At 38.1% G+C, this 71,670-nt stretch overlaps 3 protein-coding genes, 1 long non-coding RNA gene and 1 pseudogene across 32 annotated transcripts in view; 2 read left to right on the top strand and 3 right to left on the bottom strand.

Moving 5' to 3' along the window:
• The window catches only part of LOC103941925 (disease resistance protein RUN1), a 14,146-nt gene extending 8,940 nt beyond the window's left edge, over nt 1-5,206 (bottom strand). For 23 of the 25 annotated variants that reach the window (XM_048565649.1, XM_048565639.1, XM_048565636.1 and 20 more), the window contains exons 1-4: nt 4,217-5,200; nt 2,986-4,090; nt 2,349-2,639; nt 1-2,027 (exon numbers count right to left, since the gene is read on the bottom strand). The exon at nt 1-2,027 is cut by the window's left edge and continues 702 nt beyond it. In XM_048565649.1, coding sequence (XP_048421606.1) covers nt 555-2,027; nt 2,349-2,639; nt 2,986-4,090; nt 4,217-4,806 — 3,459 coding nt within the window. In that variant the 5' untranslated portion in view covers nt 4,807-5,200 and the 3' untranslated portion in view covers nt 1-554. Of the gene's footprint in view, nt 2,028-2,348; nt 2,640-2,985; nt 4,091-4,216 lie in introns of all 25 variants that reach the window. The other 2 variants (XM_048565575.1, XM_048565653.1) reach the window with 2 other exon arrangements.
• A 9,765-nt stretch (nt 5,207-14,971) lies between these two features.
• LOC103941161 lies at nt 14,972-44,102 on the top strand. 5 transcript variants are annotated; one of them, XM_048565675.1, is made up of 9 exons: nt 14,972-15,399; nt 16,099-16,170; nt 16,258-16,356; nt 16,738-16,809; nt 16,888-17,002; nt 17,417-17,481; nt 17,746-18,023; nt 18,111-18,240; nt 19,090-19,587. In XM_048565675.1, the coding sequence occupies exons 4-9, from the start codon at nt 16,747-16,749 to the stop codon at nt 19,285-19,287; spliced, it is 849 nt and encodes a 282-aa protein (XP_048421632.1). In that variant the 5' UTR covers nt 14,972-15,399; nt 16,099-16,170; nt 16,258-16,356; nt 16,738-16,746; the 3' UTR covers nt 19,288-19,587. The 5 variants fall into 5 exon arrangements, 2 of the variants coding, with proteins under 2 accessions (XP_048421632.1, XP_048421630.1); XM_048565673.1 differs by lacking the exons at nt 18,111-18,240; nt 19,090-19,587 and adding exons at nt 42,451-42,580; nt 42,910-44,102 and having other exon boundaries at nt 15,032-15,399; XR_001952687.2 differs by lacking the exons at nt 14,972-15,399; nt 16,099-16,170; nt 16,258-16,356; ... (4 more) ...; nt 18,111-18,240; nt 19,090-19,587 and adding exons at nt 38,577-39,241; nt 40,065-40,740; nt 41,131-41,800; ... (1 more) ...; nt 42,451-42,580; nt 42,910-42,922.
• Nucleotides 43,778-50,753, top strand: LOC103941157 (annotated as a pseudogene).
• A 224-nt stretch (nt 50,754-50,977) lies between these two features.
• LOC103941158 (disease resistance protein RPV1) lies at nt 50,978-58,296 on the bottom strand. Its single transcript, XM_018645968.2, has 4 exons — nt 57,645-58,296; nt 56,393-57,497; nt 52,449-52,736; nt 50,978-52,359 (listed from the first exon to the last, which is right to left on the bottom strand). Exons 1-4 carry the CDS (start codon nt 58,256-58,258, stop codon nt 51,085-51,087), a joined length of 3,282 nt encoding a protein of 1,093 aa, XP_018501484.2. The 5' UTR covers nt 58,259-58,296; the 3' UTR covers nt 50,978-51,084.
• Nucleotides 58,297-60,743: 2,447 nt separating this feature from the next.
• On the bottom strand, nt 60,744-62,697 carry LOC125480776. Its single transcript, XR_007261036.1, has 2 exons — nt 61,463-62,697; nt 60,744-61,271 (listed from the first exon to the last, which is right to left on the bottom strand). It is a non-coding gene; the product is annotated as an uncharacterized LOC125480776 (long non-coding RNA).
• Nucleotides 62,698-71,670: the final 8,973 nt, after the last annotated feature.

Below are 71,670 nucleotides of genomic sequence, written 5' to 3' on the forward strand. Positions count from 1 at the left end.
TAAGAAGCAGAAGTAGGTCATCCTTTAGAAACCACATGGCAGAAGTCAATAGAGGCCTCTTTGGCAAGTTTGTAAACATCAGGGGAGCAGTTTTTTACTACATCTTCACTTCTAAAGGCCTCATTCCACCCATGCATGTGATGTTCGTGGCCTATGCTTTAAAGATTTGAGAAGTGAACAATTCATGGCTTTCACCCGTGAATTTTTCAATGAAATTAGCTCTTACCCTTAAGTCACATTGCGGCTTTGAAACCCTAGACACAACAGTTGAGCGTGCAAAACCCAATAAACTTGTTTGAAACCAATCTGGACGAAGCTTGATGTTTAATGAAGATCCCTCACTTTGATAGCTGAACCAATTTGGAATTTCTTTTCCCGGACATCCAACATTAATCTGAGGCCAAAGTAGGTACTCAGTAGTTACCACTTGCATAATAGTTACCACTCGCATAATTCTAATCTATGCTTCATCCATTATGTTGCTGCTTGCAGTATTATCCAATTTTGGGCAATTAGTAGAAAATTTGCAAAAAATGACCATGTTAAACCCAACCTTATGTGAGTGCTGTCCTTGAATTTGACACCGTCTTCAGCGACTTGCAGCCTTGAGCTTCAACATTACATAGCACTGGGAGCTCCGGTAAAGATTGAAGCCGCTTGCAGCAGACAATGTTGAGTTTGGACAACCGAGAAGCTAGTTTGATGCTTGCAGGTATGCTCGTAATCTTGGTTCCAGACAGAGATAAAGATCGCAATGAGGTTGAGCAAACGAGACTACCAGGGATTTCCAATATACCGCTGTACTTGAGATCTAGTACTTCTAAAGAGAGAAAACCGACAGAGCTGGAAGGCAATTTTTCAAGTTGCCGACAGTTAGAAAAGTAGAGAGATTTAAGATTGGTTAAATTGTAGATACTTGTTGGGACATCCTTAAGGTTCCTGCAGTCGCTAAGGTCTAAAGTTTGAAGCTTAATTAGATTTTCAATAGACGAAGGAAGCATTTCGACACCTGTCCCTTGCAAAATAAGAGACACCAAATGTTCCAATTCCTCAGAGATCTCTGGGAAGTCTTCAAGTTTAAAGCAGCAAGAGAGATCAAGTTTCTTGAGATATTTCAACTTACAAATGCTATTTGAGATACTTGAAAGCCTTCTGCAAACTTGTAGTTGAATTATTTGGAGATGAGGGAGAAACTCGATTGATAAGTGTAGCTCTTCAACTGCTGTTCCACTTAAATTTAAGGACTTCAAATGTTCCATTGGCTCCAAGATCTCTGGGAAGTTTTCAAGTTCAGTGCACCCAGAGAGATCAAGTTTATTGAGATATTTCAACCTACAAATGCTATTTGAGATACTTGAAAGCCTTCTGCAGGCTTGTAGTTGAATTATTTGGAGATGAGGGAGAAACTTGATTGATGAGTGTAGCTCTTCAACTGCTGTTCCACTTAAATTTAAGGACTTCAAATGTTCCATTGGCTCCAAGATCTTTGGGAAGTTTTTAAGTTTAGTGCACCCAGAGAGATCAAGTTCATTGAGATATTTCAACTTCCAAATGTTGGCTGGTAGACTCACAAGTCTCTTGAAACAAACCAATGATAATTTACTTATATTCTTGGGAAGCTCAGAAAACTCACCAAGAGATGTGCAGCCCTCAATATGAAAACCATCAGAGACTTTCAGCTTACACCTGTTGCTTGGAAGTTTCTCAAGGTCTTTGCAACGACTTATATTCAAGTAAGAAATATTTTCGTTAGACCAAATTGATTCAGGCAACTCTTTTATACCACTGCCTTCTAAATTTAAGTATTTAATATTTGCTGGCATTTCTGCAAGATACTTGAGTTTGTTGCAGTATGTAAGATCAAGATGAGTAAGCTTGTCAAGATGTTGAAAATACCAAGGAATTTCAACCAAACGTTTACAGCCACCAAGATTTATGTGCACAATTTTTAGACTCCCAGATAGATTTGGAACTTCAGTTAGATACTCAGAGTAATGCAGATCGATAACTTCTAAGTTCACAAGTATCTGCAACAAATTAAATAGAAATATCAAGAATTAATATACTTTCTACGCTTGTTTTTATACAAGAATAAAAGGCATATAATTAGGTCTGACAATTTTTTAAGTGACATGTTCACCTAACATGAAACAACACAAAATTAAAAGGTTTGGGGTCGACACGTTAACAAATCAGGTTATTATTGAGTAACCCGATAAGCACCTGTTAAGATAACTCGTTACACAATATAAAAAATATTAATTTAATAAGTTTAAATAGCTAAAAAAACGTATGATAAAATATATTTAAGCGGCAATGTGGTGTGTGCAAACTCTATTATATAATACCTGGTCTTCTTTCCAAAGCTTCTTAACTTTGCTATTGGGCATATGAAGCTCAACTAGATTTTGAAGAGAAAAGTTTGACGGCAAAAAATCTAGTGGATATTTCCACCAATAAAGATAACGAAGAGAATTGGGAAGATCTAGAGAAGGGGTGAATCCGCGGTAGATGCCAAATATTTGAGACTTGACAATTAGCAATCTTAGGTTAGACATCACCTTGAAGCAGTCACGTTTCAATGGTCGCTTTTCAATCTTAAACCAATCAACGGATATGGCTTGAACAATTGGAGTTTCCTGACAATATGGACAAAGTTTAAATGTGAATATATATTTATAGATATTTTCAACCCGTTAAAATGTAATGCACATTTTGAAAAAAGAATTCTACGAAGTTATAGGATAATCTAAGAGTATTTGCGAAGGTAATGATGTACAAGTGTCTAGTGAAATATCTAAGATAATTATATCCTCCTCTACTTGTCTAAAAAAACAAATATGTGTTCATATTCCAATGACTTCCTAACACAGTAAAATTCATTTTTAAGAATCTGGTATTACTTTGTTGTGTTATCATCTAAAACTCGCTATTTATTTTTCCTTAAAAGAAAAATAATAATTTGAATGTATTTGGCACACTTACTGTGTTACTCTTCAGTACATGATATACATCCTCATCCGCGAACAACCTATTCCGTTTCCCAGGATCTTCAATGCATTGTTCTTGAATAATTGTCCTTCCCATTTCTTGTAGCAAATCATGCATCTGTATGGTTTTCCGTCTAAATATATCATGATGAATAGATATGAGGGACATGTCAACAAGAACTCTAATTCCAGCCGCTGCAAAGCGTCCATGGATAGCTAACAATTTTATTACCTCATTCACATCCTCCCCATTATGAAAACATGCTACATCCAAAAATATCTCCTTCTCATATCTTCCCAGTCCATCATAACTTAGTCTTAACACACTCTGGATATTTTCATTGGGAAATTCTTTCAATTTGTCCAATTCATCTTCCCAGTCTTCTTTGCTCTTGCAATTTAGGAATGAGGACCCCAAAAGTATAAGAGCTAAAGGAACACCTCCAGCATAAGACACCGCCTTTTTTGCCAACTCCCTATAATCTGTTCTAGGAGTACTGTTGTTCTTGAAAGCATGCGAACAAAAGAGCTGAAAAGCGTTATCCCATTGTAATCCCCCAACCTTGTAGATCTTACACTCTTCAACAGTTTGCCTAAGTATTCTTTTATCTCTACTTGTGATAATGATTCTACTTCCAGTGCCATAGTGTAGATGCTTGGCCGCTAGACGTTCCATTTGCATTGAATTACTCACATCATCAAGAACAATGATGACCTTTGTATGGCTGAGCCTTTTTCGAACATTAGTTGATCCTATGGATAGACCTTTTTCCTTCAATATCTGACTGAGAAGTTCATTTTGCAAGTGTTCTAGCCCTTCTTTTTGTTCTCTCTCCCTAACATTTCTAAGAAAACAAGAAGCTTCAAATTTAGAAGAGAGTTTGTAAAACAGAGTTTCAGCAAGGGTGGTCTTGCCAATACCACCCATGCCCCAAATACCAACAGTGATGCAAGCGTCCGGTGAATGAATGCCTAATAGAGATTCAATTTGCTCGATCCGGCTTTCAATTCCAACAAAGCCCTTTAAATCGCAGGATGATTCGAGACACAATTTGGTCCAAATATGATCAACAACTTTTTGAATTAGATCTGCCTCCGTCCTACCATATAGATATATATGATTAGATAGTAAAGCAATAGTTAAGTCATAAATACGCTTTACCAAATCTTGTCACAAGTTTAAAGAAAATTTATAATTTATACAAGTTAAAGAATGAGATAGTTACCCGGAGTTGTTTGAATAATCAAACCCAGATAGCTTGGCTGCAGTCGTCAAAGCATCCCTCCACTTGTGCACTTTATCGATATTGTCCTTAAAACGTTTTTCAAGTTGAGCAAATGCATCCGCGTAAGTTCCGTGTTGATTTCGTACATCAGATGGGTTGATGTTGTAGAATACGGGTATAACCATCTGGCCATATCTTTCCTTGCACTCGAGTATATGCACAATTTCATCCAAACACCATGTGGAAGAAGAATAGTTTTGTGAGAAAATGATAACCGAAATCGTGGATTTCTCGATTGCCTCTAGAAGGGCAGGTCCTATTTCTTCTCCTCTCTGAAGTCTGTAATCTATGTAGGTTTCAATTTTCTTCTGAAGTAAGGCAGCATGAAGATGGCTTGTAATACCAAGGCGAGTGTCCTCACCTCTGAAACTGATAAACACATCATACTTTTCCCGACGAGGGGGAATATTAGCTTCAATACCACCATCATCATCATCATCATCACCCGCAGCAGCAGCTGCTGCTGATGATGGAGAAGAAAATGTTAACGATCTGCAGCACATATGCAAGATAGTCATGATACACTCCATCTGTTTCCTGTGTTTCACTCAAGGAACTAACAATGGACTTGTAGGAATAAAAAATTAAAAAAAAAGAGAAAGAAGTGAGTGCTTGATAATATGTCGAAGAAAGAGAATGGGATATTGGAGATGAAGGAAATTTTATTAATTTGCAATTGGGAGAGGATCCAATCAAGCAAATTAAGACAGTGAGAGGTAGAAATTGGGATTCCAGCAAGAGAGGAGAGAGGAGTTGCCCGCAGAGACTTGGATCAGATTTTAGTTCAGCAATTGTACTTGTTGACTTGATTCGACAACACGCACAAAGTTAATGAAAATTTTATGGTACTCTCTCCAAGAAGATATCCAAAGGGATAATGAAAAAAAGTGCAAATGGAGAAGAAAGACAAATTAAGGGCACATCATCATCGGTCCATAATTTTTTTTAAAGTTGACAAATGACTAGTGGAGTGCATGGTAGTGGCAAACACACAGTAGCCAATAGGCCCCCTCTTCCCGGTCTTACGCGCATTATGTACTAATAGAAAAGAACTATAATAAAGAGTATTCCTCAATCCAATTTATTTAGAATTTACACAATTAAACATGTGTTCTTTTTGTATCATATTTCATAACTATCAAGCATTTGTCAATTTTATACTTTTAAGACTTAAAAGAATAGTTCACAACTTTGCTAAGGTGGCCCTGCTGATAATGTTTTGTATGGCCAGATGAGACTCGATCCAAACGTAGGTTTGATGAAACAAGGCTCAGTTATAAGGAAATGTTTTGCCGTGTTTTGTTCATGGGCCCTCATTTTGTACAAAATTTTCGAAGGCAATACTCAATATTTTGGTTCCTCGGCAACTCAGACAAAATAAAGGCATATCCTTCAGTAATCTTCCTCGATCAGGGACTTGAGAGACTCCCAATAAATGCTACTACACTTTGGTACTCAAAAGTTTTGTGATTACTAAATAATTTGGATTTTTCAAGTCCTCGACCGAAAAACTTTCCTCACTTGGGAAATTGAGGGAGCACGGTTTGTACTATACTTCACCAACCTCGAAACTATCGAGCATCTGTCAACTTTATACCTTTGAAGATTTAATGAATGGTTCATGTTGAGGCAACCCTGCCAAAGTACGTGAGTTCTCTCCAATCAATAGACAAATCACGACATGACAAGTGTTCACACCAGAATAAAGTTCCTAGAATCCCACGTCGACCGCAGACGAGAACATGAGACTCTCCTCAACTAAAAAAGGAAATCATTATCTCACAATTAAGAGCTAATTAAATTATTCTGCTTAATCCCTTATTAGAACTCATTAATGATGATTATATTTAAACATTTGCATCATGTAAACTCTACATTATTAATGAGGACTCCTCTACCCTCGTGGACGTAACCCAACTTAGGGTGAACCACATATATCTTGTGCTGGTTCCTTATGTCTCATCTCTTTTCATATTGAGCCTAGCTAGGTGACCCAAGCAACCTTGCGAAGGTCACAACCTCGACACCTTATGTTGTTCCAAAGGCAACCCAATTTTGTGCATCAACACAACGTAACAAAAAATTCCGAAAATGAATGTGAGAGCCTTCTTCGAGAATATTAAATGGGGCTTTCGATGAAAGCATCAATTTGTGCTAGCAAAAATCCGCCGTCTTCAATCCTGAAGAATTTGTACCTACAAAACAAATAAAAAACTTTTGGTCAAGCCCAAAGTCTATGCGCCCAAGAGGTGTGAGGGGCGGGGGTGGTTTGGCCAAGGGATCTCTGATGCCTAAGTTAGTTTTTCTCTGAAAAGTTAGTTTTTCTCTGAATAGAGAGAGCTTAGGGCTTAAGTGCATAACAAAATCTTACTAGAAATTGGTGGAGATGAAATATTTATAAGGAGGTGGATGACCATAGCATTAGGTTTTTTTCCTACACATGGCAGCTTCCCATTGGCCAAAATATGTCATCCGTAGGATGAATGAGATAATATCCTTGAATAATGATGGAAGTATTTTTATTGATTGTGATGAGAATTCCTTATTTGTTTGAGTTGATCTTCAATTAGTATATTAAAGATAAGATTTTAGTAATTAATCATATTTTAAATACCATTGTCGTAGTCTGCTACTCAAACCTACAGGGATTGAACTGCGCGTGAAAATAGTTGTGGGCCTTACATATTTAATGAGGGCATTCTTGTCTTCTTCGATACAAAGTTCACGGTGTCTTCTTCTAAAATTTTGATATTACTTTTGGCTCCACAATCATCGTTATCACCACCAATAGCAGCTATAGCAGATGACAGAGCAAAAAATGTTAGCGATCTGCAGCACGTGCAAGATAGTCATGATACACTCTATCTGTTTCTGTGTTCTTTGAAGGCAAGAACAATGGACTTGTACATCAAAAAGAAAGAGAAAGAAGCAAATGCCTTAAAATATATCAAAGAAAGAGCACAGGATATTTCTAGGAACTCACACGAGAACTTCCTAGTGGGTTTACTTTGGAGTTCCCAATTAATTAATCTCGTTTATCTTGTACTCTAAATTTCATGAACTTGTTTTGACCCTCAAATTCTTGAGTGCTCTTTTAACCTTCTCGACATGGTTTATCACTCGATTAGTGAGGAATTCATGATAGATCGACTTGGCGGGTGCTTGCGCCACTTTCATATCAATGCTAGCAGGAACCATTGAAATATAATCTTATTGTGAGTTTACCAAACTTACCAAAAAGGAATTCTAAAGTCGTATAGACTACTTTAAGTGGTTCTAACTTGTGTGCAGGTATACTTATTGAGCTATTGGCTAGCATGGTGATGAGCTATTAGCTAGCATGTTGATGAGCTATTGAATAGCATGTTGATGAGCTATTGGCTAGCATGTTATTGAGTTATTGACTAGCATGTTGATGAGCTATTGACTAGCATGTTGATGAACAATTGGCTAGCATGTTGATGAGCTATTGGCTAGCATGTTGATGAGCTATTGATTCAGCCGTACAGGTCACGTAAGGTGACTCTGGCTAGCATGTTATTGAGCTATTGGCTAGCATGTTGATGAGCTATTGATTCAGTCGTACAAGTCACGTGAGGTGACTCCGGCTAGCATGTTGATAAGCTATTAGTTCAGCCGTACAGGCCACAATAGGTGGATCCGGTTGACATACCATTTCATATTGATTTATTTCACTTAGATTACTTATTCTTGTTGAGATATTTGACACAGCATAGCTGTGAGATTGTTATTTTGGTTATGGTTTTGAGTTATATTCACACCTGTTATTTTCTGGGAAATTATATAGGTGTTACGGCGAGGGGTTACTACCTTTGGTAATTGAAATTGATTTGCAAAGTTTTGTTTCGCTCACTCACATATTCTATTTGCACCCCTTCAGGTTCTAGTAGCAGAGTTCCGTATCGACGAGGATTCGTGGCACTTTTTAGTACAGATGTCTTCTTATGATGTTATAATCATTATCTTACATTACTGTACTATACCTATGCTCTGTATCACGTGCGAAATAGGTCCAGACCCGCTCATCGCCCACTCGTGTACTTAAGCACTTTTAGGTTTTAATGTATTTACATTTTATATATTATCACACTTTATGGCTTCGTCACATTCTAGGTGTCGGCCAGCACAACTCGATTCGAGGTCCTAGTGGACATTCCGAGTCGGCGTGTCTCAGTTTGGTATCAAAGCAAATTATGTATTCTATCGGTAAGAACTCTGAGACGTGATTTGATAATTGGTCACAGGCTACGATAACTCATGATGTCTCGATATTCGTGCGAGGGAGTTGTAGTGCGAACCTAAGGTGAGTAGGTCTTTTCCCTTCTATTGTGTGTGTGTGTGTGTGTGTGTGTAAAATTGACATCTCCACAAACGTTTTTAAATTGAATATTTCATATAATTTATGTGAATGCTTTAAAGGACTAGTGCGAACTACGAATTGCTTGATCCCTGTTTAGGGTACGTAGGCAGTCTAACGAGACGTTAGATGCAGCCATACAATAGACGAGGCCTTTTGGGGACTCATTGGCTTCGGGTTCCATAGGAACTCCGAAGTTAAGCGAGTAGCGCACAAGAGCAATCCCATGATGGGTGATTCATTGGGAAGTTCTCGTGTGAGTTCCCAGAAACAAAACCGTTAGGGCGTGGTCGGGGCCCAAAGCGAACAATATCGTGCTACGGTGGAGTCGAGTTCGGAATGTGGTGGGGGCCGAAGCCGGGATGTGACAACTATCATAAGTCAATTACACACTATTAATTATCTTATAAAACCTCATGGTAATTATGTCATAGACTTATGCATGACTAACAGCTTCATAAGCCATTGACTATAATTAAAACCCATTTTTTTTCTTTTCTTTTTCTTTTTTCTAAAAAATAAAGGTTTAGATTTTGGAGAGTTCTTTTCGGTTAAAAGTGGGAGGTGAGATCTTAACTTAGATTTTCACCAAATACGAATTAGAACCACATTATTAGTAGCGTATTGTGAGACTTAGCACACACCCCCTCATCTTAAATAGGTAATCTCATTTGTTAACAACAAAAAGTGGGAGATGGTGGGGTGGGGTTTATTGAATGTGGGAAGGTGTTAAAGACGACATATGTTTTTTGAGACGATGTTATCCTGACAAAACAATTGTGTCAGAAAATCTTTTTAGAACAAAATAATCTATATTTGTTAGAGTGCACAATTGCCGCAATTACAATATTCGATCCTAAAATACTACTATAATCTGTCGCAAATATTATTTTCTATACAATAGGGTTATCGTTAGAACACCTCATAAAAAAAAATTAAATAAAAGACATTTTCGATGGGAATTGAGAGGTAAGAAATATGTGCTTCCTAGTAAAAATTCCACTGTTCAAATAATATTTTGTATTATCATTAATACAACTCAACATTAGTCCCTCGAACTCTGAAAATGCAAACTCAAATGGTTTCGAAGATGTGCAGATAAAAGCATGTTAAAAAGCCTGAAAACCAGCGAAGAGAAGCAGATCATCCCACGTGAAGCAGCATCATCCCTTGTGCCCCATGTGCAAGATAATGTTTACGTACTGTTAAATGTTTTTCTATTGTCCCTTAACTCTGTACGAGCACCATTCCACGTTGGGCACCAGGAAAAAGAAAAGTCAGCAAACGCTACCCCAAACGCATTTCTTTATTATCTCATACCGCTTCCATCACGCTTTCACCGCGCTCCAAGCCTCCCACGATGAATCAAACCACTTACTTGGGACCATTTTTAAAAACTTTTTGTTTTCTCATCTTTTCTTTAATCTCAACAAAATATAAGTATATAAAAAAATAACAACCCTCCTTTTTCAGTATATACTATATTATTACATGTTAGTTTATTTGATATTGTTTTCAATTTTTTCAGTATATACTATATTAGCAGATTGTTGGATTAAAAGTCCGAATTATCTTTAATGGACTTCCACTAGCTTCATACTCTAGCGTCTAGACGGGCCTAAGCATCCGCTTAGACAGACTAGATAATTTTAAATAAACTTTTTATATATGTTTATTATATAAATAAATTAGACTAAAAAAGAATAAAAAAACATTACCCAAAAAAACTTGAAAATATTATTTGTTAAATTAATCTCTGGCTAATCACTAAAAAAAATAAAAATAAAAATTCCCTAATGTAAAGAATGTAAACTGACAGAAGGGCATTATATGGATTGTCAAATTGGTCATGGTTTTACCATTATTAAAAATATAAATTGTCCAGTTAGCCTTGATTTTATCTATCTTTTTAGTATTTTATTCAATTTTCTGTTTTTTCTCCGTGCCCTAGTGTAGTTTTATCACACTTCTATATTTTATTATGTTTTTCTCTTTCTCTGTTCCACTCTTCCATTTGAACTCGCACCTTTCCCTGTCACTCACTCTCTTTACCGTTTCAATTTCTTTCTCAGAAAACCAAATCGTGGTCTTCCTATTCCACACGATCCGAATCATAGGGAGCTAAGAATATAATCATTCACTACTAGATTACATAAGATTTGGAATCTATCTTTCCAATGTTATCAAGAAATTAAGCGTAGAACTTAGCTTGAAAGTATGCTAGAAAAATAAATGGTAGACTGCCCTTATAGTTAGTGCATTTCTATTCAACTCAATATATTTTGAGTTAACACTTCCATTTTTCTTTAGTATAAATTAGTGTAGAATATCGCTTGTAACCAAAAAAAAAAAAAAAATCATTCTCATTCAATTGACGTGTTTACTTGTTTGACATTTAAATTTTGAACTTTCTCAATTATTGACCAATTTCTTTTAAGAAATTTCCAAGCACTTTCGATTGAGTACATTTTTATAATTTCCTAAAAAAAAAAAAAAAAAAAAAAAAAAAAAGAGGTGAATTTCACACTATAAAATCATGGAGGGTTAGGATTATTGGAGATTGCCTAATGATCTGGAATTGTCTTTTTGGGTAACCATTAAGAGTCTAAAACCTATTTATTTTGATTTCATCATAATAAGATATACACAATCATCACTACTACCACTCTCATCAACATATTATGGTGAAATCAAACATTATATTTAGTGAAATCAAACTATATGGATCTTAATGGTATGTGTTATAGAATATATTAAGCCGTTCATGTAGTTCTAATACACATAAAAAAAATATTATTTTCTATGTCTCAATGTTCAGTACTTCACTCTTCTTTCTTCTTTGCAGCAAAAAAGATGATTTTCTTATACCATGCACAAAATTTTTAGAAATGAATCAAAACTTTCTTGCTGGACTCACTTTTAGGGCGAGTCCGGCTAGCATTCTCGTTTCAAAATGGTCTTCCCAACAAGGCCATCATCGGATCTAATCATCAAGCTTCATTTTTGGTTGAGGTCAATATCCATCATTGAGCGCTACTTGGTAATACTTAATGGGCTGGGCTCCTTAGAGTCAGTGCCAGTTTTGAAACATCACAACAATACAATGGACGTGTCTAAGGTGCGGACAACAATCTGATGGCTGAGATTTGGCGAGCTCCCTGTAGAACCGGATTCAATCTGCTACATCATCTGCTCAAACGGGTTTGGTTCCTCAAATAGAACGTCTGCAGCTTTAACCACTCTCTCTTCGCTCGTTCGCCCGCCAAGATCGAGTACTACCGTACCAGCACCTCTCTCGGCTCTTCGGTGTCGATGCTTTCCTCTTCTCCCTCGAAATTTCCCCATCCTCTCTCACTTCTCCCTCGTGTTCCTTGCTTGCTTCTCACTCTTTTGTCTTTCTCTCTCAACCCTCTACTCTACATCACATCCTCTCAACGGGAAACCTCTGTCGAATTCGCACCGTTGCTGGTCTACATCGCGCCCTCAAGTAGTCCTCTATCTTGAAGTTCAAGTCATGTGCTGTCGTTCTCTTCATTGTCTTTGGGCTGCTGAACTCGCTGTTCGAGGGGAAGGCAGTGGGTAAATTACCTTTCAAGCCTGTTAGAGCGGAAAATTTTAGGTACTCCAATTTTCCACCAACAAGTAATCTTGAACACATTGAGAAGCCTTGAACACCATCTTTGCTCGCTATCAATGAGGGAGGAGGAGACCTGAAAAAATACTTCCACCGCTCAAGTCAATAATTATTCACAATGCTTATAAAATATAGAACAATCTGACACCTCTCTCCTCTTCCTTTTTTCCATGTTGATGGGATTATTGCCTTTTTATAGGCATTCAAGCCTTGGGCTCCAAGTTCCACTCTCCTTCTATTACTCAATGTTCCATGAAGTGGGTATTATGTTGCTTGATTGTAGCTCCACTCCTCATGTTTGGTGTGCTAGTGGCTTGTTTAGTGGAGGAATCATTTTTGGCTCCCACATTGCCCCCTTTTTTCTCTACAAACACATATCATTTAGGGTTTGTAGAGGAAAAATATTTTTTTGCGAAAATTCATTCAACTTGAGATGTCATCATGAGTTTTGCCTTCAGCTATAATCATATGGTTTTCAACCATAAATTTGGCTTACGGCCACGGTCATATTGGTCTTTGACCTTTAGTCTATAGCCTTCAGCTCTTATCAGTCTAGGTATTCTACCCACGGTCTCATGATCTTCGATCACCGATTTATGTGGTAAGGGTATGCCCCTAGAGTAATTGAAATTTGAACAACATTAATATTACTAATGAGCATGTGTAAAATAGAAATTCTTATCTGTCGGACAACTTCGTTGATGTCGAAGCAATTTCAATGCATTTCCTTTGCTTACAAGCGTGCCCTTTTTTTCTCATCAAGGAAATTTGGAGGTTTTTGATTCCGATAGAAGTCGAAGTCTGAATATGCCCCTCACTTGGAAGCTTCTTATTGTCACAAAACCTGCCATCATCATGTGGCGAACATCTCCATCTATTCGGCTCCTTCAAGCCCTGATAAATTCACTGTTGAAGATCAATACCAGCCCAATTGGTGTTTATGTTGAAGTGTAATCTTGCCTTGGCCCAAGATGGATCTAGCCCATGGACAAAGAAAGATCCATACACATGCTAGAGAATTCTAGCAAAGTTCAAGTTGGTGGAAGAGTCTAGAAGAATGGTGAGGTTTCCACCAACATGCAAGATTTGTGTAGATAATTCTAGCTTAGGAAGTTAGTAGAATTATCTAGATATCTCTAGCATGATGTTTTCATGCTTCTCCAAGGTTCCATCCATGCCTATAAAAGGAGAAGGCATCCACACCATTTGTATCAACAACCAACCAACCAAGTAAGCTTGTAATCAAGCAAGCAAGCAACCAACCAAGTGAGAGTGAGAAGAAAGAGTAGTCTTGTAAGAGTGTGAGTGGTTTAGAGTTTGTCTCTAGAAAGTGAATAAGTGTCATAACTTCTCAAGAGTGTCCTTGATAGTTTGTGTTGTAATATTTTGTGTGTGTAATACAAGTAATTTGTTTACTTGTGTTGTCTCTCTAACACTTGTGTTAGAGTTGTGTACTCTAAATTTCTTCATCAACAATTGGTATCAGAGCGGTACGATTGGGGACCGTCTTTAGTGAAGCTTTCGAGAATTGTGAAAAGTTTAGTACTTCGCAAGATTATTGGTTAATCTTGTTTGGCTTACCGTAGCTCTGTCGACACGATGGGAGATCTTCAAGTTGTTGGAGGAATCAAGAAGTTGAACAACAAAAATTACAACATGTGGGCGATTTTTATGGAGTCTTACCTACAAGGCCAAGATCTTTGGGATGTCGTCAGTGGTAATAAAGTTATGCAGCAGGATGAAGACACCAGTGACGCTCTGCGGAAGTGGAAGATCAAGGCAAGTAAGACAATGTTCGCCTTGAAAACCACAGTTGAAGATGACATGTTGGAGCATATACGAAAGGCTAAGACACCAAAAGAAGCACGGAACACCTTCACCATACTCTTTTCAAAGAGGAACAATACAAGATTGCAACTTCTCGAGAATGAGCTATTATCAGTGGCCCAAAGGGACATGACGATTGCACAGTATTTCCACAAGGTAAAGTCTATTTACCGTGAAATTTCTGAATTAGATCCTAGTGCTGCCATTGTAGAATCCAGGATAAAAAGAATAATTATCCATTGATTGAGACCCGAATATCGAGGCTTCGTTGCCGCTGTACAAAGATGGCCCACCCAACCATCACTTGTTGAGTTTGAGAATTTGCTTGCCGATCAAGAAGCTTTGGCAAAGCAAATGGGAGTGCAAAATGTGGGTTTTAATTCAACCTTGTAATAAGAGAGAAAAATGTCTAATGGGAGTTTCTATGATTATTAGGGTTTGGACTTTAGAAAAAAGAAAACCTAGGGTTCTGCTGGAGTTAGTCGTGCACTCCTGACATATTGTGCACTCCTGACTTATTGATTTTAAGTGACGTCCTACATGAATGACTGTGAATTGCCTGCATTTGAGTTGGTGCCTTGAACAAGTTTTTATAGGGGTTTGGACTTAAAATCCAGGTGGATCCTTGCATTTCCTTGGTAGGCCCCTATTTTATGTTCAGTAATACGTACACATTCTCTTTTTTCCTTGTTTGGTCAGTGAGTTTGAACCCCTGTGAAAAGAAGAGAAACATCTGCTTTCTCCCTTGGAAAATGACATTGCCAACAAGGCCATCATCGGATCTAATCATCAACCTTCATATTTGGTTGGGGTTAATACTTAATGGGCCGGGCTCATAACAAACAGTGGCAGTTTTGAAATATCACCACAATTACAGTACCATTTTTGTCACAAAAAATAAAAAGGAAAAATCGATTAACGACCATCGCTTTCTTCCTCAAAACTATTGGCATCTCTCGGTGTCTCCGTTGTCTTCTGATCTTCCTCCTAATCGGAGAAGAAGGGCAACCGAGCCACGCTGCAAAGGTATCGAAATCTTGGTCCTCCGAATTCGCGGTTTTCTGATTCTTCCGGGCGCTCCTCAGGTTTGATTCCATGGTCTGATCTTCTGCGAATCCCAATCCAACGGTGGCGATAGCGTCGGCGCAGAATCAATCGGCCAATGTGGATCTCTTCGATGCGTATTTCCGACGAGCCGATTTGGACTGCGATGGCCGGATTAGTGGCAATGAAACCGTCGCTTTCTTCCAGGGCTCCGGTCTCCCCAAACAGGTCCTTGCGCAGGTACTCTCCATATATATTTATATGCTCGCATAAGATGGCTGCGGAATATTTAGGATTGTAGCATACAAGGGAAATGTTCTTAGTTAGGATCATAGTATTTTCTCAATTTCATGATCTGTATTTCTTGGTCATATTCTTTGATTGGAAAGATGCTGTTTTTTTGGATATTCTAGTTTATGTTGAAAATCCTGTATGTAGGAAGAAATTGTATTGTTCATGTAGTCTAGTTTTCATTGTTGTCCGTTTTAAGGTGGGGACTTTTTAACCGAAGAGATTACTGTGTTTGAATAAAATTTTGTTAAGGAGCTTTGGTAGGCAATTAAAGCATTCCTTCTTATACACCACAATGGTGATGAAATAAAGATCCAAATTTGGTTGAACGGGGAACCGGGGCATGGGAAAATTTTGTCATATGTGTAAAGTTAGACCACATTTTTTGAAGATAATTTTATATTACCGTAGGCTCAGGATATTTTAAAAGGCATTTGACTAAAAAATGTATTAATTTTATATCCAACTACTAGCACAAGTGAAGAGGAATACCACTAGACTGTAGTACTAAGTGTGTATGCTGATTCTGTATAATTGTGAATGTTAGAGATTTATTGTAAGTCTCACATATATAGGTTGTGGTGTTGAAACTATAATATATGACTACCTTTTTATATTTTCTGTAATCTATTTCATTATTGGTATAAGGTTTTGTACAAGAGCAGATGTGACAATTGCCTTAATGAGATCACAGAAAGGGCATCTTCTGATAGACGTGAGGTATGCTGTAGGATACTCGAGCCTAAGCACATATTTGCATTAATCTTTAGCTACCGTCTCTGCTTGATGAATACTACATGAATCTAGGCTGAGTCCCTGGCTAAGAAATATCAAGAGAAATAGAAAGAAGCTGGAGATGTAGCTTCCAAGTTGACCTTTGAAGAAGCCACGTTTCGTGATTTACAGGTACCTTTCACCACATCTAATTTTGCGGACAATTAGTGACTCCATGTTGTATGTTTGCTTTTACTCATTAGAGGATCAAAGTGTTCTATGCTTGCCGTTTGTTTTGTTAGATCTGAGTGATAATTGCCTGTACATGTGATGTGAGATGGCGTGCTTTTATTTTTTATGAGATAAGTGCCAATCAAAATTCAAAAACAAGTATGAGTAGGATGTCTTACTTTTTGGAGAAACAAAGAGAAAATTATTTTATAGTTTTAGGCCTTTTGGGATACATAGCTGATGACAAAGAGAATTTAGTGTGGGTGGTTGAATGGTCATACCCCTAGCGGTGTATTCTTTTTATTATCACTGGACTCATTATCTTATGTGATGTATATGCAGGAGAAGAAAATGGAGCTATACAGGGCAATTGTCAAGATGGAGCAAGAAGGTGACGCTGATGGCACACTTCAGGTACCTTTGCACAACCTTGCTGTTTAAAAAATATCTTAGCTCAACTTATTTAAGATCATTTCCAAATGAAATTTTCAGGATCGTATTTATCGCATCCAATTAGATCCTGATGGGCTTGTGAAAACTCTCAATGAGTGCTGCAAGAAGTACGGATTATGCGGAAAGCATACGACATTAACTGAGCTTCCCTTTGGTAAGTTGATCTCTTTCCTTAGCTAATTTCTTGGGAATCTAAGAGTATAGTATAATGATAAGAGTACCTACATTAGCTTATTCTTTTTCAAACTATCTGAGGGATTGTACATAGAACACATTGTTTTTGGATATACTTTTTCTTTGGGTTGTCAAATATTTCAATTTATTAATAGCGTGGCCTTTCTAGAAGCCGAAAGTCATTCTGTTGTTAAATTATTAATATCCTAAACAGAAACCCTTACTTTCACTATTGTAATCTTTTCCTAATCACTCTGGTTTGCTTGATTATCATTATTCGTATTCTATGTAGCTTTCATGAATGTGTCGTTTTCTTTTTTGTTGTTGTTCACTGCTACGGTATTTGTAATACGTTGCATTTTGTAGTCTGAAATTTTATTTTATTTTCATATAGGCTGGCAACCTGGCATCCAAGGAGCTGCTGACTGGGATGAGGATTGGGATAAATTGAAGACGAAGGTATGCCAAAAATGAGTTATTATAGGTCCAGACTTCCATTATTGTCTCTGAGATAGCACTTGGATCCCTTTTACGTTTTCACCTTGTGGTAAAAGGAACATATTGCCTGCTTTTTGTAGTTTTTGTTGTCTGGTTGTGGTTTGCCAACCTGTTTAGGAGTTTTAACCATTCGAGGTGACTGATTCAGAAGTTTAATTGTTAGGATTCACTTTTGTCAAGGAGCTCACTCTTGATGTGTCAAATGTCTTGGCATCTCCAAAACAGAAATCATCATCAGTTCAGAATGAAAGGGCCCCCCCACTTGAGAGTCCAATAACTGCTTCTTCACCTAAAGATGATTTTAAGTCGGAAAAGCCTCAGAGTGCGGAGGCCAAGGTTTTTGAAAATGGAGCTGATAAAAATGAGGACGAGTCGGCAAAAAGTGCTCTGAACAGTCCATTTGCCAGCTGTACTGTTGGAAGCCCATCTAGAGAATTTTCAGATTCTAATTATGGAATGACAACAGACGCAGATACATCACCCCGTAATAAGGAATCTCAAAGGTATAGTTCTAGATCTGTAGTTTTCTACATATTTAAGATCACCCTGATAGGTGCAAAATTGTTGATTTTCTAAACTTTCATGCGCAGTGATGATCGTGCGGGTGCTGGGTCTATGTTTTCTGGCGACAAAGGTTCTGATGAACCAGCATGGGGGACATTTGACGTTAATGATGACGTTGACTCGGTGTGGGGCTTCAATGCAGTTAATACCACCAAGGTAAGCCGATATTGTACACTCAGTTTTTTTTTTTTTTGGGTATTTTAGAGTGCGTTCAGTATTTATTTATTAGAACTCAATTCTTTGACCTTGTGTTTATGCTGACCGGAACTTGTTCCATGATTGCTGTTAATACCACCTAGTTGTTTGTGGTGGTTACCACATATCCTTGTTTTAAGAGTTGCCTCAAGTGTCCTAATGCTTGCTGAGTTGTTTAGTTATTAAAGATGGTTCTGGGAATTTTAACATTATTTGAATAGTTTCTATCTTCACCATTCTGATGGTTTCATCATGTAAATCAGTTATTAGTACGGGTCTTTCAACCAAGTATGGCGAAACCGAGTTTCCTGATTTCAGTCTTGGTTCACTGCAGATATAAAAAGAATGGGTTGCGGGATTGTTCTTGGTGCAATTAATTGCACATAGAAGGGGACTTTGATTTAAGCCTTAGGTCTTGGTTAATCTTAATCAAGGTCATTTCCGTGTTGACATTGACAAGGGATGGTGCCATATTGCGCACATTTTTTGAATTGACGGATTCCAGGTCAATCATTGTTAAGAATAGTGACTGGAAAAAAAAAAAGTTAAATTTTAAGTTAAAAAAACTAGCATTCATTGTCATGTTAGAAACACTTCTTGTTAACATTTTGTAGCTGATGGAAAGTTTCCATTATTTTACACCTTCCAAGTAGGCATGGGTTCTAGGTTCCAGTGAATCCAGTTTTTTTTTCCTAATAGCATGTCAGTTGCGTAGCACTTAAAAGCTTTCTGTTTTTGTGGTTTTATATTTGTTGTTATTGCTGGCATGCTGGATTGTGCTGTGACTGCTCTTAATCATGTCTGATGTAGGATATGGATCAGGAGAGTAATAAGGATCACTACTTTTCTGGCCCTGGGGAGTTCGGCCTCAACCCTATCAGGATTGGGTCATCACAAGGAGGCGGCTTTTCCCAGAAGAGCCGCCCTTTTACTTTTGACGATTCTGTTCCTAGCACACCACTCTCAGCCTTCAATTCAGGATTATTCACCGCCAAGATACAAGGATAGTTCAGAACCTTCATTTGACACCTTCTCTAGGCTTGATTCGTACAGAAGCACGCAAGATACTGGATTTTTTCTTTGTTTTTTTTGGCCCTAATTTACTGTAATTTTTTACTCCCCTTAATAAAATTTGATCTGCTGATCTTTGTTTGGTTCAAACAAGAACACTATGTTTTGCCAGTGTTAGTCCAATCGGGCCATTCGTTTTTTTCGCTCCCTGCAGTTCGGCCCACGAACTATTGCATATTTTTGTAGCGTCGATTGTTCAAACTATCACGCTTGATCATAAGACATCTACTTTGCTTTGGGCCTGGCGTATTAATTAATGTATTAATTAATGTCTTAAGTCTATGATTATAAAGTCGAATTTCAAGATGCTGCTGGACTTGATTAAAGATAAAGAAATATGACATTACAAACTTGTCCATAACATTGCGCTTTATAATGTATAAACAATACTAAAATAAGAGCCTTGCCTGTTTGTCAGTCTTATTTCTTGGACGGATGAGTGCTGTCCTTGAACTTGCCTCTGTCTTCAGCGCCTTGCAGCCTTGAGCTTCAACATTACATTGCACTGGGAGCTCTGGCAAAGATTGAAACTGCTTGCAGTTGTCTATGTTGAGTATAGACAACCGAGAAGCTTGTCGGAAATTTGGTTCCAGACAGATCTAAATATTTCAATGCGGTTGAGCAAATGAGACCATCAGGGATTTCCAATATACCGCTGTTGCTGAGATGTATGTGCACAATTTTTGGACTTCCATAGAGTCATTTCTTTGTATATGCATCCCGCATTGTCTTCATTCTTTTTTCCTTTAGCTTATAATTTTTCTCCAGAATTTTGGAATGTTCCTTGTCCTATTGAAGCGAAGACCCCTATAGTTTTATTGTTGCTACAAATTTGATGATTGTGTTATTAAACTGGGGTTGTGCCTTTCTTTTTTCGACCTTAATTTCCTGTAATATTCTACCCCCTTAATAACATTTGTTCTGCTGATCTTTCATTTGTTCAAACAAGAACACTGTTTTTTGCCGGTGTTAGTCCAATTGGGCCGTTCATATTTTTTGCTCATTGCAGTTCAGCCATCGAACCATTGCGAATTTTTGTAGTGTCAAATGTTTAAACTATCGTGCTTGGTCGTGAGATATTTACTTTGCCCTGAGCCTGACATATTAATTAATGTCTAAGTTTATGTTATAAAGGTGAATGTCAAGATGCCGCTGGACTTGATCAAAGATAACAAACATGATATGACACACACTTGTCTATAACATTGCGCTTTATAATGTATAAACAATACTAAAATAATAAGAGCCTTGCCTATTTGTCACTCTTATTTCTTGGACGGACACGTGAATGCTGTCCTTGAACTTGCCTCTGTCTTCAGCGCCGTGCAGCCTTGAGCTTGAACATTACATAGCACCGGGAACTCTGGCACAGATTGAAGATGCTTGCAGCCGACTAAGTTGAGTTAATACAACCGAGAAGCTCGTTTGATGCTTGCAGGTATGCTCCTAATCTTGGTTCCATACAGAAATACACGTTTCAATGAGGTTGAGCAAACGAGACCTTCAGGGATTTCCAATATACCGCTGTTGCTGAGATCTAGTTCTTCCAAAGAGAGAAAACCGGTATAGGTGAAAGTTAATTTTTCAAGTTCCGGACAGCCATGCAAGTCGAGACGTTTAAGATTGGTTAAACGATAGATACTTGTTGGGACAACCTTAAGGTGCTTGCAGCCACGAAGGTCTAAAGTTTGAAGGCCAACTAGATTTCCAAATGACGAAGGAAGCTTTTGTACAGCCGTCCCTTTCAAACTAAGAGACACCAAATGTTCCATTGGCTCCAAGATCTCCAGGAAATGTTCAAGTTCAGAGCACCCAGCGAGATTGAGTTCCTTGAGATATTTCAACTTCCAAATGTTGATTGGTAGACTCACAACTCACAAGACTGCTGCAAAAAATCAATGATAATTTAGTTATATCCCTGGGAAGCTCAGAAAACTCGCGAAGAGATATGCAGTCAGGTAGATCAAAACTATCAGAGACTTTGAACTTACAACTGTTGCTTGGAAGTTTTTCAAGGTAATAGCAACAACTTATATTCAAGTAAAAAATGTTTTCATTAGACCACACTGATTCAGGCAACTCCTTTATACCACTGTAATGTAAATCCAATTATTGAATGTTTCCTGGCATCTCTGGAAGATACTTGAGACTGGTGCAGAATCGAAGATGAAGATGAGTAAGCTTGTCAAGATGTTGAAAATACAAAGGAATTTCAACCAACCTTCCACAACCACAGAGATTTATGTTCACAATTTTTAGACTCCCAGAGAGATTTGGAACTTCAGTTAGATTTGTAGAGTGATGCAGATTGATCACTTGTAAGTTCACAAGTCTCTGTATCAAGAGTAAATAGAAATATAAAGAATTAATATAATTTCTACACTTGATTTTATACAAGAATTAAAATAGGCATATAATATAATATACCTTGTCTTCTTTCCAAAGCTTCACAACTTTGCTATATGGCATATGAAGCTCAACTAGATTTTTCGGACAAAAAATTGACGGCAAAGATTCCAGTGGATATCCTTTCCAGTAAAGATAATGAAGAGAATCGGGAAGATCTAGAGAAGCGTTGAATATGTAGCCACCATCCACAATTAGCATTGTTAGATTAGACACCTTTTTGAAGTCTGCACGTTTCAATGGTCTCTCTTGAAGATTATACCAATTAACTTGTATGGCTTCAACATATGTAGTTTCCTGACAATAAGAAGAAAATTTAAATGTGAATATATGTATATGTTTTCAACATGTTAAAATGTAATGCACACTTGGAAAAACAATTCTACAACGTTACATAATAATTTAGTATTTGCGATGGTAATGATGTACAAGTGTCTAGTAAAATATCCAACATAATTGTATCCTCCTCTACTTGTCTTAAAGAACAAATATTTGTTCATATTCCAAAGACTTCCTAACACAATAAAAATTCAATCAAATTAATTATTATTTTTTTTTTTTAAGAATCGGACTTTTTACTATAAATGCAAAAAAGCTACTCGTACCATCTAATTATACCGTCAATTGTACAATCTCTATTAATCTCTAATAAAGATGAGACTCACATGTGTTTTTTCTACAAAAAGAGAAGAAAAAAAATTGAGTGCATTTGAGTCTTATCGTGTTACTTTTCAATACATGATAAACATCCTTATCGTTGAACAACCTACTCCACTTACCGGGATCTTCAATACATTGTTCCTGAACAATTGTCCTTCCCATTTCTTCAAGCTGATCATGCATCTCGACGGTTTCCCATTCCCATCTTGAACCAATTACCTGTTCCTATCTTGAACCAATTGATATGAGAATTCTAATTTCGACCGTCGCAAAGAATCCTCGAACATCTAACAATTGTTTTACCTCATCCACACCATGCCCTTGATGAAAACATGATATATCCAAAAATATCTCCTTCTCATTTCTTCCCAATCCATCATAACTTAGTCTCAACACTCTCTAGATATTTTCATTGGGAAATTGTTTCAATTTGTCCAATTCATCTTCCAAGTCTCCTTTGCTCGTGTAATTTAGGAATGAGGACCCCAGAAGTATAAGAGCTAAAGGAATGCCTTCGGCATAATGCATCGCCTTTTCTGCCAACCCCCTTATAATTTTTTATACGAATATTCTTGAAAGCACACGAATAGAAGAGTTGAAGAGCGTCATATGGTTTCAATCTCCCAACCTCGTAGATTTTATCCTCTTCAACAGTTTGCTTAAGTGTGCCCCTATTTCTACTTGTGATAACTTCCAATGCCAAACTGAAGACGATTGCCAGGTAAACCTTCCATTTGCAATGAATCAATCATTGCAATCACATCATCAAGAACAATGAGGACATTTGTATGGCTAAGCCTATCCCGGACAAAAGTTGATCCTATAGATAGACATTCTTCTTTTAATATCTGACTAAGAAGTGTATTTTGCAAGTGTTATAGCCCATCTTTTTGTTCTCTTTCCCTAACATTTCTAAGAAAACAACAGGCTTCGAATTTAGAAGAGAGTCTATTAAATACGGCTTCAGCAAATGTGGTCTTGCCAATACCACCCATGTTAAAAGTACAACACCAGCCCAAAAAGCCCAAAGATAATAGATCCAGCCCATGCACAAAGACAGATCCATGCACATGCTAGAGAATTCTAGCAAAGTTCAAGTTGGTGGAAGAGTCTAGAATAATGGTGAGGATTCTGCCAACATATAAGATTTGTGTAGATAATTATAGCTTAGGAAGTTAGTGAAATTATCTAGATATCTCTAGCATGATGTTTCCATGCTTCTCCAAGGTTCCATCCATGCCTATAAAAGGAGAAGACATCCAACCATTTGTAACAACAAACAACCAACCAATCAATTAAGAAGACTAAGTGAGAATGTGAAGTAGGAGTAGTCTTGTGAGGAGTGTGAGTGGTCTAGAGTTTGTCTTTAGAAAGAGTGAGTGTCATAGCTTCAAAGAGTGTCTTTGAGAGTTTGTGTGTTGTAATATTTTGTGAGTTAATACAAGTAATTTGTTTACTTGTGTTGTCTCTCCAACACTTGTGTTAGAATTGTGTACTTTTAAGTTTTTCCCCAACAATTGGTATCAGAGTGGTACAATTGGGGACCGTCTCTAGTGAAATTTTTTGAGAGTCGTGAGAAGTTTAGTACTTTGCAAGATTATTCGTTAATCTTGTTCGGCTTATCAAAGCTCTACCGACACGAAGTTCTTGGAGCAATCAAGAAGTTGAACAACAAAAATTACAACACATGGGCGACGTGTATGAAGTCTTACCTACATGGCCAAGATCTTTGGGATGTCGTCGACGGTAATGAAGTTACGCAGCCAGAAGAAGACACCAGCAGTGCTTTGAGGAAGTGGAAGATCAAGGCAGGTAAGGCCATGTTTGCCTTAAAAACTACAGTTGAAGATGACATGTTGGAGCATATACTGAAGGCCAAGACACCGAAAGAATCGCGGGACACCTTCGCTACACACTTTTCAAAGAGGAACGACACAAGATTGCAGCTTCTCGAGAATGAGCTATTATCAGTGGCCCAAAGGGACATGACGATTGCCCAGTATTTCCACAAGGTAAAGTCTATTTGCCGTGAAATTTCTGAGTTAGATCCTAGTGCTGCCATTGTATAATCCAGGATAAAAAGAATAATTATCCATGGATTGAGACCCAAATATCGAGGCTTCGTTGTCGCTATACAAGGATGGCAAACCCAACCATCACTTGTTGAGTTTGAGAATTTGCTTGCCGATCAAGAAGCTTTGGCAAAGCAAATGGGAGGGGTCTCGTCAAAAGGTGAGGAGGAAGTGCTCTACACCAAAAGTAAAGGCAGCTTTAAGTAGCGTGCTAGTGGTGGATCTAAAAGAAATGGTGACAAGGAAAAAGGTCATCAAGGAGGAGGGAGTTCTCGACCAGGGGGAGCTTCGAAGTATCACGGCAACCGTGGTCAGTCCCAGAATAATAAAAGGTTTAAGGGCAAGTGCTACAATTGTGGAAAGAAAGGCCACATGGCGAAGGATTGCTGGTTCAAAACGCTTGCAAAAAGTAACGTCGCCAACTCAGAGAAGAAAAGTGAAAATGATTGGGATGCCGTAACATCACTAGCTGTGGAGGAAGAATAGGACGCAGAAGCATCATCTTGTTGGTACTCAGAAAATGAGCTAGATAATTCCACTAACTTCCTAAGCTAGGATTATCTACACAAATCTTGTATGTTGGTGGAATCCTCACCATTATTCTAGACTCTTCCACCAACTTGAACTTTGCTAGAATTCTCTAGCATGTGCATGGATCTTTCTTTGTGCATGGGCTGAATCCATTATCTTTGGGCTCTTTGGGCTGGTGTTGTACTTTTAACACTCCCTCTCAACACCAGCTCATTCTTTTCTCCATGCTGAGTTGATGACGAAACTTTTCAAACTTGCCAGTACTTAAACCTTTAGTGAACAAGTCCGCAACTTGTTCATTTGTATTGATTTGTCTCATCTCAATGTCTTCTTGCAAGACCTTCTCTCTAATGAAATGATAGTGTACTTGCATGAAAGACTGGATTTTCCGCCAAGCGAATTACCGATTGGTTATCACAGTACAATGGTATTGCATAATCTACTGGTTGATGTAGATCACTCATCAGCTGTACCAACCATGCATTCTCTTGAGTTGCCATTGCTGCTGCTCTATACTCTGTTTCCATGGTTGACAAAGACACTGTTGGTTGTCTCTTGCTGCATCACAAAACTACTTTAGAACCAATTCTGGAGACATACCCAGTGGTCGATCTCCTGGTGTCGTGATCTCCTGCAAAATCTGCATCATAATAGCCAACCAACTTACCATTTTCTCCTTTCTTGTACAAGAGACCATAGTCAATTGTACTCTTTACATATCTCAATATTCATCGAACCACTTCTAAATAAGGCTTCTTTGGATTTTGCATGTATCGACTCATCACACCAACTGCATAAGAAATGTCAGGTCGAGTCAGAGTCAGATAGATCAGACTACCTACCAATTGTCGATACATTGTTGCATCTTCCAAGTCTCTGCCGTCATGTGCACACATCTTGGCATTAAGTTCCATCGGTGTTGAGATTGACTTGCATTCAAGCATCCCAAACTTCTGCAACAAGTCCTTTGCATACTTTTGTTGACACAGAAATATCCCTTCTTGTGTGAGATCAACCTCTAATCCAAGAAAGTGCTTGAGTTGTCCAAGTTCTTTCATCTTGAATCGAACTGACAAATTTTCCTTTGTTTGACGAATTTTGACCTCATCATCGCCAATGATGATTAGGTCATCCACGTACACTAGCACGATAGCTAACTTTCCTCCATTAGCTTTAACAAATAAGCTGGAATCTGCATGCGCCACTGAGTAACCACTTTGCGTTAGAAATTCTGCAATCTTACCGTACCACACTCTTGGTGCTTGTTTCAGATCATAGAGTGTTTTCCTCAACTTGCACACGTACTCGGGATGAACTTTACTTTCAAAGCCCATTGGCTGCATCATGTAGATCTCCCGATCTAACTCTCCATGCAAGAAAGCATTCTTCACATCCATCTAGTATAGATTCCAATCTTTGTTAGCTGCAAGTTCAAGTTGGACTCGTACAATCGTAAGCTTTGCTACTGGACTAAATGTTTCATCATAGTTTAGTCTATACTGCTGAAAGAAGCCTCGAGCTACCAACCGAGCATTGTACCTTTCAACTAAACCATCAGGACGACGCTTTATCTTGTACACATATTTGCAGGATATGGGTTTCACATCCTTCGGCTTTGGCACCAAATCCCAAGTTTAATTCTGCCTAAGCGCAGTGATTTCTTCTTCCATAGCTTTTACCCATTCAGAACTCTGTGATGCCTCTTCAAATGCCTCAGGTTCTTTTGCTGCTCCATTAGTTATGGCAGCATTTGCATATTTAGGATTCGACTTTCGTACTCTTGTTGACCTTCTTGGTTGTGATTGTGGAGTTGATACTTCCACTTCACTAAGTCTAACTTCTTGTGGTTGTTGGTACACACCAGTTTGCCAAGGACTCTTAGGTACTTCTTGCTTGACATCGTGACCATCAAGCAATTCCTCAAGTTTATTTGGACTCGATTGGATTTGGGCAGCTTGGTCTCCCATTTTCTCCTGCAATGTATCTTCAACTTCTCTCGAGTTAGGCTCTAGCATGATGTTTCCATGCTTCTCCAAGGTTCCATCCATGCCTATAAAAGGAGAAAGCATCCACACCATTTGCAACAACAAAGAACCAACCAATCAATTAAGAAGACTAAGTGAGAGTGGGAAGTATGAGTAGTCTTGTGATGAGTGTGAGTGGTCTAGAGTTTGTCTTTAGAAAGAGTGAGTGTCATAACTTCAAAGAGTGTCTTTGAGAGTTTTTGTGTTGCAATATTTTGTGAGTTAATACAAGTAATTTGTTTACTTGTGTTGTCTCTCCAACACTTGTGTTAGAGTTGTGTACTCTTAAGTTTTTCCCCAACAACCCATTCCCCAAATACCAACATAGATGCAAGCGTCCTGTGAATGAATGCCCAATAACGATTCAATTTGCTCGATGTGGCTTTCAATTCCAACCAGGCCCTCTAAATTGCATGATGATTCATGACACAATTTGGTCAAAATATCCTCTACAACTTTCTTAACCAAATCATCATCCATCTTGGCGCACACACACACACACACACACATATATATATATATATGTATGTATGTATGTATGTATGTATAATTATGTAGGAAAGTCATAGTTAGTCTTAAATCTATATACCTTACAAAATCTTAGCACAAATAAAATTGACACAAGTTCAAAGAAAATTTAAAATTTTATACAAGTTAAAGAATTAGTTAGTTACCCATAATTTTTTGAATCAAAGCTAGATATATTTGCTGAATTTGTCAAAGCATCCCTCCACTTGTGCACCTTGTCGATACTGTTCTCGAAACGTTGTTCAAGTCGATCAAGTGCATAACTCCTTCGTTGTTTTTGTACATCCGATGGAAGGGTGTCGTAAAAAATGGGTATAACCAACTGGCCATGTTTTTCCTTGCATTCTAGGATATGCACAAGCTCATCCAAACACCACGTGGAAGAAGCATAGTCTTTTGAGAAAATGATCACCGAAAGCTGTGATTTTTCGATTCCTTTGAGAAGGACAGGTGCGATTTCATATCCTCTCTTAAGCTTGTCATTAATGTAGGTTGTGATTTTTTTCTCAAGTAAGGCGGCGTGAAGGTGGCTGGTAAAAGTACGGCGGGTGTCCTCACCTCTGAAACTAATAAACACATCGTACTTTTTGTAACAGCAGCATCAGCAGGAGCAGAAATGGATGAAGAAGAAGAAGAAACCATATCCATAACCTCTAGTTTTCGGATCCAGGGAGTTGTTGCAGAGAGATTACTAGTTAATTAGAGAGAGAGAGTAGTTCAGAATTTACTAGAAGAGGGACTAGATTTTTTGTAGATTTTTCGTCACTTTATATTTTTGGCATATTTCTGCCAATATTATAAGGCCTGGTTTGGTACTGAGGTGATTCTGAAAAAAGCTGGTATCAAAAAAAGCTGGGAGCTGTTTTTGTGTTTGGTAAACATTCAGCTTCATTTTTTTTTCACAGTTTTGGTGAAAAAAAGCCAAAAACAAGAAGCTGCAAAACCCAGCTTTGAAAAACCGATTTTTTTTCACATCTGTTTTACATAAAAGTTTACCAAACACTATAATACTGTTATTTTTTTTCAAAAGCACTTTTACAAAAAAGTTTACCAAACACTCTGCTGCTTTATTTCACAGCTGCTTATTCTCACAGCACAGCAGAAGCAGTTTTTTTTCAAAGAACAGCAATACCAAACCAGCCCTAAGAGGTGTGATATCCACATATTTCTTTTTATTTCTTCCATAGTTTTTTAAATTTTCGGCATTCGGATATGATGAATTGAAGAAGATTAACGGACAAAAATTAGCAAAGGGTGTGTGAGAAGTAAAAAGGGGTGGGTGGATAGCAAACTCCTATTTTAAAATAGAGTAATGCTGCATATATTTAAATTTGTTTGTTAAATTTACAGATTAATAATACGTCACCAATAAAAAATAAGCACGATAATCAATATTTAAGTAATAATTCAATCATCAGCTTTCATGTTATTTAATTTATAAATTTAGTATCCTTAACATTCTTATATAAAAATTTATGATAAAAATATAAAATAACAAAGTCAATAAAGAATGTCCGGAGAGTTTCTTGAGGATTTCTCTTACTTGAATTGGCTTTTGAGTTTTGAGTGCATGCACAAAGCTCCAAACGCTCGAATGAGGATCGTATCCAGATCCTCTTTGTGAGGGTCCGTGTCTGTTCATCGTATGTCGTACGGTCAGTTGTTATTAGATACTATTCATATTTAATTTTAAATAAAAATATTTAAAATAATTTCTAACCGCATGATGTATGATAAACGAACACCATTTGAAGATCCTCAAAATCCTCACAAGGAAGATCCAAAGAAACCCTCATTCCAAACGCTCCTTCATAAAAGTAAAAAATGGGGAGAAGATTCTCTCCCCCCCTTTTTTTTTTCTCTCCTTTCCTCCCTTTCTATTTGAATGATCATAGTTAAGTCACGTCAACATCTTATATTAATTTTTTTTTATAATAAAAGAAAAATAAAATAAAGAGTATAAGAGAAGGGAATGAAAAGGAATAAAAAGAGGAAGAGAGAAGTCTAGTCCAAAAAATAGGGCACATGGAGAATCTCCGTCAGAAAAGTAAGGGGGTGTATTCAATTGAGATTTTGAGGGATTTTAATTCTTTTAATGAATCTAGGGGCATTCAATCAAGATTTTAAGTGATTCTTTGAAATTCAAGTTGTATTCAATTAGAATTTTAAGATAGTTTATTAAAATACTTAGAAATCCGAGTGTATTCAATTAGGATTTTAAAGAAGTTTATAACATTCCAGGTGTATTCAATTAGAAATTGATTTTAAAGAATTTGAGAAAGTTGAGGAATTAGAGGGAATTGGAGAGATTTCGTAATGTATTTTAAGCATCCACAAATCTCACATCTCCCCATGAGATTTCGAGGGAATTGAATCAGAATTTTCTATGGAATCTCTACAAATCAATTAAACTCCATAAAAATCTATGGATTTATAAATCCATTAAAACCTCTCAAATTCTCAATGGAATACACCCCCTAGAAGATGAGTGAGAGACGGTCACAAAAGTTAAAAAAAGGTGCACATGGGATGAGGGCTCCTTTATGCGTTTTATGTACAAAGTTGCGAATATTTTCAACCACATATGACAAATCAACCTATTGAGTTATTAATAAGTAACTATTAAGAGTCCAAAATCTATTTAGTTTGATTTTACCATTACACAATTATTACCACTAGCATGCAATTTAATCTCAACGAGGACTAACCTACACAAACAATTCACTGTAGTATCTAGGTGGTGCACTTCTTAGTGCATCAATAGTTTAGAATGTGTGGCATAATTAAGATAAAACCAATATGAAGCCTATGAATTTTTAAATCAACAAGCGCGCAACCTACGAATAGAAGGATTCGACTAAAACATTATGAATTGTCAATTTATTTGCTATAGTTGATTAACTAAATGACCTTAATCTTAATTGATTTTTTTTTAAGAAATGATATTTTCAGAGTGATTTATAGTTGAATGGTTTCAACTATAAACATGAAGTTTTATGAATCGAACACGAAGCATCCTCCTCAACCTTGAAGAGCCAAGCATTATTCTACATTGACATGGCCAACTAAAAGAAAAGAAATTTACACACAGCAAAAAAGTCACTACAACAGTAATAGTAAGTCAATCACACACTATTAATTAGGTCATAAAACCTCATGGTAATTATGTCATAGACTTGTGCACAACTAACAGCTTCATAAGCCATTGACTATAATTAAAATCCTTTTTTTTCTTTTCTTTCTTTTTTTTCTTTTCTAAAAAATAAAGGCTTAGATTTTGGAGAGATTTTTTTGGTTAAAAGCTGGGGGAGTTCACTTGAAAGTAGAGGTCTTAAATTTGATTCTCACCAAAAGCAAATTTGAACCACATTATTACTAGCGCATTGTGAGGCTTAGCACACCCTCCCTCATCTTAGTGTAGATAATCTCAATTGTTAAAAAAAATGGGGATGGTGGCTAAGCACTCGATCATAGGCTTGATTTCCGATGATAGGAGGAGCGGCTACACCTCCTTGCGTCTCTGTAACCTCGTCGGTGCTTCTCGGCAAGCTAAAAACATAATAAATTTCAAAGTACAGCATGTCAAGCAAGCCACTCAATAGTTCAAACATTATCTATGCATCATGCCAAGCCAAAGACAAAATAAAATCACAAAGTGTCAAGCAAGCTCCTCAATAGTTCAAACAATGCCCATAAAACATGCCAAGCTAAGAATGAGGCATGATAAAATAACAACATACCATGCAAAGCATTGAAGCCAAAAAATCAACCCAACCAAACATATTGTGCCATCCTATCCTATCCAAGCAAATCACCAAGTACAAGAACACTCCTAACCTAACACAACAACTATCACTGCTATTAACCACCATTTTCCAATCCAGACGACGACTAAAATAAGAGCTACAAATACAAGTTCGTGATGCGGCAAATGTTAAGTCAATGCACATGCGGTAAATGTTAAGTCAATGCACATGCTTAAATGTTAAGTTTCCAACTAACAAAATCATGAACGAAAGTAGAAAATGGGGCACATGAGATGGGGCCTCCCTTTAATTACGCGCTTTTCGTACATGTTGTGAATTTTCTCAGTTAGTCAGTCACCAATTTCTTTCGAGAAATTTCGAAGTGCTTTCAATTGAATACCTTCCTATAATTTTTGAAAAAAAAAAAAAAACAAGTAAATTTCACATTACAAAATCAGTGAGGACTAAGAATATAGTCATTCACTACTAAAGATTTCCTAAGATTTGGAATCTGTCTTTTCGAGGTTATTGAGAGATCATGAGTGAGCGCATGACTTACCTAAAAGTAAGTGAAAAAAATAAGTGGTGGATTGCCGTTATGATTAGTGCATTTCTCTTCAACTCACTGTATCTCAGGTTCAAACCCTCCTGCCTCCATTAATATAGATAGTATAGAATATTGCTTGTAATTAAAAAAAAAAGAAAAAAAAAAGCCCATTCTCATTCAATTGACTTGTTTTACATACAAAGTTTTGAACATTTCCAGTTAGTGACCAGTTTCTTTTAAGAAAATTCCAAACACTTTTGGTTGAGTACCTTTTTATAATTCCTAAAAAGATAAAAACAAGTCAATTTCACACTACAAAATCATAGAGGGCTAAGAATATAGTCCTTCACTAGAGATTGCCTAAAATTTGGAATCTATCTTTCCGACGCTATCGGGAGGTCATAAGATAGCCAAAAACTTAGTTTGAAGGTAAGCAATAAAAACTTATATAGAAGTGGCTAATCATGTTATTCATATGAGAGTAACTTCCATGCTCATGTGGCATCCCTATGATACCCGTATTTTATTTGGAGTGCATTTTACATTTCCTGTTATTACTTTCCAACTTCAGGTTAAGACTCAGATCATTGGGGAGCATTTTAGCCGGGTAGTTGTTGTGCTTTGGTTTTGTGTCTGCTATTCGCAGTTCCAAGCCTTTCTATCATGGGTGGTACGGGCCTTGTGTTTTATGCCTTGAAATCACTGAGCTTGTAATGCATCTTTTGTGTTTCATTTCTTTGTGTATGCATCTCACTTTTTCTTCATTCTATTTTCCTTGAGCTAGTTTTTCTCCTTAATTTGGAATGTTTCTAATCCTGTTGAAGCGAAGACCCACATAGTTTTATCCTTGTTACAATTTGATGATTGTATTATTAAACTGGGGTTGTGCCTTTCTTTTTTCGTACATATTGTGAATTTTCTCAATTACTCGGTCACCAATTTCTCTCAAGAAATTTCGAAGCGCTTTCGATTGAATACCTTTCTATGATTTCCGAAGAAAAAAAAAAAGAATTCACATTACAAAATCATAGAGGGCTAAGAATATAGTCGTTCACTACTAGAGATTGCCTACGAGTTATAATTTGTCTTTTCAAGGCTATTGGAGGGTCATAAGTGAGCGCAGAACTTAGCCTGAAAGTAAGCGAGAAAAATAAGTAGCGGATCGCTCTTATGATTAGGACATTTCTCTTCAACTCATTGTTTATCGGGTTCAAACCCTTCCGCCTCCCCTTAATATAGATAGTGTAAAATACCACTTGTAATTAAAAAAAAAAAAAAACCTTTATCATTCAATTGACGTGTTTTACGTACAAAGTTTTGAACATTCCCAGTTAGTGACTAATTTCTTTCAAGAAATTTCTAAGCACTTTCGGTTGAGTACCTTTTTATAATTCCTAAAAAAAAAATAAAAAAAGTCAATTTCACACTACAAAATCATGGAGGGCTAAGAATATAGTCCTTCACTATTGAAGATTGCCTAAGATTTGGAATCTATCTTTCCGATGCTATTGGGAGGTCATAAGATAGCCCAGAACTTAGCCTGAAAGTAAGCTAGAAAAACTTGTATGGAGGTGGCTAATCATATTATCCATACAAGAGTAACTTTCCATGCTAATGTGTCGTCCCTGTGATACCGGTATTTTGAAAATGTATATTTACTATAATTTTTAAAAAGATTTTTTGTGTTTCAGACCCTAAAGTTGAAAAAGGGGCACATGAATGGGGCCTCCGTTTACGCGTTTTACGTACACAGTTTTGAATTTTCGCTGTTAGTTAGTTAGTGACCAATTTTTTTCAAGAAATTTTCAAGCAGGTTTGATTGAGTACATTTCTATAACTTCTCAATAGAAAAAAAAAAAAAAAGTGAATTTCACACTACAAAATCATGAAGGGCTAAGAATGTAGTTGTTCACCAATGCAAATAGCCTAAGACTTTGGAATTGTCTTTCTAGGTGGCAAATCGATTTATTAAATTATTAATGCGTAATCATTAAGAGTCTCAGACGTATATAGTTTGATTTTACGATAAGGTAATACACAATCATTATCAGTACCAATCTCACCACCATATTATAATGAAATCAAACTAAACGGGTTTTAATAGTTGTTCATTAATAATCCAGCAAATTAGTAATCCACATCTATTACCAAAGCGATCTAGAGGTCATAAAAAAGTCCATAACTCCGCCTAAAATTATGAGCTTGGCCCCCCACCATCTCTCTCTATCTATTTAGGCACTAAACTAAGCAAAAGACAGAGGTAGAAATTTGGAAGCAAGCAAGGGACGAGAGAGTAGTTGCCCGCAGAGACAATCAGTTTTGAGTCCAGCAATTGTACTAGTTGAATTGACTTGCACAAAATTACAAAAGTTCTAAAATGCTCCGGACAATCCAACGGAGATGTTGAATGAAAAAAATAGGAGAAATGAAATTACCCAACTCTAGCACCTGATCTTCCGCGAACAAAAATTCAATGCATTCATGCATATAAAGAAAGACAAATTAAGGGCACATCAACGTCAGTTCATAACTTTCATTAAAGCTGACACAACTCACAAATCACCCCTCAAATTTCTATTTTCCATCCACTGATTGCAGCTTTGATCAACAGACCATCCAATAAAATTTAACCTTAACAAAAGTAACTAACCTACACCTGTAGCACCTATGTTTCGTAGTTCATTATTAGTTTAAGATGTTACAGTAGCATACCAAATGTACACGACTCTTCAATTAAAGATAAAGGCAAACTAAAATGTTTTTAAATGAACAAGCGAGCCTTGAGATAGAAAGAAAACACACACCTCCTAAATTGGCTTCGGTGATTAGAGTTTAGCCTGATTATGAGAAAAACAATTGGTGGATTGCCCTTATAGTTAGAGTATTTTTCTTCAACTCACTATATTTTGAATTCATACTCTCCCGCATTCCCTTAGTATATAGATTAGTGTAAAATATCCTTGTACGTAAAAAAAAAAAAAAAAAAAAAAAAAAAAAAAGGGAGGAAAAACTCTTTCTCATTCAATTGACATTAAGGGCTGGAAAAAATTCCCGAAAATCCCAAACCAAACCGAAAAAATCCCAAACCCAAACTGAAAAATCCCAAACCGAAACTATCCCAAACTTTGGTAATCCCATACCAAAAAATACCGAAATATTCGGTATGGAATTGGTTTCCAGATTTCTTTTCTTCAGTATTCCCGAAGTCCCGAAATCTTCTTTTGTTTTTGGTTCCTACTTTCCAGCGCTACATCTGCAAAGAACAATGAAAAAATAAAATAAAAAGCAGAGCCTTTCGGTTCCACTAGCAAAGGAACAAAAATAAAATAATATGGAAAAGGCATGTAATGGTGATGCCTTGTCGGTTTGGGATAAAAGCACAAAGCTTTTTTGGAAACTAAAAGCACAAAGCTTTTGTTTTGGTTTTGAATCTTGATTCTTGAGGCAGAGAGAGAAGCAGTCTTCGTGTTGGGAAGCAGAGATAGGAAGAAGCTCTCTCGTCTCTGGCCTCGACCCATTTCTCTCTCTATCCTCTCTGAAGCTCTCTCGTCTCTGGGTTATGAATCCTCAGCGCTGCGCATGCACGATTCATAACCCACAACAAATAATTCCATTTGATGATCACTGAAGCTCGAGAGAAAAAGATTGGATTTTTGCATGTGGGTTCTGAAGTATTTGTGCAGAAATGGCATAAGAACATGTGATTGTGAGGAGGAGTGGGTATGGCCGTGTGGGGTTGGGAGCGAGGTGGACTCAGAGTCGCCGCCGTGCTCGAAGAAAAAGATTGGATTTTTGCATGTGGGTTCTAAAGGATTTGTGCAGAAATGGCATGAGAAGATGTGATTGTGGAGAGGAGTGGGTGTGGGGTTGGGAGCTAGGTGGATTTGGAGTCGTCGCCGTGGTCGTTGCTTTCTGAGAATGGTATTAAGATCTCTTAGGAGGAGGCTTGTGAAGAAGCCATTGGAGATTGCTGGTGTTGGCTGCGTCCCGAACCGTACCGAAAAACCGAAAAACATTCGGGAATACCGAAATTCGGGAAAGGCAAAATTTCGGATCGGTTTCGGTTGCTAAAATCTTATCCCGAACTTTTTCAGTTCGGTATCCCATACCGAACCACCCCTACGTTTTACATACAAAGTTTTGAATTTTCCTAATGACCAATTTATTTCAAAAAAAATTCACACACTTTCAAAGAAATTTCAAACACTTTTGATTGAGTACCATCTTATAATTCCTAAGGAAAAAGAAAAAAAAAGTGAATTTCACCCTACAAAATCATGGAAGAATTGGTTAATGGGGGACGAGTGGTCCCTTATGTTTTTTATTTTATTTTATTTTTTTAATTTTTATAAAGAAAAACGATGTCGTTTAGCTTATGTTATATAAATTTATAAAACAAAACAACGCCATTCAACGTATGTTAATTTTTTTTTCCCTAAGTTTAGAACCACATCATGTTAGCTAAGGTGTTTAAAAAAAAATAAATAAAAAAAAACACCCCGCTACACGCAGGCTTCGCATCAGTAGAGAGTTAGGGATGCTTGTTGTAGGTTTTTCGACAGACCAAAAGGGTGGCTAATCGCTCGTAGGCTTGATTTCCGGCGATAGGAGGTGCGGCCGCACCTCCTTGTGTCTCTGTAGCTTTGCCGGTGCTTCACGGCAAGCCAAAAACATAATAACAACTTGTCAAGCAAGCCGCTTAAGGGTTCAAACATAATCCATGCATCATACCAGGTCAAAGCCAAAATAAAATCACAAAGAGTCATTCAGGCTTCTCAATGGTTCAAATAATGCCCATGAAACATGACAAGCTAAGAATGAGGCATGACGAATTACAACATACCATACAAACCATTGAAGCCAAAAAATCAACCCAAGCAAAATAGATCGTGCCATCCCATCCTATCCAAGCAAATCACCAAGTACAAGAATACTCCTCACCTACCATAACAACTATCACCGTTACTAACCACCATTTTCCAATTCCATAGTGACCATATATCATTACAAACTGACCTTTTCTCAATCCATTGTGCCTGCTTCACAAACCAAATGCTAAATTATACTCGCTATATATCATAAGAAAATTCATGACATTCACATATGCCAAGTTATTGTACTTGTTTTATAAGAAAGTCTGCTAGCCCTTGTGACGCATACAAGCAAATATCAAGCCTACAAATTTGCAATGTCAAACATATAAGCCAATGCCAGACCTACGATATTAAGCCAACAAGCCAAGACCAAGCTACAAGCGATGCATAAGATAATCCAAACACCTAGTCCAAACAAGCCAATTATTGACCAATTTCTTTTATGAAATTTCCAAGCACTTCTGATTGAGTACCTTTTATAATTCATAAAAAAATAAAAGCAAGTGAATTTCACACTACAAAATCATAGAGGGCTAGAAATATAGTTCTTCATGGTTGGAAATTGTCATTTGTAATTGTCTTTTTTAGCACAAGTGACAAATTAACCTATTAGATTATTAATGGGTAACAATTAAGAGTCTAAAACTTATTTAGTTTGATTTCACCATAATAAGGTATACATGATCATCACTACTACCAATCTCACCTTCATATTATGATGAAATCAAACGTTATATTGAAGTTAAATTAAACTAAATGGATCTTAACAATTACCCATTAATAATCTAAGATGTTGATTTGCCATGTCTATTTTTGAGGCTATCAAGATATTATAAGAGAGTTCAGAACTTTGCCTAAAATTACGTGCCGTGGCCCAAGTTAGAGATCATGATACACTCAATCTCTCTCTTTAGGTGCTAAACTAAGCAAAGACAGAGAAGTAGAAATTGGGAAGCAAGGTACTTTTCTTTCGTTACTGGTTGTGTATTTACTCAGAATACCAATTGAATGAAAAACTATTAAATTAATAAATTGTATGACAAGAAACAACAAATGCAAAGATTGTTTTCTTAAGAAATATAAATATAAATTATAATTTTCTTAACCTATATAACTTATATTAACAGTGGGACGTAAGGAACACTAACAATTGAAGTCAGATATACGTGGTGGGTGAGTCTTGCTGAACTTGCTTTTGGGGCAAGTCCGGCTGGCATTCTCCCTTGGAAATGGTCCTCCCAACAAGGCCATCATCAGATCTAATCATCAACCTTCATTTTTGGTTGAGCTCAATTTTCATCATTGAGAACTGGTTGGTAATACTAAATGGGCCGGGCTCATTAGAGCCAGTGGCAGTTTTGAAATATCACAGCAATACAGTACCATTTTTGTCACAAAAAATCAGAAGGAAAAATCGATGAGTAATGTTAAACCCTTTCCATTATTCTATTTTCCCACCAACCTTATTATCCTACCCACCGTAAAAAATTAAAAACTTAACATTTTATTTCCCTACCCAAATAACCTCTAGACACCGTACCTTCAATGAGTAACTTTACACCAAAATCAAGATTGCAAATCTCTGAACAAACCCAGAAATTAACTTATCTTGTGAAAAATTAAAAGGGTTGAAAATTTACAACCTTGAAAGCCACAGTCATTGGTTTTGTTGGAGTCAGATTCGAATACAACCAATCTTGTTTTATTCAAATAAAAATGAACCCTAGCTCAAAAATTGATTAATTCAAAAATTAATTAGAATACAAAATTGACAATGGAAGCAAATAGAAATCATAAATAGACAAAGAGGGTAAAAAGGGATATTGGGTGAGGAGAGATTCCCTATTTCAGTGATGCAATTTGGATTGTAGGTGACATAAGATTTGGGTTGGGGAAGAGAGAGGGAGGTTGAAAGAGAGGGAGAGATTCGAATGATTTGAGACTAGTTTCTGAGATAGAGATGGGAAGAAACAACGTAACGGTTGGTGGAGAAGCGGAGAAGAGAGAGAATGGGGAAGGGAGAGAGTGGGGAAGAGAAACATGTAGGGATTTAAAAGTCTTTTCCTAGAAGGGTATACATGTCTTTGAAGTTTTTATTAAAATGTGGCCGGGAAAATAGGATAATGATGGGTTTAGTAGCTCTCAAATCGATTAACGACCATCGTTCTGTGTCTCCGTCTGTCTTCAGATTATCCTCCTAATCGGAGAAGAAGGGCAACCAAATCCTCGTTGTACGTCCTTGTTTTCTAAGGCATCGAAATCTTGATCCTCCGAATTCGTGGTTTTCTGATTCTTCCCGGCGCTCCTCTCGATTGATTCCATGGTCTGATCTTCGGCGAATTGCAATCCGACGGTGGCGATGGCGTCGGCGCAGAACCAATCGGCGAATGTGGATCTCTTCGATGCGTATTTCCGACGAACGGGTTTGGACCGGCCGGATTAGTGGCAATGAAGCCGTCGCTGTCTTCCAGGGCTCCGGTCAACCAAACATGTTTTTGCGCAGGTACTCTCTTTCTATATATATGTATGTGCTTGTATATATACATATATATATATGTATAATTGGATGAGTATTGTAGTGTGTATGAGTATATTTGTGTAATTATAGTGGTTGATCGGGATTTGATGCTGGTGGAAATGTGTTCCAAATCAATTGATTTTGAATTTCTAGTCTAATTGTAGTTGAAGTAGTTAATGCGAGATCGGGATGTCGTAATTCTCTGATCTAAGCTGAGATTTTTATTTCGTGTTGGTATAATTATAAATGCGGAATTGATGTTAAAATGGTAGAAAATAAGTAGATGAAGGATTTATACTACAGATAGTGAGGTTGAGAGAGTTATGTTATCAGGTCATTAATTTACTTCTGATGTGTCCGTTCGACCTTATGTGGTAAGCAGACTTTAGAAATGTGTTATATGACCCAAGGATTGTCCTAGGATTGTTTATTACATTACAATAATGGAGTTGTAATGTAACTGAACTGATGCATCTTTGCAAAACTTATACTATCCCTATCCCGGAGTTGAAGTTGTTTGTTCTTCCTCTTCTGGGTGGTGGATGATTGACAATGTTTAGTTGGTGGCATTTAGCTTGAATTCCTGAACATAGCAGGCTAGATCAAGCATATTTTTCTTGCTTTGCCACTGGATTGTCATTCTTTGCATGATGTGTTTGTATTTTGATGTAAAAACTTACTTGATGCCTAAAATATTTTGTAGATATAAAATTTTATTTGTAATTGGGAGTAATATTTTGCTGGCCAATTGACACACAATCATCCATAAGTACTATTAAATTGAGTCATGTCTGAATGTGCAGTCCAGATTGATAGAATTACTACCCATCATGCCACATGATCTTTTATGGAGCGGTTTAGGGAGGGACGCCCTCTTCCAGCAGTGCTACCAAGGAATGTTATGTTTGATTTATCCCGGAGTTAAAGTTGTTTATGTTTCCTCTTCTGGGTGGTGGATGACTGACAATGTTTAGTTGGTGGCATTTAGCTTGAATTCCTGAACGTAACAGTCTAGATGAAGCATATTTTTCTGCGAGATGCTTTGCTGCTGGATGTTCATTCTTTGCATGACGCGTTTGATATAACCAATATTTTTCAACCTGGAAATAATTACTTCACTGCTGGCAATGTATTCTGGAGACCTGCATCTGGCATTCATCCATAAAACAAATTACTTTTTTTTTTTTCTTTTTCAAAAACCATATGTCTTTCTTTGATGGAGAATAGTTTCTTATTTTTCACTTTGAAAGGCTTTCAACAACAGCAACCGATGCCTGGTCCTGGTGCTCGGCACATGGCAACCCCAGCTGGAGGAAGGCCACCGAAGCCAGTTGCTCTTTCTCATGCTGAGGAAAAGCAGCAGGCCATTCAGCAGAAACCTAGAGTACCAGAATTGGAGAAACATCTTGTAAATCAACTGAGTACAGAGGAGGTTAACTCACTGAACTCAAAGTTCAAAGAAGCAACCAAAGCTGATAAAAAAGGTACTTAGAACTTTAATGTTTCCCCAATTTTTTCAGCTTGAGCAGGAAAGTTATGTGTGCATGTTACTTCTTGACAAGTGTCAAATCATAACAAATATCCCAAAGACTTGGAATTCTTGTGATTGTGGGTTTTACTTTGTTCTTAATATCGCTCATTTCCGTAGAGAAGATTTTGATCAAGTTTAAGTAGGGAGGCTGTTCAGGTTTTGAAGTTTATGATCAGTTCTTTTATATTAGCAATTGTAATGATTGGCACTTCACATGTTTTTAGTGCATGGCATTCATTATACTTTCTTTTTGATAAGCATTCATTATACTTTATTGCGGTTTTGTTCCAATCTCAACTTGTCTTTCCTCACCCTTTGATGCAATTCCATTTGTTCTTTGCAGGTCGAAGAACTGGAGAAAGAAATATTGGATGCTAGAGAGAAAATTGAATACTTCCGGGTCAAAATGCTGGAACTTCTGAGTATCTTGTGTTTATTTCTGCCCTTTCTTTCTTGTATGCCATTGGTTGTGCATATTGAACATTCTACAGTAGTTTTAATTTTTGCGTTTGAGTATAATTGTTCTACGAGTGACAGATTTTTGGACATCCTAATCATTTGTTGTTTTTAAATATTCTGCAGACTTCTTACTATTTGATTTTTGCAGTGGTGTAAGTTAGTATTGATTCTTGAATTGACAAGTACTCTTGGGAGGAACTGCAGATCATGCGTTTTATCATTGTCCTATAGCTTTATATGTGTGGCTGAGATTGTGCAGGGAAGGAAATGTCAGTTGGGTAATTCCTGCAGGGTACATAAGTTGTTTGGTGGTGATATGAAGGCTTTTGTGAGGGTGCAGTATGCCAGCAATTTTTTGGGGTTTATTGGTTTGAGAGAAACACGAGGATTTTTTAAAACGATAGTTGGGAGAGGACTAGTTATGGAATAAAGATAGATTTTGTTCACCACGTTGGCTGATCTATTTTTCTTATTGGTATAAGGTTTTGTAAAAGAGCAGATGTGACAATTGCCTTAATGAGATCATAGAAAGGGCATCTACTGATAGACGTGAGGTATGCTGTAGGATACTTGAGCATATTGCCTGCTTATAGACATATGGCATCTGCTAATAGGTTTCTGGTTGCACTTAGATTCCTTTTACCTTTTCACTTTGTGGTAAATGGATCATATTGCCTGCTGATTGTAGTTTTTGTCGTCTGGTTGTGGTTTGCCAACCTGTTCAGGAGTTTTAGCTATTCGAGGTGACTGATTCAGAAGTTTAATTGTCAGGATTCACTTTTGTCAAGGAGCTCACTCTTGATGTGTCAAATGTCTGGGCACCTCCAGAACAGAAATCATCATCAGTTCAGAAAGAAAAAGCTCCCCCAGTTAGGAGTCCAACAACTGCTTTTTCACCTAAAGTTGATGTTAAGTCAAAAAAGCCTCAAAGTGCGGATACCAAGGTTGTTGAAAATGGAGTAGCGTATGATAAAAATGAGGATGAGTTAGCAAAAAGTGCTCCAAACAGTCCATTTGCCAGCAGCACTGTTGGAAGCCCATCTAGAGAATATTCAGATTCTAACTATGGAAAGACAACAGATGCAGATGCCTCACCCCGTAATAAGGAATCTGAAAGGTATAGTTCTAGATCTGTAGTTTTCTACATATTTAAGGTCACCCTGATACGTGTAAAATTGTTGATATTCTAAACATTCATGTGCAGTGATGATCATGCGGGTGCTGGGTCTATGTTTTCTGGCGACAATGGTTCCGATGAACCAGCATGGGGGACATTTGACACTAATGATGATGTTGACTCGGTGTGGGGTTTCAATGCATTTAGTACCACCAAGGTAAACTGATATTGTACATTTTTTATTTTTTATTTTTTAATTATTTTTAATTTTTTTTGTATATAGAGTGCATTCAGTATTTATTAGAACTCAATTCTTTGACCTTGTGTTTATGCTGACCGGATCCTGCTCCATGGTTGCTGTTATTTATCTCATTCAAACTAGTATACTGGACCAAGAAATTCAAGTCTCAGGAGTAATCCAGATTAATCTCATGAGATGGATTATATGTTAAATATTGATTATATGAATGCACTTTCTCATTATCCTTTTGCAACAGAAGTTTGGATCTATTCTAATTTATATTGGTTGCTTATGTTTATTGGCAGATATGGGCACATGCAGACCAGAGGCATATTGGATTCCTTGGTCAGGCAGAGTTTTACAATGCCCTTAGACTTGTCACGGTGGCACAAAGTAAGAGAGAACTTATGCCAGAAATGGTGAAGGCAGCATTACATGGCCCGGCTGCAGCTAAAATACCCGCACCCAAGATAATCTTGCAGCGACTCCTGCCCCTCAGTTCAATTCTGCTGCAGCAGCACCTGCCACTCAGGGTGGTGCTGTCACTCCAACGTCCTCACAAAATCTTGGGTTCAGGGGACCATAAATACCACCTCAGTATAGTTCTTTTGGAGCAGCACCTGCCACTCAGGGTGGTGCTGTCACTCCGATGTCCTCCCAAGATCTTGAGTTCAGGGGACCACAAATACGGTCTCAGTTTAATTCTGCTACAACAATGACTCAGGGCGGTGCTGTTACTCCAACATCCTACCAGAATCTTGGGTTCAGGGGATTAGTGTGTGAATGTGAACCAGCAAAATTTCATTTCTCAAGATGGCAAGTCAATTAGGCCTCCAGTGCCTCCATCTAGTTCTGATTCCCAGCCCACACAGGGTGTTGCTGCCCAAGGCTTTCTCATGGGAATGGCTTTTCTCCCTACTCATCTTTTAGAGTCGATGTGTTTTCTGCAACCCCATCTCAACCAAAGCAGAATTTTCCTCTTGGCAGTGTACCCGTCTCATCAACCATTGTGCCAGTATCTGCTGGGACCCAGTCTTCAGCTAGCCCAAGTACACAGGTTGGTGGGCAGCCTTAGCCGGCCCAGTCATTTGCAAAAGCAAACAACCAGGTCTCAGCTCCTCAGACTAGTGCTACGAGTTTCACCTGGAGCTGGGAACGCTGCTTCTAGTCAGTCCCATATGTTATGGCCTAGGATGACTCAAACTGATGTCAGAAGTACACCAATATTTTTGTGAAAGTTGACACAGATAGAGATGGGAAAATCACTGGTGAAGAAGACCGCTACCTATTTCTGAAATGGGGACTACCAAGAGGTTGTATTATTTTCTTTGAATTCATCTTTTAGCTTGCGTTTTACAGGCACAGGTGCCATGTGGTTATTGAAGCTCTTTTCTTTTGTTTGTTTCTCTTCTATGTTAACTTGTAACTAAACTTATGCATCTTTGCAAAACATGTACTATCCCTATCCCGTAGTTAAATTTGTTTATTTTTCCTCTTCCGGGTGGTGGATTGACAATGTTTTGTTGGTGACATTTAGCATGAATTCCTGAACATGACAGGCTAGATCTAGCATATTTTTCTGCGAGATGCTTTGCTGCTGGATGTTCATTCGTTGTGATGTGTTTGTATTTTGATATAAAACTTACTTGATGCCATAGATATTTTGGTAGATATAAAATTACATTTGGAAATGGAGTAATTTTTTACCGGAAAATTGACATACAAACATCCATAAATACTACCCATCATGCCACATTATCTTGAAAGCGAATGTCGTTATTGCATGTGAAATTTCAGGGTGTGTTAAAAGCTCATGTAGTGCACTTCTTCGAGCTGATAGTACAGGCATGGAAACTGTCCATAGTTACAGTTATGTGCCTATATAGTAAGACCACAAACATAACTTTTGGAAGCTATAAGTTCCCCCACTCTTAACTTTATGCTCTGTTTACATCTGTCAGAGGTTTTAAAGCAGGTGTGGGATTTATCCGATCAGGACAACGATAGCATGCTTTCTGTCAGGGAGTTTTGTGTTGCGCTATATTTGATGGAGCGGTTTAGGAAGGGACGCCCTCTTCCAGCAGTGCTACCAAGCAATGTTATGTTTGATTTATCCCATATTTTTCAACCTGCAAATAATTACTCCAGTGCTGGTAATGTAGCCTGGAGACTTGCATCTGGTATTCATCCATAATCACTTTTTTCTTTTCTTTTCTGTTTTTTTTTTTTTTTTTTTTTTTTGAAACCATATGTCTTTCTCTGGTGGAGAATAGTTTCTTATTTTTCACTTTCAAAGGCTTTCAACAACAGCAACCGATGCCTGGTCCTGGTGCTCGGCACATGGCGCCCCCAGCTGGAGGAAGGCCACCGAAGCCAGTTGCTCCTTCTCATGCTGTGGAAAGGCAGCAGGCCAATCAGCAGAAACCCAGAGTACCAGAATTGGAGAAACATCTTGTAAATCAACTGAGTACAGATGAGGTTAACTCGCTGAATTCAAAGTTCAAAGAAGCAACCGAAGCTGATAAAAAGGTACTTAGAACTTTAATGTTTCCCCAATTTTTTCAGCTTCAGCAGCAATGTGATGTGTGCATGTTACATTCTGATAAATGTCAAATCATAAAATATATCCCAAAGACTGGGAATTCTTGTGATTGTGGGTTTTACTTTGCTCTTAATATCGCTCATTTCAGTGGAAAAGATTTTGATCAAGTTTAAGTAGGGAGGCTGTTAGGGTTTTGAAGTTCATGATCACTTCTTTGATATTAGTAATTTCAATGATTGGCATTCCTCATGTTTTTAGTGCATGGCATTCATTATACTTTCTTTTTGATACAGCATTTATTATACTTTATTGCAGTTTTGTTCCTTTTTCAGCTTGTTTTTCCTCAACCTTTTGATGCGATTCCGTTTGCTCTTCGCAGGTAGAAGAACTGGAGAAAGAAATTTTGGATGCTTGAGAGAATTGAATACTTCGGGTCAAAATGCAGGAACTTGTGAGTATCTCGTGTTCTTTTTAGCCCTTTCTTTCTTGTATGCCATTGGTTGTGCATATTGATCATTCTACAGTAGTTTTAATTTTGGTGTTTGAATATAATTGTTCTACGATTGATGGATTTTTGGACGTCCTAATCCTTTGTTGCTTTTAAATAATCGGAAGACTTCTTAGTATTTGATCTTTGTGGTGGTGTAAGATGCTTTTTTGAACAATTGGATGTTTGTGGTCTGAATTAGTATTGATTCTTGAATTGACAAGTACTCTTGAGAGAAAGTGCAGATCACGTGTTTTATCATTGTCCTATAGCTTCATATATGTGGCTGAGATTGTGTAGGAAAGGAAATGTAAGCTGGGTAATTCATGCAGGGTACATATGTAGTTTGGTGGTGATATGAAGGCTTTTGTGAGGGTGCAATATGCCAGCAATTTATTGGGGTTTCTTGGTTTGAGAGAAACACGAGGGTTTTTGAAAACTATATATTTGGGGTGAGGAGTAGTTATGGAATAAAGTTAGATTTTGTTCACCACGTTGGCTCAGTATTTTCTCAATTTCATGATCCATATTTCCTTAGCCATATTCTTTGATTGGGAAGATGCTGTTTTTGGATATTCTAATTTATGTTGAAGGTCCTGTATTAGGAAGAAATGTTCATGTAGTCTAGTTTTCATTGTCGTCCGTTTTAAGGTGGGGACAACTTAGCTGAAGAGATTGCACTGTTTGAAATAAAGCATTCCTTCGTATGCACCATAATGGCGATGAAATAAAGATCCAAATTTGGTTGAACGGGGAATTGGGGGATGGGAATATTTTATCATGTGTGTAAATTAAGACCACATTCTTACAAGATAATTTTATATTCCTTTAGGCTCAAAATATTTTAGAAGGCATTTGACTCAAAAATGTAATAATTTTGTATCTAGCTACTAGCATAAGGAAATTATGTTTTACTTTCAGTTTTTGAATGCTGATTCTGCATAATTGTGAATGCTGGTGCTTTATTTTAATCTCACATATATAGGGTGTGGTGTTGAAATATAATGTATACCTTGTTATATTTGCTCAAATATATTTTCTTATTGGTATAAGGTTTTGTATTAGAGCAGATGTGACAATCGCCTCAAATGAGATCACAGAAAGGGCATCTGCTGAGAGACGTGAGGTATGCTGTTGGATACTGTAGACTAAGCACATATTTGCATTAATCTTTTCCTACTGTCTTGGCTTACTGAATACTACATGAATCTAGGCTGAGTCCCTGGCTAAGAAATATGAAGAGAAATACAAACAAGCTGGAGATGTAGCTTCCAAGTTGACTATTGAAGAAGCCATGTTTCGTGATTTACCGATACCTTTCACCACATATAAATTTGTGGACAATTAGTGACCCCATGTTGTGTGTTTGCTTTTGCTCATTTGAAGATCAAGGTGTCAAATGCTCGCTGTTTGTTTTCTTAGATCTGAGTCATAATTACCTGTACATGTGATGTGAGATTGCGTGCTTTTATTTTTATGAGATAAGTGCCAATCAAAATTCAAAAACAAGTATGAGTAGGACGTTTTATTTTTTGGAGAAACAATAAGAATTATTTAATAGTTTTTTGGCCTGTTGGGATAGATAGCTGATGACAAAGAGAAAGTAGTGTGGGAAAATAAGATCAGTTGAATGGTCATACCCCTAGCGGTGTATTCTTTTTATTATCACTGGACTGATTATCTTATGTGATTTATATGCAGGAGAAGAAAATGGAGCTATACAGGGCAATTGTCAAGATGAACCAAGAAGGTGATGCTGGTTTTCCATTTCAGGTACCTTTGCACAACCTTGCTGTTTAAAAAATATCTTTGATCAACTTGTCTAAGATCATTTCCAACTGAAATTTTCAGGATTGTGTTGATTGCATCCAATTAGATCTTGATGGGCTTGTGAAAACTCTCAATGAGCGCTGCAAGAAGTACGGATTACGCTGAAAGCCTACAACATTAACTGAGCTTCCCTTTGGTAAGTGATCTCTTTCCTTAGATAATTTCTTGGGAATCTAAGAATATTATATATAACGATAAGAGTACTTACATTAGCTTATTCTTTATCTAACTATCTGATGGATTGTAGATAGAACACATTGTTTTTGGATACACTTTTGCTTTGGGTAGTCAAATTATTTCAATATATTAATAGCATTGCCTTTCTAGAAGCCGAAAGTCATTCTATTGTTAAATTATCAATATCCTACACAGAAACCCTTTGTTTGATTATCAATATTCGTATTCTATGTAGCTTTCATGAATGTGTCATTTTCTTTTTTGTTATTGTTAACTGCTGTGGTATTTGTACTACGTTGCATTTTGTAATCTGAAATTTTATTTTATTTTCATATAGGCTGGCAATCTGGCATCCAAGAAGGAGCTGCTGACTGGGATGAGGATTGGGATAAATTTGAAGACGAAGGTATGCCAAAAATGAGTTATTATAGGTCCAGTATTGTCTCTGAGATAATAAATTTCTTTTAGCACTTTAGATTCCTTTTACCTTTTCACCTTGTGGTAAATGGATCATATTGCCTGCTTTTTATAGTTTTTGTCGTCTGGTTGTGGTTTGCTAACCTGTTTAGGAGTTTTAACTATTCGAGGTGACTGATTCAGAAGTTTAATTGTCAGGATTCACTTTTGTCAAGGAGCTCAGTCTTGACGTGTCAAATGTCTTGGCACCTCCAAAACAGAAATCATCATCAGTTCAGAAAGAAAAAGCTCCCCCAGTTGAGAGTCCAGCAACTGCTTCTTCCCCTAAAGTTGATGTTAAGTCAGAAAAGCCTCAAAGTACGGATGCCAAGGTTGTTGAAAATGGAGCAGCAATGATAAAAATGAGGACGAGTCAGCAAAAAGTGCTCTGAACAGTCCGTTTGCCAGCGGTACTGTTGGAAGCCCATCTAGAGAATTTTCAAACTACGGAAAGACAACAGACGCAGACGCCTCACCCCGTAATAAGGAATCTCGAAGGTATAGTTCTAGATCTGTAGTTTTCATATTTAGGGTCACCCTGATACGTGCAAAATTGTTGATATTCTAAACTTTCATGCGCAGGATGATCATGTGGGTGCCAGGTCTATGTTTTCTGGCGACAAGGGTTCCGAAGAACCAGCATGGGGGACATTTGACACTAATGATGACGTTGACTCGCTGTGGGGTTTCAATGCAGTTAGTACCACCAAGGTAAGCCGATATTGTACAATCAGTAATTTTTTTTTTTTTTTTTTTTTTTTGGTATTTTAGAGTGCATTCAGTATTTATTTATTAGAACTCAATTCTTTGACCTTGTGTTTATGCTGACCGAACCTTGCTCCATGATTGCTGTTAATACCGCCTAGTTTTTGTGGTGGTGACCACCACTTATCCTTGTTTTAAGAGTTGCCTCAAGTGTCCTAATGCTACCTGAGTTGTTTAGTTATTAAAGATGGTTCTGGGAATTTTAACGTTATTTGAATAGTTTCTATCTTCACCATTCTGATGGTTGCATCATGTAAATCAGTTAGTAGTACGGGTATTTTAACCAAGTATGGCGAAACCTAGTTTCCTGATTTCAGTTTTGGTTCACTGTAGATATAAAAAGAAGTGGGTTGAGGGATTGTTGGTGGTGCAATTAATTGCACATTGAAGGGGACTCTGATTCAACACTTAGGTCTTGGTTAATTTTAGTCAAGATCATTTTTGTGTTGACAACTTGACGTTGACAAGAGATGGTGCAATATTGCGCACACTTTTTGAATATTGACGTTTTCCAGGTTAATCAATGTATTAATCATTGTTAAGAATAGTGACTGGAAAAAAGAAAGCTAAATTTCAAGTTAAAAAACTAGCATTCATTGTGATGTTAGACACACTTCTTGTTAACATTTTGTAGCCGATGGAAAGTTTCCATTATTTTGCACCTTCCAAGTAGGCATGGATTCTAGGTTTCAGTGAATCCACTTTCTTTTCTAATAGCATGTCGGTTACATAGCACTTTCAAACTTTTTGTTTTTGTGATTTTATATTTGTTGTTATTGCTGGCATGCTGGATTGTGCTGGAACTGCTCTTAATCATGTGTGATGTAGGATATGGATCAAGAGAGTAATAAGGATCACTACTTTTCTGGCCCTGGGGAGTTCGGCCTCAACTCAATCAGGACTGGGTCATCACAAGGAGGTGGCTTTTCGCAGAAGAGTCGCCCTTTTACTTTCGACGATTCTGTTCCTAGCACACCACTCTCAGCCTTCAATTTAGGATATTCACCGCCAAGGAACAAGGATAGTTCAGAACCTTCATTTGACACCTTCTCTAGGTTTGATTCGTTCAGAAGCACCCAAGATACTGGATTTTTTCATCAACCAGAAACACTCGGAAGATTTGATTCTATGCGCAGCAGTAGAGATTTTTATCAGGGTCATGGTTTTCCAACATTTGACAACATCCCAGACCCGTTTTGCTCTTCAGCGGCATTTAGGTCATCACTGGACAGTCAAACTCCAAGAAGAGACTCGGACCCCTTCGGATCTTCAGGTCCATTTTGGACGTCACTGGGTAGTCAAACTCCAAGAAGAGAATCAGATTTGTTCGGGTCTTCAGCAGCGCCATTTAGGACATCATTCGACAGTCAAACTTCAAGAGGAGACTCGGACGCGTTTGGGTCCCCTCCATTTAGGACATCATTCGACGGTCAAACTCTAAGAAGAGACTCGTACCCATTTGGGTCTTCAGGGCCTTTCCGAATCTCATTGGAGACTCCGAAAAAAGACTCTGATCATTGGAGTGCATTTTAGTCAGGTAGTTGCTCTGCTTTGTTTGTGTCCGCTATTTTCCGTTCCAAGCGTTTCTATCAAGAGTGTTACGGGCCGTGGCCAATCTTTTATGCTTGAAATCACTGTGCTTGTAATGTGTCTTTTGTATTTCATTTCTTTGTGTATGCATCTCGCTTTGTCTCCATTATTTTTTCCTTTAGCTTATAATTTTTCTCCGTACTTTTGGAATGTTTCTAGTCCTATTGAGGCGATGACCCTTATAGTTTTATCGTTGTTACAAATTTGATGATTGTATTATTAAAATGGAGCTGTGCCTTTCTTTTTTCGACCTTAATTTGCTGTAATATTTTATCCCCTTAATAAAATTTGTTCTGCTGATCTTTCTTCTGTTCAAACAAGAACATTCTGTTTTGCCGGTGTTAGTCCAATCGGGCATTCATACTTTTCACTCATTGCAGTTCAGCTATCGAACCATTGCGAATTTTGTAGTGTCGAATGTTCAAACTACCGCGCTTGGTCATGAGAAATTTACTTTGCCCTGCCTGGCGTATTAATTAATGTCTAAGTTTATGTTATAAAGGCGAATGTCAAGATGCCGCTGGACTTGATCAAAGATAACAAACATGATATTACACACACTTGTCTATAACATTGGGCTTTATAATGTATCAACAATACTAAAATAATAAGAGCCTTGCCTGTTTGTCACTCTTATTTCTTGGGCAGACAAGTGAGTGCTGTCCATGAACTTGCCATTTTCTTCAGCGCCGTGCAGCCTTCAGCTTCAACATTACATAGCACTGGGAGCTCTGGCAAAGATTGAAGCTGCGTGCAGCCGACTAAGTTGAGTTTAGACAACCGAGAAGCTCGTTTGATGCTTGCAGGTATGCTCCTAATCCTGGTTCTAGACAGATATATGCTTTTCAATGAGGTTGAGCAAACGAGACCATCAGGGATTTCCAATATACCGCTGTCTCTGAGATCTAGTTCTTCTAAAGAGAGAAAACCGGTATAGGTGAGAGGCAATTTTTGAAGTGCCCAACAGCCATACAAGCAGAGACGTTTAAGATTGGCTAAACGGTAGATGCTTGTTGGGAAAACCTCAAGTTGCTGGCAACCACTGAGGTTAAATTCTTTGAGAGCAGTGAGGAACTCAATTGATGAGTGTAGCTGTCTAATTGCTGTTCCACTTAAATTTAAGGACTCTAAATGTTCCATTGGCTCCAAGATCTCTGGGAAGTTTTCAAGTCTGGAGCACCAAGAGAGATCGAGTTCCTCGAGATATTTCAATTTACAAATGCTCCTTGGGATACTTGAAAGCCATTTGCAACCATGTAGTTGAATTCTTTTGAGAGCAGGGAGAAACTCGAATGGTGAGTGTAGCTCTTGAACAGCTGTTCCACTTAAATTTAAGGACTCTAAATGTTCCATTGGCTCCAAGATCTCTGGGAAGTTTTCAAGTTTAGAGCACCTAAAGAGATCGAGTTCCTCGAGATATTTCAACTTACAAATGTTGGTTGGTAGACTCACAAGTCTCTCGCAACCATACAATGTTAAGCTACTTATATCCATGGGAAGCTCAAAAAACTCGCCAAGAGATGTGCATTGATCTAGATCAAAACTACCAGAGACTTTAAGCTTACACCTGTTGCTTGGAAGTTTCTCAAGGTCTTTGCAACGACTAATACTCAAGTAAGAAATATTTTCGTTAGACCAAACTGATTCAGGCAACTCCTTTATACCACTTTCTTGTAAATCTAAGTATTGAATATTTCCTGGCATCTCTGGAAGATACTTGAGACTGCTGCAGCCTCCAAGATTAAGATGAGTAAGCTTGTCAAGATGTTGAAAATACCAAGGAATTTCAACCAAACTTTTACAGCCCCAGAGATATATCTCCACAATTTTTAGACTCTGAGAGAGATTTGGAACTTCTGTTAGATGTATGGAGTCACGCAGATCGATAACTTGTAAGTTGACAAGTATCTGCAACAAATGAAATAGAAATATAAAGAATTAATAGAATTTCTACACTTGATTTTATACAAGAATTAAAATAGGCATTAATAATATACCTGGTCTTCTTTCCAAAGCTTCTGAACTTGGCTATATGGCATATGAAGCTCAACTAAATTTTCTGGAGAAAATTTTGACGGCAGAGATTCCAGTGGATATTCAGACCAGTAAAGATAATGAAGAGAATCGGGAAGGTCTAGAGAATCGGTGAATTTGTAGTCAAATATTCCAGAATGGTCCACAATTAGCATTATTAGGTTAGACATCTTTTTGAAGTTTGCATGTTTCAATGGTTGCTCTTCAATCTTAGACCAATTAACCCGTATGGCTTGAACAATTGAAGTTTCCTGACAATAAGAACAAAGTTTAAATGTGAATATATATGTTTTCAACATTTGAAAATGTAATACGCATTTGGAAAAAGAATTCTAAAACGTTATAGAATAATTTAGAGTATTTGCGATGGTAATGATGTACAAGTGTGCCGTAAAATATCCAAGATAATTGTAATAAAATAAGTGTATCCTCCTCTAGTTGTTTGAATAACAAAAATTTCTTCATATTCCAAATACTTCCTTACAATTCCGCCAGTGTAAGTTTATCTTACATTGTGGATCCCAAACCCGGATAAAGGAGAAGGGGGAGGGCGTTAGGTAGTCGACAGCTAGTACTCCTAGGTTACGTTGAATCCATATGATAATGAATCCTAAACGAAATTGCACTAAAGCTTCATCACCTGTAAGTGGCGCGTTGTGTGGCCCGAGCACAATGATAAGTGAGCTAGGGTCGCTGTATCTCCATTGGCGCCTAGATGCAGTGTTAAATGAGAAAGGGAGCTATAGAAACTTCTTTTTGAACGACTCCACTCAAGGTTGTTTGGAAGCATATGCTCCTATCAACTTTACACAGGACACGTAAAAGAAGTACTTGGACCTTATTAGACGCGGGAGGGTGAAGAAACTAGGACAGGAGGGTAGAGTTCAAGAGAGTAGAATGCGTTCAGGAACGTGGAATATAGGAACCTTAACGGAAAAATCTATGGAAGTAGTGGAAGTTATGGTGAGGAGAATGATAAGAATCATGTGCCTACAAGAAACTAAGTGGGTTGGTCTTAAGGCAAAGGATCTCGAAAACTCGGGTTTTAAACTTTGGTATTCAAGCACGGATAGAACGAGAAATGGTGTTGGCATCATCGTGGACAAGACCTTGACATAAGATGTTGTAGATATCAAGAGGATAGGAGATAGAATTATGGCAATCAAGATTGTAATAGGACAAGAACTCATCAATGTGATTAGTGCATACGCACCCCAAGTAGGGTTGGATACGAGTTTGAAGGAGAAATTTTCGGAAGATCTTGGAGACTTGGTGCAAGGAATCGCCCAAACGGAGAAGGTATTTGTAGGAGGAGATTTAAATGGTCATGTGGGCAACGAGGCAAGCAACTATGGAGGTTTTCATGGTGGCCATGGTTTTGGGGAGAGAAATGAGGATGGAGAAGCCATCTTAGATTTTGCAATGTCATACGATCTTTTCTTAGCCAACACCTTCTTTAAGAAGAGAGAAGAACATGTAATCACCTACAAGAGTGGGTCATCAAAAACACAAATAGATTTTCTTCTAATGAGGAAAGGGGATCATATAACTTGTAAGGATTGCAAAGTTATACCGGGAGAGAGCTTGGCTAACCAACATCGCTTGTTGGTGATGGATGTACATATCAAAAGAGAGAAAAAAGAACAAGACCTTGAAGTGCCCAATGACTAGATGGTGGAATCTAAAAGGAGAAATACAAGCCATTTTCAAAGAGAAAGTAATCATCCAATGCGTTTGGGATAGGGAGGGGGAAGCTAACCAAATGTGAGATTCCATGGCTAGTTGTATCCGAAAAGTGGCAAAAGGGGAATTAGGAGAGTCTAAGGGCTTTGCTCCACACCAAAAGGAATCTTGGTGATGGAAGGAGGAGGTACAGACAAAGGGTTAAGGCTAAGAAGAAATATTGTAAAGCCTTATACAAGGATAAGACCAAGGAAAACGATGAAAGGCATAGAATAGCAAAGAAAGAGGCGAAGAAAGTTGTGAGAGAAGCTAAGCTAGCGGCTTTTGACGATATGTATAAGCGACTAGATACCAAACAAGGAGAGTTAGATATGTATAAACTAGCTAGAGTACGGGAAAAAAAAGACAAGGGACCTAAACCAAGTGAGGTGCATCAAGGATGAGACTGGAAAGTTCTTATTACAGAGAAAGTGGTCAAAGATAGATGGAGAGGTTATTTTCATAAGCTTTTCAATGAAGGACATGAAAGGAGTACTTTGGGGGAGTTGAGTACCTCAGAAGAGTAGAAACTACTTATTTTACCGCTGAATTAGGAAGGAAGAAGTGGTTGTAGCTTTGAAAAAGATGAAGCATAGAAAAGCAATGGGTCCAGATGATATACCGATCGAAGTGTTGAACGTCTTGTGAGAGACGGGTATAGCATGGCTTATAGATCTTTTCAATAAGATTTTGAAAACGAAGAAGATGCCAAATTAGTGGTGAAATAGTACTTTGGTGCCGATCTACAAGAATAAGGGCAACGTACAAAATTGCATAAACTATAAGGGTATTAAGTTAATGAGTCATACAATGAAGCTCTGGGAGAAAGTAATTAAGCATAGACTAAGGCAAGAGACACGGGTCTTGAACAACTAATTCGGGTACAAGTCAGGGCGCTCAACCATGGAGACAATCTATCTCTTACGAAGATCAATGGAAAGATACAGAGATATGAAAAAGGATTTGTACATGGTCTTTATATATTTGGACAATGTATGATAGGGTTCCAAGATACATTCTTTGGAGGATTTTAGAGAAGAATGAAGTACGAGTAGCATATACCCAAGCTATAAATGTATGTATGATGGAGCAAGGATTGTCGTAAGAACTCATGAAAGACAAACCGAAAGCTTCCCCATAACTGTAGTGTTACATCAAGGCTCATCTCTAAGCCCTTACCTTTTTGCATTGGTAATGGATGAGTTAACGAGACATATTCAAGATGACATTCCTTGGTGTATGCTTTTCGCAGACAATATAGTGTTGATAGATGAAACTCAATGAGTAAATACGAAGCTTAACCTTTGGAGAGAAGTGTTGGAATCTAAAGACCTTCGTCTAAGTAGGTCAAAGACAGAGTATATTGAGTGCAAGTTCAGTGCACTTGGAGGCCCATATGAGTTAAGGGTGAGGATTGGAGACCAGGAAGTACCAAAGCGTGACTGCTTTCGCTACTTGGGATCTATCTTGCAAAAGAACGGAGAATTGGATAGACCTCAACCATAAAATACAAGCTGGATGGATGAAGTGGAAGAGTGCGTCCAGCGTGTTATGTGATCGTAGTATGCCTTTGAAGTTTAAGGAAAAAAATTTATAGGACGGCAAAAAGGCCGACAATGCTTTATGGCGCGGAATGTTGGGCAATGAAGCATCAACATGTACATAAAATGGATGTAGCGAAGATGAGAATGCTTTGTTGGATGTATAGGCACACAAGAAAAAATAAGATTAGGAATGAGGATATCTGAGGTAAAGTCGGAGTAGCTGAAATTGAAGGAAAGATGAGAGAATATCGGTTACGATGGTTTGGACATGTGAAACAAAAGCCTACTGATGTTCTGGTTAGAAGATGCGATTACGGGACAAAGGTCCAGAGCCGAAGAGGTAGAGGAAGACCTAGGAAGAGACTCTAAGAAAAGACTTAAAAGTAGTTGGATCTAACGAAAGACGTATCATAGGACCGAGTGCAATGGCGTTCTAAGATTCTGATCCCACCTAGTGGGAAAATGCTTTGTTGTTGTTTTATTCCAAAGACTTACATAATAAAAATTCAATCAAATTATTTTTTAAGAATCTGACTTCTTTGTTATAAATGATTTTTACTTTGGTGTGTTATCATTTAAAGTTCGCTATTTGTTTTTCTAAAACAAGAAAAGGAAAAAAATTGAATGCATTTGGCTCTTACCCTTTTATACTTCAGTACATGATAGACATCCTCATCAGTGAACAGCCTATTCCGTTTACCCAGATCTTCAATACATTGCTCTCGAACAATTGTCCTTCCCATTTCTTCAAGCAAACCATGTATCTCTATGGTTTCCCTTCCCTGTTTTGAATCAGTTGATATGAGAGACATATCAATGAGAAATCTAATTCCGGCTCTCGCAAAGAATCCACGAACATCTAACATTCGTTTTACCATATCCACATGCCTCCCTTGATGAAAACATGCTAAATCCAGAAATATCTCCTTCTCATGTCTTTCCAATCCATCATAACTTAGTCTCAACACTCCTTGGATACTTTCACTGGGAAATTGTTCCAGTTTGTTGAATTCATTTTCCCAGTCTTGTTTTCTTTTGCAATTGAAGAACAAGGACCCCAAAACTATAAGAGCTAAAGGAACACTTCGGGCATAATCCACCGCCTTTTCTGCCAATTCCTTATAATCTGTTCTACGAGCACTGTTATTTTTGAAAGCACGCGAACAAAAGAGCTGAAGAGCGTCATCCCCTTTTAATCCCTGAACCTCGTAGATCTTATCATCTTCAACAATTTGCTCGAGTGTGCGACTGTCTCTACTTGTGATAATGATTCTACTTCCAGTGCCATACCGAAGACGATTGCCAGCTAAACGTTTCATTTGCATTGAATCACTCACGTCATCTAGAACAATGAGGACCTTTGTGCGGCTGAGCCTTTTTTGAACCCTAGTTGATCCTCTGGGCAGAACTTCTTCCTCTAATATCTCCTTAAGAAGTGCTTTTTCCAAGCGATCTAGTCCATCTGCTTGTTCTGAGTTCTTCCTAACATTCTTAACAAAACAAGAAGCTTCAAATTTGGAAGAGTGTCTGTGAAATAGAGCCTCCACAAGGGTGGTCTTGCCAATACCATCCATGCCCCAAATACCTACAGTGATGCAAGCGTCAGGCGAATGGATGCCTAATAGCGATTCGATCTGCTCAATGCGGCTTTCAATTCCAACAAAGCCCCTTAAATCACAGGATGATTTGCGACACAATTTGGTCCAAATATCTTTTACAACTTCCTTAACTAAATCGGCTTCCATCCTGGCATATGTATATATATATGATTATGAAGGAAAGCAATAGTTAGTCATAACTATACCTTACAAAATCTTAGCATAAATCAAGTCGTCACAAGTTTAAAGAAAATTTATAATTTTATACACATTAATTAAAGAGTTAGTTTGTTACCCGGCGTTTTCTGAAAGATGAAACCCAGATATACTGGTTGCATTCGCCAAAGCCTCCCTCCACTTGTGCACCTTGAAACGTTTTTGGTGTTGAGCAAATGCATCCCCATAACTCCTGTGTTGTTTTCGTACATCCCAAGCATTGGTGTGGTAAAAAATGGGTATAACCATCTGGCCATATCTTTCCTTGCATTTGAGTATATGCACAAGCTCATCTAAACACCACGCGGAAGAAGCATAGTTTTGTGAGAAAACGATCACCGAAATCTTGGATTTCTCGATTGCTTCTAGAAGGGCAGGTCCAATTTCTTTTCCTCTCTCAAGTGTGTTATCGATGTAGGTTTCAATTTTCTTCTGTAGTAAGGCATCGTGAAGATGGCTGGTAAAAGTAAGGCGGGTGTCCTCAGCTCTGAAACTGATAAACACATCATACTTTTCTCGACGTGGGGGAATATCAGCATCATCATCATCAGCAACAGCAGTAGAATCAGCTACATCAGAATCAGCCGCAGAAGATGAAGACGAAGAAGAAAATGGTCTGCAGCACATGTACAACAGAGTCCCGATTGCGATGACGATGATGTTGAAAACTTGAATGAACCCAATGAACTCCATCTCTCTATCTCTTAGATCAGATAGCAGAAAGAGAATCTTAACTACAGTTGCACATGAGAGTAGATCAAATTGAAATTGTAGTCCTTGTTTTTGTTTTTTTTTTTTTGAACGAAATTGTAGTCCTTGTTAGGTATGTGCACAAGATTACAAACGCTGCCGGGAGAGACAAGGATTAGTCACTTTCACTTAATTAAAAAATATTTGATAATTGATAATGCTACTACGCGCTTTATGGAGTAGTGGCAAGCACACAGTTGCCAATAGGGCCCCCTTCCCGGCTTTACGCGCTTTCGGTATAAATTTAACTTTGTTATTCCGTCCACTGATTTCATTTTTTGACCCGCAGAGCATCCAAAGCAATTTAATCTGACAAGGAATAACCAACACCCGGCATGTCAGTGTTGCGTCAAGGTGACGCACTTGCTGAGGCATTATTAGTATAGAATGTAGAAGTGGCAATTCTGAGTGTGGTTGAAGATAAAACGGATTTGAATTTTTAAATCAAACTTGAAAAAAATAAAGCCGACATCCAAGCCGGTTTTGGTTGAGTCTGATTTTGAAAAGCAAAGTCCTTCCCATTCAATAGACTTGATTTCAGGAGTCATATCGACCCAATAAGAAGAGTAAACTGAAGGAAGAGAGATCAAGGGGGAGGCTTGCAGTGTGAGGGGAGGACTTGGCTGGATCGTGGTTGCTCCTTTTCCAAGCTGTTTTTTTTGGCTAGTTCTGAATTAAGGAGGATGAAATGAAACAAGAGAGAGAGACCAGGCACATAACTTAGCCTGAAAGTAAACAAGAAAAATGAGTGGTGGATTGCCCATTAATCAAGCTGTGAAGTGAAAGGTCATAGGAGCTATGAGACCCCGATTAAGCGTAGGAATGGATTTGGATCCTCTCTTGGGCTAAAAAATCTAAGTCTCCTGATCAAATCACATTGATCATTGGATTTGGATCAAACTGCTTCAATTATTATAACTTTAGAGAAATCTTCTGTTTGTAGATGTTGGATCAAAATCGAATGGTCCGTTTGATTTGGTCAGGAGGCTCATATTTTTGAGCTCAGGAGAGGATCTAAATCCCGTAGGAATTAGTTTAAAGGAAAACTAATGAAAATGGCCTCAAACTTTTGAGTTTTAACGATAATGACAAAATAAAAGGTAGAGTGAATAGTACTAGATTTGATATTTTTAGTCTAAAAATATGGTTTTTCATTAAAGTGAACAGTATTACAGACTTTTCGTTAAAACTCCCTTAGTTTAAAGCTGACAAGTCACAAGTCACAAGTCACCCCCTTACATGCTTTACGTACAAGCTACAAAGTTAACTTTTTTTTTCAATCCAATGCTTCCCTCTTTAGTAGGTCATCCAATAAAATTTAAAGAAAACTAATGAAAAATATTTAAAAATTTTGAATTTTAACGATAACGATAAAATAAAAGATAAAATGAATTGTATCGGAATTGATTTTTTAGTGTAAAAATAAGATTTTCGTTAAAGTAAACAGCACCGGGAGTTTTTTGTTAAATTTCTTTAAAGTTTAATCTTGTCAAAGACAGTTAACCTATAGTTGGTGGGTCACCGTAACACGTTACCTGATTATTTGTTCATTATTACGAAGAAGAAGGCGACGAACAAGAAAAAGATGAAGAAGAAAATGTGAATGGTCTGCAGCACCTGTACAACAGAGTCCCGATGGTGATGATGATGATGTTGAAAACTTGAATGAACCCGATCGACTCCGTCTCTCTATCTCTTTAGATCAGATAGCAGAAACAAAATTTTAACTACAGTTGCACTTGAGACTAAATCAGAGATTACTGTAGAAAATTTGAAATTGTAGTCCTTATTAGGGGGAGGTATGTGGACAAAGTTACAAACGCTCCAGGGAGAGCCAAGAAGTCACTTTCACACACTTTAAAAAAATATTGATAATTGATAATGCTACCACTTCAAAATTTTCTTTTAAATATGCTTAATTAAAATAAAAACTTGTCCAAACGTTTTCTGTGATGTATCTTTCAATAAAATATATGCAGAGACGATGATACAAGAAAATCATCGAGGAATAGACAAAAAAAAAAAAAAAAAAAAAAAAATATATATATATATATATATATATATATATATAAAGACGAAATTGCAAGCGCTTTCAGCGCAGAATCTATCTGCATTCAAACGGAAGAAAAAGTTATAATATATGCCTAGTGGAGGACTAAAGAAATAACGGTGAAATTAAGAATAAATCCAGCTCCTCCTGATGCGAGGAAGTTTCCTTGTGCTAGTGGAGGACGCAGTCAGCCGAGCGCTTCTACTGCATACAACAATGTAAAGTATGCATTGTTTTCCAAGGCGAATCACATGCACGCGTTAAATTATCTCCAATCCTTTGGCGCACGTGGGATGGGGCCTCCTTCACGCGTTTTATGTACAAAATTGCGAATTTTTTAACTTAGCTAATGATAAATTTCTTTCTTCAAATATTTTCTATTAATTACCTTTTTCTAATTCATAAAAAAATTAAAACAAGGGAATTTCACACTACAAAATTATAGAGGGCTAAGGGTGCGTTTGCTATTATTTCGGACTAGACTAGCCTTATGGATTAAGCTGAACTAGCTTGACTTGGACTAAAGAGGATAAAAATAGTGAAGTGTTTGATACATTACTGGATTAAATTATAGAATAAAATATTTTAGGACTCAAATCGTTTTTTTTTTCCTTTTCATTTTTAATCCACACTTGCTTTACAAAAGAAAAATTAAAAACTAATAAAAAGAACAAATAATAAAAGATCAAATCCAGTAGAACACCACCGTTTTATCCTCTCTCTCCTCCAAAATTGACGAAACTGGAATTTGACAATTTGTTCCATTGTCTTCAATCTTCATCTGGGCAGTGCTTTTTCAGCCTCCCGTGCCCCGATCTACTCACCCATCAGAAATAGGACACAGTTGTCAAGCTACATGGTAGAGCTTCAACAAGAGCTTTGAAAATTTTTATTGGAATTTCTTGACTGCATCCAATGGGCACAACATTAGTATGGAAAAAAGGGATAGCCAAATGGTTCTTCTTCAATTCGAGAGAAATAATTATCAATTTTAAGGCAAATTGACCAAGTTCATGAGCAGCTCTAATTATCAATTTCATCCCCCGATTCCTATATCGATCCGAGAGAGAGAGAGGAGACTTGTTCTGGAAGCTCACCAAAGGATCAATAGCTTTGACGAAGAACAACGATTCGCTCCCACCAATTCACGCGAAGGAGACGGCGAGGGAAGGCAACATATTGAGGTTCTTAGCAATCCCATGCTTTTGGGTCAGACTAATTAGGACGACTTAATGAGGCCTGTAGCCCATGTGAGTCCGAGTTAGTCCCATTTAACTTAGTCCATAGCCATGCCAAACGTGGGTTATTAGTCTTAGCTAGTCCAATCCTAGCTAAAGAGGTCAAACAAACGAGCCATAAAAGTATAATCCTTCACTATTGGAGACTACCTAAGATTTGGAATTGTCTTTTCGACCACATGTGACAAATCAATCTACTGAGTTATTAATGGGTTACTATTAAGAGTCTAAGATCTATTTAGTTTGCTTTCACCATAACAAGGCATGACACAATAATTACCACTACCAATCACACCAGAATTCAATTTAGTCTCAACTAGGACTAACCTACATGGGCACATCATCGTAGTATCTAGATAATGAACTTATTAGTGCATTATTAGTTTAGAATGTCATAGTGGCAGTAAATTAGATAAAACCAATCTGAAGCCTATGAATTTTTAAATCAACGAGTGCACAACCTACAAATAGACAAATTCGGCTAAAATATTATGAACTGTCAATCTATTTGCCATAATTGATTAGCTAAATGACATTAGTTTAAAATGATATTTTTAAGAAATGAAATTTTCAAAGTTATTTATAAGATGAACAACTTTGACTACATATACGAAATTTTGTGAATGAAATATAAAGTGTTTTGAGGAGAAACTCCTCTTCAACTTTGAAAAGCCAAGCATTATTCTTCTTTTGCACAACTAAAATCTTCATCAGTCATTGGCCAAATACAACAGTATTTTGAGAGAGAGAGAGAGAGAGAGAGAGAGAGAGAGAGAGAGAGAGATGGTTTCTTATGGGTTTGGTTGGGCAGTAGGAATAGAAAAGTGAGCAAACGCCACTCCCAAGCACGTTTCTTTATTATCTCACACCGCTCCCCTCTCGCTTTCACAGCGCTTTAAGCCTCCCAAGGAGATACACTTGTAATAAACAAATGCAAAGACATGCTAAAAAAACTGAAAACCAGCAAAGAAAGGGAGCATCATCCCACGTGAGGCAGCATCATTCCATGTACCCCATGAGCAAGATAATGTTTTCAAATGGTTAAATACTTTTCATATTGTTAAAAACCTCTCCATTGACCAAAAAAAAAAAAAAAAAAGCCTTACCTTCCGTGAACAAAAATTCAATGCGTTCACAAAGAAAGACAAATAAGGATGCATCACCATCAATTCATATCTTTTATTAAAGCTCACAAGTCACAGCTCACAAGTCATCCCTTACGCGCTTTACGTACAAACTACAAAGTTAATTTTTTTTTTTAATCCAATGATCCCCACTTTGATTAGTAGGCCGTCTAATAAAATTTAATCTTGAAAAAGACGGTTAACCTAAAGTTGGTGGGTCACCGTAGCACGTTACCTACTTTTCGTTCATTATTATGAAGAAGAAGACGACGAACAAGAAAAAGATGAAGAAGAAAATGTGAATGCTCTGCAGCACATGTACAACAGAGTCCCGATGGCGATGATGATGATGTTGAAAACTTGAATGAACCCAATCAACTTCGTCTCTCTATCTCTTAGATCAGATAGCAAAAAGAAAAATTTAACTATAGTTGCACATGAGACTAAATCAAAGATTACTATAGAAAATTTGAAATTGTAGTCCTTATTAGGGGGAGGTATGTGCAAAAAGTTACAAACACTGCAGGGAGTCCATTACACTTCCACTACTCAAGGAGACGCATACCATCCAAGCTCTTCCAATCCAAATGTTGAACAACACTTGTCTTGACAAGTCATAGAGTTGACAAGCGTCCTTGCGCAGCAGACAACCTTGGTGAATCAGCTCTTGTAGTGCACCGAGATGCAACGTGCCCCAGATGAGGTGTCTGGAAGTAGTAGGACAAGGGCAGACAACGAACCTCTCCAGCAATGTCTCGGCAAGCAGCCCATCGACCAGCCATGAACCTAATGTTCGGGCACATTTTTGACTGGGCCCCCGAGATAACGTATACTCTCGTCTTAGTGTGCAAAGGAGCGTGCACTCTTGGTTAGGCCCACGGATGAGCATCCATTCACGGTTAGGACCACACTCCGATAATCAACATAAGCAACCTTCCAGGCGAAGTGTTCAATCACGGTTAGGCCCGCAAAGAACATCATCCACCTCATATCGAAGTAGGCAGCACGATGGACGAACCACATGCATCGCAACAGCGGCATAGACGAGCGGAACACATGGAAGAGCAGCCGAGACCAGTAAGTCACAACCGAGGGCAGCCAAGAGCTTCGCTACCCCAATAAAGGCAAATTCAGGAAGAAGTAGAGAGGTTCCTGACCGAGTAATTGCATGATTTCCAACGCAACGAGATTATTGATGAGGCATTACGACGGGATATGACCAACATAAGTAATTCACCATTCACGGACGAGATCGTGCAGGCAGAGCCTCCACATAAATTTAGCATACCACACTTCACATCCTTCAAAAGAGATGGAGACCTGGAGAGGCACCTTAAGCACTACCAAAGCACAATGGTCCTTTATTGGAATAATGACGCTCTTATGTGCAAGATATTTGCCACTATTTTCAAGGCTAGGCTCAAGATTGGTTCCACACCCCGCCGCCACAATCCATTCGGAGTTTCGATGAACTTTCTTTGGTTTTCACAAAGAGTATTCATTCTACCACTCGATCAAGAAAAGTCCGATCATTTGTTCAATGTTAAGAAGAAACCAAGGGAATCACTCCGCAACTATGTGAAGAGGTTCAAAGCAGAAAAGGCAAAGATAGTTGACAATCAATAGCTAGTGTAGCCTTCCAAAAAGGAGTTTCAGCAGACCACCCACAGTTAGGAGAGTTAATTATGAAAGAAGATCTAACTTTGACAAACTCTTTTGCTTTGGCAGAGAAGCATGCACTTTGGGACGAAGCTCGGCGAGCAGACAAGGCACTCGAGCAGCCTTAAAGAGAATCAACAGTAGCTTAAAAGAAGGAGGACATGAAGTAGTACAATAACAAAAGTAGGCAGGAGGCCAAGCGTAGGGACTGACCCACGACCAAAGAAGAACCGACGCTCAAGAACTACTCTAAGTTCTCTATCCCGATCCACCAAATCCTCCGTGATATCAAGAGCAAACCATGGCTTAAGCTACTTGATAGGAGCATATTTATGCGACTTAATTGGCTTGTTCTCATGCATTTACGTTGTGTTTCTTTAGTTATTTTAGTCCTTTATGCCATTTTCGTGTGTTTCTAGGTTCATATGGCTAAGGAAGCAAAAAGGTGCATTTTGGAGCAAAATTGGGCTTGGAATGGATAGCATATGCTTGGAGCAAAAGGAATGGACGAAATTGAAGACCTAAAGATCTTATGTTTGAGCAATATCAAGGACTCCTACCTATTCTAGGTCACAAAACAATGTCCCTTGCAACATTAAAACCCTTGCCGTGTGTCCCTTGGTGTTTCCCTTCCTTGCCGTGCAAGGAAGGGCCTTGTTTCTGTTTTAAACCACTTAAACACCTTCCTTTTTCATATCAAGCTCAGCCATAACTCACATACCCTTTTATATTCCAAAACACACCATCACACTTCTCTTTGCCGTGCAAAACACATTCATTTCCAGCATTTCCCCTTCCAATTCCAGCACCATTCTCCCCTTGCCGTGCATCCCCTTCCATTTCAACCACTCCCCACTCCATTCCACATACAAACACCACCCCAAAACCTTTCCTTAGAGCTTGTGCAGCAACAAAGAGGAGGAGAAGAGGGCTTAAACGTTCATACAATTCAAGTTTGAGTTGTTGGAATTTTTAGGTGCTTCCCCTCCTTGATTTCAATGGTTAAATTTACTTATCTTTGTCTTGTACGTATGAGGAACTAAACCCCCCTTGGCTAGGGGGGGATTCGAAATACATGTTTATGCTTGCGATATGATTTGATTACTTCTAATTGCGTTTCATAAGTTGTGAATTCAATTTACTTATCTATGTGAATCACATTGATTTGTGTGTGTTGGTTGAGAGTGCACGATTAATTATCATGCATAAATTGGATGCTAGGATATAATGAAATTTCACCTAATCGTTATGGAATTATATTCACAAGTAGTAAAGGTTGATGATCTCAATCGCGTTAAGTAAATTCTTGGCATAAGTTTCATGCAATCATAGTAACAAGTGCTTCGTCAATGCTTATGGTTTTCAAAGAACTTAATGAGTCTTGCTTGTATCTCTATTATGCAATCATGTAGGGGACTTGTGGGGAATGTTTTGGGTTGTCGCATGCAATCATCCAATTCAATAACGTTAGGAAAATCTTAGGGTTAATTAGTGCAATCACGGTTAATCTGGGGCGTTGAGAATTCATGGTTTATTGAAAAGCAATTAGAATTCGTTTTGTGTGCAAGTATAACATGTGTGGAGATGAACCCCTTAGTTAGCTTTCATTCCATCCATTAAATTCCATCAAATTCGTTTTTAAAATCTGTTCGTTTTACAAAGTATTAAGTTTTGTTTCCAAATTCGTCAAAATCAAAATCCCCCTTTACTTGGAGTGTCAAATTAGTTAGAAATCAATTTAGTTTGTGTTTTTAGAGTATCTTGAGTCAAGTTATAACTATTTTCGTCCAAATTCTTCTCTAGTGCTTAAAACTGCTCAGAAAGTAGTTTTAAGGCAGTTTTGAATGTTTTCTTGTTGTTTTGAGTCTTTTGGTTTGTCTTAGTGTTTTAAACTTTAGTTTTGCATTCTTTGGGTCTAGTTTGGTGTCTTATATTGTGTTTTTACGTTTTTGAGTCAAATCCAAGTGATTAACAATCCCTCCTAATCCCCGATCCAGAACGATCCCTACTTACATACTTCACTACAACTGATAAAAAGAGGGTTAATTTGTGTGCTTATAATTCTCACATCAAATTTTGGCGCCGTTGCCGGGGATTAGCAACTTTGCTAATCTCTTGGATTGTTTTATTTTCGTTTGTTTTTATTTTATTCCAGATTCTTAATCTTGTTTTGTTTCTTGTTTTAGGTACTATTTTATGACTCAGAGTTCTCATCCGATTCGTGAACATATCTCGGACTTTGACGACGATTTCGAGCGAGAATTGAGACGAAAGAGAAAGAACCCAGAACCTAGCGAATCAAGTGAAAGCTCCGAGTCCGTTTCTGAATCTGAAGAAGAGAAACCCACGGCAAGAGTGGGTGAAGTAGACATGGCAGCGGACAACCGAACAATCAAGGAGCTTTCCGCTTCGGGATTGGACAATGCCGCACCCCTATGTATTCAATATCCTAGGGCGGCTCAAGGCAAGACCGATGAGTTCGAATTGAAGTCAAGCTTGCTGCATCATATTCCTAAGTACCATGGGCTGTCCATGAAAGATCCAAACAAGCATTTGAAGGAGTTTGAAGTTGTATGCTCAAGCATGACACCCATTAATGTTGATGGGAATATTTTGAAGATGAAAGCTTTTCCATTCTCTCTTGTGGAAAAGGCTAAGGATTGGCTTTATGAATTGGCACCCGGGACAGTGACTTCTTGGGAAAGCATGAAGAGAGCGTTCTTGGAGAAGTTCTTCCCTACTTCAAGAGTCATTCTCTTGAGGAAGAAAATTAGCGGAATCCAACAAAGTCAAGGAGAATCTTTTCCGGCATACTATGAGCATTTTAAAGCCCTTGTTGCATCATGTCCTCAACATCAAATGAAGGATGAGCTTTTCCTTCAATACTTCTATGAGGGCCTTCTTCCCATTGAAAGGCAAATGCTCGATGCTTCGGCGGGAGGTGCATTGGTGGACAAAACTCCTATGGCAGCCAAGACCCTAATTGCAAACCGTGCTCTAAATGCACAACAATATGAAGGACTTGGGCAAAGGGACCCCCCACGGCAACAATTGAATGAGGTAAGTTCTCAATCCGATATTCAATCTCAATTAGCTAATCTTACTTCTATTATGTCTCAGATGGCCGAAGGAATGAAGATACAAGGACCAATTGTATGTGGTGTATGTTCTATCCAAGGACACCCTTCGGAAAGGTGCCCTCAATTGATTGAGAATGGGGGATGGGAGAGTGCAAATGCCATTGGATTTCCAAGCCACAATCAACCAAGGAATGATCCATATTCCAACACATACAATCCGGGTTAGAGAGACCATCCAAACTTCAAGTGGAGGGAGCCCCAACAACCTCAACAACAAGGAGGCTTTAGACAACAACCCCCGGGGTTTTACACCAAAACCCACAGCCAAGACCAAAACCAACCACAATCCGGCCAAAACCATCAAGGTACGTCTTTAGATAATGCTACAATTCTTAAGTTACTTACTAGTTTGTCTCAGGGACAAGAAAATCAAAACAAGGCGATGCAAAACCAAGACAAAAGGGTGGACCAATTAGAGAAGCAAATAGGGCAGATTGCGGAGTTTGTGGGACAATTCCGAGACCAAGGCAAGCTTCTAAGCTCAACCATTGTCAATCCAAAGGGAGGGTTCGAATCTGCCAAAGCAATCACTTTGAGGAGTGGAAAAGAGGTTGGCACCACATCTACACCACCCACAACAAGTCCTAACGAAGAAGAAACGTTGCAACATGAAGAGGAGGCTGAAGGGAAGCCCACGGGAAGGACACAACCTCCTTTGCCGCAAGCACACAAGGACCCAAATTCATCCAATGCATCCCATTCGGCCACCAAAGGTAAGTTGGGTTCAAATTTGATTAATTCTAACCCCGTTCCACCCAATGTTCCTTTTCCTCACAGATTTTTGCAAACAAAGAAGGAGGAGCATGAGAAGGACATTCTTGAAACGTTTAGGAAAGTGCAAGTCAATATCCCGCTCCTAGATGCCATAAAGCAAGTGCCCAAATACGCTAAGTTCTTGAAGGAATTGTGCACTACAAGGAAGAGGGCGTCACATAAAGAGGTAGTAAGGGTAAGTGAAAACGTTTCCGCTGTTTTACAAAGGAAGTTACCACTAAAGTGCAAAGATCCAGGTAGCTTTACAATTCCTTGTATTATTGGTCAAACTAAGTTCGAACATGCTATGTTAGACTTAGGAGCTTCAATTAACGTCATGCCATATTCTATTTATGCTTCAATGAACCTTGGTGAATTGAAAAATGATGGTGTAATTATTCAGTTGGCCGATAGATCTAATGCCTATCCAAAGGGCGTATTGGAAGATGTCTTGGTGCAGGTGAATAATTTGATATTTCCGGCGGATTTCTACGTTCTTGAAATGGAAGAAACTAGCCATGCTCCATCTTTGCCGATTCTTCTTGGGAGGCCTTTCATGAAGACAGCCCGAACAAAGATAGATGTGTTTAAAGGCACTTTAACGATGGAATTCGATGGGGAAGTGATTGATTTCAATATTTCTGAAACTATGAAATTTCCTAATGATGATCACTCATGTTTCTCTATTGATATTCTTGATTCTTTGGCGCAGGTACACCTTGATCAATTACATGGAGATGCACTTGAAACGGTCATTACAAATGGCATAGAAACGAAGGGTCACATGAAGGGCACCATAGCAACCCACGACATACAATTGAACAACTATGCCGTGGCCTTTGATGAAGATGTAATAGAGACCGTGGCAGCCCTAGAGTCATTGCCACGGCTCCAAGGTAAGTCCCCTAGTCCAATTTACATTCCAATTTCAACTAATAAGTTGCTTCCTTCTATAGAACAACCACCTACCCTTGAGCTCAAACCGTTGCCAAATCACTTGAAGTATGTGTTTTTGGGAGAGCAAGACACATTGCCCGTCATTATAGCTTCATCACTCACGGCACAAGAGGAGGAGAAGTTGGTGAGGGTTCTCAAAGAGCACAAAACAGCCATTGGGTGGACTTTGGCCGATATCAAGGGTATAAGCCCTACCACGTGCATGCATCGAATTCTCATGGAAGAAGGCGCCAAACCATCAAGGGAAGCCCAACGTCGACTCAACCCACCAATGATGGAAGTAGTGAAGAAGGAAATCATCAAGTTGCTAGATTGTGGCGTCATCTATCCCATCTCGGATAGTTGTTGGGTTTCACCGGTCCAAGTGGTTCCCAAGAAGTCCGGAGTCACGCTGGTGAAGAATGAAGAAGATGAACTTGTGCCTACACGCATTCAAACCGGTTGGAGGGTATGCATTGACTATAGGAAGCTAAATGCCGCAACAAGGAAAGATCACTTCCCTTTGCCATTCATTGATCAAATGCTTGAAAGGTTAGCCGGTCATTCTTTTTATTGCTTTCTTGACGGTTATTTGGGTTATAATCAAATTGTCATAGCGCCGGATGATCAAGAAAAGACCACCTTTACTTGTCCATTTGGTACTTTTGCATATCGTCGTATACCATTTGGTTTATGCAATGCACCGGCCACTTTCCAACGATGCATGGTAAGTATCTTCTCTGATTATGTTGAAAAGATAATTGAAGTATTTATGGACGATTTTAGTGTGTTTGGAGACTCATTTGATGCTTGTTTGCATAATCTCACTTTAATCTTGAAAAGATGCATGGAAACTAACCTTGTTTTGAATTGGGAAAAATGTCATTTTATGGTTAAACAAGGTATAGTTTTGGGTCATATCATCTCTGAAAAAGGAATTGAAGTTGATAAGTCTAAAATAGATCTTGTACGTCACTTACCCTCTCCTACTTCGGTTAGAGAGGTCCGTTCTTTTCTTGGCCATGCAGGATTCTATAGGCGATTTATCAAGGATTTTTCCAAGATTGCACAACCACTATGCCGTCTCCTACAAAAAGAAGTGGCGTTTGAATTGACTAAGGAGTGCACGACATCATTCAACCAACTCAAGGAGTTGTTGACCACGGCACCCATTATTGTTCCCCCGGATTGGAGCCTCCCGTTCGAGCTTATGTGTGATGCGTCCGATTATGCTTTAGGGGCTGTTTTGGGACAAAGAAAGGACAAGAGGCCGCATCTCATCTACTATGCCTCACGGACGTTGAACGATGCCCAGTTGAACTACTCCACTACGGAAAAAGAACTTCTTGCCGTTGTCTTTGCTTTAGATAAATTTCGATCATATTTAATTGGTACTAAAGTAATTGTTTTCACTGATCATGCAGCTCTAAAGTACTTGCTCACCAAAAAGGAGGCCAAGCCCTGGCTAATTCGGTGGATGTTGTTACTTCAAGAGTTCGACATCGAGATTCGTGACAAGAAGGGAAGTGAAAACGTGGTGGCTGACCACCTAAGCCGAATGGTGCATAATGAGGAGTCCCTACCCATTGCAGAGACATTCCCCGATGAACAATTGCTGTCCATAAAGGTTAGTACACCTTGGTATGCCGATATAGTCAATTTTTTGGTGTCAAAACGTATTCCAAGTGAGTTCAATAGGCACCAACGTGACAAACTTAGGCATGATGCACGGTTTTATGTATGGGATGATCCGTACTTATGGAAATTTTGCCCCGATCAGATTATACGTCGTTGTGTGCACGATTCTGAATGTCATTCAATTTTGAGTTTTTGTCACACATATGCATGTGGAGGGCACTTTGGCACACAACGCACAGCCCTCAAGGTGTTACAAAGTGGATTCTATTGGCCTAGTATTTTTAAAGATGCTAAAACTTTTTGCTTAACATGTGATAAATGCCAACGAATGGGTGGAATTAGTGCAAGGGACCAAATACCGCAGGTTTCTATCCTAAATGTTGAAATTTTTGATGTTTGGGGTATTGATTTTATGGGTCCCTTCCCTTCATCGTATGGTTTCATGTATATTTTGCTTGCGGTTGATTATGTGTCAAAATGGGTGGAAGCCAAGGCCACCCGGACTAATGATTCTAAAGTGGTTACAGATTTTATTAGAACTAACATTTTTGCAAGGTTTGGAATGCCACGAGTGATCATTAGTGATGGAGGGTCACACTTTTGCAATCGGACCATTGAAGCGTTATTGAGGAAATACCATGTCACCCATAAGGTTTCTACACCTTACCATCCTCAAACGAATGGCGAAGCCGAGGTTTCCAACCGAGAGATCAAGCAAATACTTGAGAAGACCGTTGGGCCAACAAGGAAGGATTGGAGCTTTCGGTTAGATGATGCACTTTGGGCGTATCGTACGGCGTACAAAACCCCCATTGGG

This window comes from the organism of the source record quoted next, unplaced genomic scaffold (assembly GCF_019419815.1).
Source record: "Pyrus x bretschneideri cultivar Hongxiangsu unplaced genomic scaffold, Pyrus_bretschneideri_v1 Contig10, whole genome shotgun sequence".
NCBI lineage: Eukaryota > Viridiplantae > Streptophyta > Magnoliopsida > Rosales > Rosaceae > Pyrus > Pyrus x bretschneideri.

What these genes read in the sequence shown, in the direction of transcription:
- LOC103941161 (XM_048565673.1), top strand. Translation starts at nt 16,747, where the DNA reads ATGGAGCTATACAGGGCAATTGTCAAGATGGAGCAAGAAGGTGACGCT. An exon ending in CGTAATAAGGAATCTCAAAG is followed by an intron (nt 18,024 to 42,450) that starts GTATAGTTCTAG and finishes ATTCATGTGCAG; the next exon opens with TGATGATCATGCGGGTGCTG. An exon ending in ATGCATTTAGTACCACCAAG is followed by an intron (nt 42,581 to 42,909) that starts GTAAACTGATAT and finishes GTTTATTGGCAG; the next exon opens with ATATGGGCACATGCAGACCA.
- LOC103941158 (XM_018645968.2), bottom strand. Translation starts at nt 58,258, where the DNA reads ATGGAGTTCATTGGGTTCATTCAAGTTTTCAACATCATCGTCATCGCA. An exon ending in CATCTTTCAGAAAACGCCGG is followed by an intron (nt 57,498 to 57,644) that starts GTAACAAACTAA and finishes TACATATGCCAG; the next exon opens with GATGGAAGCCGATTTAGTTA. An exon ending in AGCTTTGGAAAGAAGACCAG is followed by an intron (nt 52,360 to 52,448) that starts GTATATTATTAA and finishes CATTTGTTGCAG; the next exon opens with ATACTTGTCAACTTACAAGT.